Genomic DNA, 72,089 nt, shown 5'->3' on the forward strand with positions numbered 1-72,089 from the left:
ACATTACTTGAAGACTAAAAGCCCCCAAAAGAATTCAGAATGCGTATGAACAGTTCATGGAAGCATCGTGGGCAAGGTTATAAGTCTTAAACATTTACGTACATCATTTAGTGATGCATGAATAAAGTGATGCTTGTCTTGTTGCAATTCTCTCCTTGTGTATTTTGTTTTTCAAGAGAATGAATGCACCTAAAAGGGCCAAAACTTCAATAAGCAAGCGAAACTTAGTATCAACGCATGGAATATATGAGAATAATCTAGGCTTCATCAATCAAAATATAGTCTCGAAGCATGGAATGGGCAAGAATGATCTAGGGCTCACTATTTAAAAACCAAAACTCGAGAGCACAAGAACGGTCCAAAAATCGAAGTGCCAAAGTGTGAGAATAGTCCAAAAATCAAAGTGCAAAAAAGCGAGAACAGTCCAAAAATTGAAGTGTGAAAGTGCAAGAACAGTCCAAAAATCTAAGCACAAAAGCACGAGAACGATCTAAAAATCGAAGCATAAGAGTGTGGGAATAGTTTAAAAATAGAAGCACGAGAACGCTCTAAAAATCGAATTGCAAAAAGAGGCAGACAACTAATTTTCCCACTGAGAAACCCAAAGGAAAGAGTGGAGAGCAATTGTTATATCCAGTAATCAATCTAGGCCTATGAAAATCTAAGTGGCAAAGATAGGTTAAAAATTAATATGCCCTACAGTTAGTTGTGTAAATCTACAAATGATTAGGTGACCTACAAATGATCAGGTGGCTTGCAAACCAAAACTATCAAAACCAAGACCAAGTGGGCCAAAAAAGCATTTCCAGAGCTTGAACAGTGCCAAAGAAAGCAAAACAAAGCATGGAGACCAAGTAAACTTGGCCATGACTGAGTGGCTGCCTAACCGAGTAAGTATAAGGTCACTCGATCATGGTGGTTCTAGTCACCTTTTGCTATCCCCAACCTTATCACACCCCCATGCACAAGACTCACCAACCAAGTGATCCACCACCCCTGAAAGCCTCTCTTAATATGACCGAGAAAGTGACTCATAGGTTACTCGATCATACATGACCATCTCGTGAATCACTTAAGCCTGGAAGCCCTTCTTTAAGACCCTCTCTAGTGGTGCAAGACTAGGTCAAATATCCCTCTGAGATTCTCGCCTAGAAACGTGGGCAAAGTGCCACGTGTTTGCCTCCTCCTCCTCTATAAATAGAAAGGTCACCTCTTCACTCAAGTACACCTACTTTGATACTGAATTCTCTGATTACGCTCAAGCACACTCTCATAGACTAATTTAGGCAGCGAAGGGTCTGCGCAGGCATACTCACATGCGCCCCTAATTGACTTTTTTCTTAGCAGGTCTCTCAATCATTTGGAACCCACTCGATCATTTGGAGGTCTAAGGGTCACTTTAAGGTCTCGGGATTATTTGAAACCCTTAGGATCACTTCGAACTCAAGATCATTTAGAACTTTTAAGATCACTTTGAACTCTCAGGATCATTTGGAACCCTCAAGGTCATTTTGAACTCTCGAGATCGCCAAAAACTCTCAGGATCGTTGGGCATTCTCTTAATCATTTCGAGGTCTTGTGGACACTTGGAAATTCTCTAGATGCCTTGAGGCTCACACCCCCACTTTCTTGCGTTACAAATTTCTTGTTGTATTAAAGCAACAACATAATGATTTGGGATCTCTTAATTTTTTTTTTTCGTGTTGGAGGTCACATCTTCATCTGATGGTTATTGTGTCTCTCAAGTTAAGTATGCATCTGATCTTATTTCTCTAGTTGGGCCGATTAACAAACATTAAGGTCACTTCTACACCACTTGAGCCTAATTTTTGTCTCACTCCAACAAATGGCACTGTTCTTCCTGATGCTACGCGCTACAAACAGTTGGTTGGCAGCTTGGTTTATTTTATTGTCACTCGTCTTGACATTGCCTATGTAGTTAATATAGTCAGTCAATTTATATCTGCCTCACTCTTCTCATTATGAAGCCATTCTTCACATCCTTCGCTATGTCAAAGGAACTATCTTTAATGGTTTACATTTTTCAACTCATCGAGACTGATTGTCATTTCATTTGGCACCATATTTGACAAGGTACTGTGACACTTCAGTGTGTTCCCTCCACTAATCAAGTTGCTGACATTTTCACCAAAGCTCGCCCATTTGGTCATTTTCGAGAATTGGTATCCAAACTCAAGCTTGTTTCAGTATGCCCCTCTTGAATTTGAGGGGGGATGTTACAATATTAAATGTATTAGAGTTGTGTTAGCTAAATTAGAGCTGTATTAGCTATAGTTTAGACTAAATTATATAGGTCAATAGATTTTGTTTTCTATTTTGTATATTTCTTTGGACTATAAATATTAGGTTGTATATTGATGCAAAGGTAATGTACAAACATTCAAATTCTTTCATATTCAATCTCTATTATCAAAATCGTCACAGTCGGTCCCGTGATAGCATGCAAAATGTTTGAGATATGAGATTGTATAATTTGTATTCATGTTGCACATTCTCTACGGCCTTGCACTTGTGGTATCCCTTACTGAAGTTATCATACTCATGTTTGTGTCTTCTTTATTTGTTATGTTTTTCTCTAGATTGGCGGATGCAAGAGCCTCCACGGGGAAAGAGGTGGTCATCGACTAACACGATAGGTGGCATGCATAAGTAGTCTGGGCTTGGTGGCGTGTCGAATTCACAAGCCCGACAGATGCCTTCGTGTTAAGTTTTAAGAACGTACTGTTGTGCTATCCTGAGAATAGAAGGTCATTTGTGAATTAAATTTATGTTTTATGTGTATTGAGCTTAAGGCTCACTTGTATAGATTTCGTCATGATGTATGTCATGTCGTGTTTGTCAGTCAGCAAGTTGTATTGTGTGTTGTGGATGCATAGAATCTCTAGTTTGATTCTCATTCATTCATAGGTCTCGAATAGAAAACTCCTTTTTACTGTGATGTTTGTTGTCTACGAAGTGAATATTCACCAGAAAAGGATTTCACCATATCTACTGCTCATTTGTTTCCTTAGCCTGATAAGTGAAAAACCTGCACCATTCTTGAATCCGATCAACCCTAAGATCAATTCACGATTGGGTGTTCTTACTAACAAGTGAGTCGTTAGCTCCCTGTGGGTACCCTAGGATGGGGTGGAGTGTTGCAGCAGTAATTGTAAAGGAGAAAAGTTTCAAAGCCTCCACAACAATCCAACCCACGTGCTCTCTCTCTCTCTCTCTCTCTCAAAATTCGTTTGCTTTATTTGTCTTCAATCGACTAACATTTGTGAGAAAGAGGGCGGGCGCTGGAATGAAAGTTCTTTGCCCTTGTTTCAGTCTGATCATCACAAATGGAACTCGTGCATTTCATGTGCACTATTCCTAACCAATATTGGCAAAAATCATAGCTTCGCATGAGGCTGCAGGAGGGGTGGGTTCATTGATTTGGGCCTTTTCCATTTGGTGGTACTGATATATATACACGTAATAGTTATAGAAAAAAAAAAAAAGAAAAGATAAATATATACACACATATATGGTAAGCTTGAAGTTTCCCTGCTGAAGCCCCTCTCATCATCATGATCAAAAACACTTATTCACGTACATGAATTTGTGTTGGAAGATTGTTGCTAAAGTTGGCTGGAGAGGCTTTCATAAAATGTAGCTGCATGCTAACCTGTGTTGTGGAAGTACTGCTACTCATGGACTCCTCGCAATCATTGGTAGGGATCATGTGGAGGAATAGCAAGCATTGCATCCTTACCATTAACTTGCGTAAATGTTTTGTATCATCAGTTTTAAAAGTGAGATTTTGGCATTTGGGTGAGAGGTGAAGACACAGAGCATATTGGAAGTTCATTCGATGGATAGTGTGGATCTACTATGGTTATTCCTTTTGGGGGAGGACTCCAACTAGTCCAAACCACAAGAGTCTAAATGCAATTTATCAAGAGAGAGCCTTGGTATAGCTTTAAATTTAATCCAGTAACACTTGCTGTGTCCATAGCTTTCTGTGTCTCCCACATAATAATAAATAATATATAACACTTATTCATGTCCATAGCTTTCGAATGGATTAAGATTCTTGAGCGTCTTCTTGCTGCTGCTGCTGCTCATTCCACTGGTTAGGGGTAAGAGCTTTCTTAATGGAGAGAGCATGGATTTCCTTCATCTCTTGTGCCAATGCAGCATTCACCATTCGGTGTCTCTCCAGCAATCTCTTTCCTTCAAATTGTTCTGATACAATCTCTATTTCAAAGCTTGCTCCACACCCGCCAGATGTATCCTTCACTGCCTGCATCAAACACACCAAAACAAATACACATTATTATTATTTCTCCAAATAAGAATGTCAGTGAGACTTTCAAAGGCAGAACACGACCCCCATAGTTTCCTTCTCAGGAATTAGCCTTCACTTTTGATCTTCAATTATGAGGAGTAGAATATGGTCCTTTTTCAACCTCGTTCCTCATAGGCATGACATAAGTTGCCCGATCACATTAACACATACGGTTATGATCAGACAGACACTGAGCAGTTCAAAATGGCGCAACTATACAGTTTATACCATACTGGTCAAGCCAGTATATATCAATAGGAATTCGTTGCTTAGATTATTTAGCATGTAGATTAAATGAATTTCAGCCTTTTCAAACAAAAGGTCCTATTGAAGTAACTATAAACTTCAATTTCCTCCCATTTTTCTTAGAGGTTTGCTCTTAGATTCTAATTTTACTGTTCTGACCCCAAATCATCAAGTTTAGCGTTACTTGCCACATTGGCGTCAACTTGAAATAGCAACTTGGCAAAGCATGCTCCAGCTTCTTATGGGAGTCTGACTCCACTAACCTATCTTCTTTACTCACCTCCTCATTGGCTGCCTCAGCACGAGATGCTACCACTAACTTCTTCTCAACGCCTGAACCTACCCATTCCAAGCATACCCAAGTCAATTTGTTCTCTTCAGTCATCTGTTCTGCACAAGCATTGACCACATTATATCCAACGGTACTAGTTGTTCCATCACATACAGAACCAAACTGCTTCATCATAATCATCCAACCAAAGGCCCAAAGATTTCTTTGCTTCTTGTTGCACAGTTTCAGAGCACTTTCTTTCCCAACTTCTGAGCAATTAGAAAAATCTCCTGATTGTCCCTTATTAAGCTACTCATGATAGTGGTGATGTACTCAATTGAAATGTCATTTCTTTCTTCCAAATAGTCATAATTGTTTCCATGTAAGAAAAGATGTTATCCAGATGATATACTCTTATAGTTTTCAGGAAGTGTTGGAATATCTCAACAATGAAGCCATCACATTCCAGATCCAACATGCCCACGCATGGTTGAACCTTGGCGACAGTCTTGAGAATCAAGTCCTTTGTAATCTACTTGAACACATTCCTAATCCTGTAGTCATCATATGGAGCATGAAGTCACTAATTCTTGTTCTTCTGCTAAGCCAGGAGCAGGTATAACCTTGGTGCCTACATCTCAATGTCCAAGAAGATGTTCTGCCACTAATGCCTTTATAGGTGGTTTCCCAGACTCTGGTTGGAGGAAGATCAAGAGCTTTTGCTAATGAAAGTGAGTTTATCAATGACAAAGGATGCTCACACTATCCAGATGAAAGAATTAATTGTCTTGTGACCAAGACCAAGACCCATGAATCATTTTGGCAGGCTGTTTTATAGTTGATATAGTTTGCTGCAGTAATAAACATGCCTCTTAAGATGATAATGGGTACGCACAATCTTACCATGTGGAAAAAATAAATACCAGACCTATTATTCAGTCAAAACCAGATAATGGCTGTGAAGAATGTATGAAAACATGCCAGGCAAGCCATATGAGGAAGTGAAGTAACAACAAGAGCATAAATACCTTGCAAGAAATTAAAAATAAAATAAAAAGATGCATGAGATGATTGCAGATGAACATGTTACTGTAGAAATGAAGCATGCTAGAAGGAAAATGTCACAAGTCGCGACCGGAGTTACAAAATTTTGATTTTTTTGCCTTGCTGTAACTTTTACTATTTCTTATTTCTTTTACCACTGTAATTCTTGTACTGCTGTAATTCGGTTACAAGAGTGTTAGCCTAGAGAAAGCCCACATGTAAGGGCTAGAATAGGACAAAGAAGGTTGTTGTAACCACAAGGGAGGGAATGATCTGCTGTGACAGCATCCACTTGACAGATTGTATACCCTCCAAGGCACTCTTAGAGAGAAAAACGAATATCATCAAGGAATTCTGAATTAGGTCATGCTATTTATACATCATTTATGTACACATTGGGCTACACAAGGCACATAAATGACATAAATACCCCTCACCTCACTGCGCTTCACCGCTTTGGGTGAGGGCATTTTAAACATTGATACATCATTGTGTAGCCCAAGGTATACACAATGATGTACCAATAGTATTTTCGTTCTGAATTTCTCTCTCAACCTTCTCTCGTCTCTCCCTAACTCTTTCTTTTCTCTTCCTTTCTCACTCTCTGTTCTACTCTGCTTCTTCATTGCTGCAACTTCTTGATTCTCACCGAATTAGGAAAGCAACCATTGTCACGGCCTAGCAGTGACAGAAAATTTCCAATTCCACCATTTTCTTGCAGGTAGATTATCATCATGGCTATTATATTCCTGGTAAACACAACAGATATATTTAAATCATATGATGTGAAGCATCATTCTTGAAGAAAAGATTGTCTACAGACACCCTATCCTTGTAGATTTAAGAGAACATATGACTTCTTTCTTAAAATTTTACTAGTACATAACAAGGGGCCATAAATATATTATAGAAGCCTACCTCTGAATCATAAGACTGTGGGTGACCACAAGCTAAAAAATTAGGACAGGCCATTTCAGCTTGGCCAGGCAAGAAATCCTAAGTAATAAAGTCCCTAAACCAAAATTTCCAGCAAGAATCACTAAGAATAAGGATCCAAAAAGAAGCAACAATCTCTCAATCATGTTGTAAACTATCCCAGCCCAGTGGTAACTCAATTACCACTGGAAGTACATTACCATAGAATGTCACGACCCAAAATTCAGGATTCAGGCTTGCAAAAATTGTTTGCTAGTTTTCTCATTTTTTTTTATTTTATTGTTCATTTATAATTCCATGTTAAATAGAAACTAGAGACCGGGAGATCATATCCTGATATCTTAGGGAAGAGCATAATAGAGAAGATCATGAAATATACAAATGGGAAAGAAAGGAAAAAAAAAATCTCCTAAGAAATCTCCAATAATCTTATGAAATAGGAAGAGGGCATATTTTGGAAATGAGATATATTTAGGAATTGTTGGAAGTAATTACGAAAAGGATATTATGAGTTAAATATAGGATGATTGACTAGAATGACTGCCAATTATGACAGCTAATTCCTAGGCAATGGTCAAGGGAGACAGCTTTTTGTTATTCTATAACTGTTGTGCCATAGATTTGTTTTAATGAATAAATACAAGTGGGTGTATTTTTCAAAAATAATAATAATAATAATAATAAAGAATTTGAGGGTAAAATGGTCCAAAGAAAGGTGGCAAGGCTTGCCCCAATAAATAGCAGAGTCAAATATACAGTGAGGGATCTTTTTTGGGCGGTTAAAAGTTTCCCGTTTGCTCCCATCAGACAAAAATTAATTGCTCGCCAAGGGCCCAATTTCCTCCCGAAAGGCACACCAATTTCCTCCGAGAAGGAAAAATTCCTTGCCGCATGGAAGCCACACATTAAGTGCACCCCAACCGCATAGCTTTCTTCCTTCCAGCCACACATGCGGCCTGCTTCATCCACCCGGAAGGCCGCATGGCCGTCCAGCTGCACATCAATTCCTACAGGAGGAATTAATTAATTCCAGCCGGCGCATTTCCTTCCTCTAGTGCTGCATGTCCCCACCTACCTGCCACACCCAATTTCCTCTTGCGGCCACATGTGCAAGCTTCCTCCCGCAAGTGCTTCACAAGTCCAAGCCACACATGCCTGCAACCATCTCTCCTAAGTCCCTCTCCCTGAAAGCTACTTCCCCCCGCGTGAAGTGCACCATGGGCCCTACGTGGAATGCCTCACCCACATCCCACGGAACCAGCCTGCAAGTGCATGGGCCCCTCCTACCATCCTCTCCCACAAGCCACTCATCCATGCCAGCCACTCATTTTCTCCAACTTCCCGAAAGAACCACGTGGGTCCCACATGCCACTCTCCCACGTGAGTTCTCCCCAGAAGATAGCTATCATGTGGACTTCTCACGTATGATTCCTCCCGGAAGATGACAACTTCCACGAGCCATGCAAGTCCCCACATGCATTTCCTCCCGGAAGAACACGCACCCAGGCACTAACCTACCAGCCACTATTCTCGGATGCTCAATTTCCCGGGAGCTTTTGCCCCACGCAAGTGACGCACACATACACTACACACGGGCCCCTCCTCTCCCACTTCTTGCGGGAAGCATGCCATCTCTCTATATGTCGCCCCCCCCCCCCCCCCCCCCGGCGCAACGGGGGGCCAATCAATCCTCTGTGAAGGCTTTCTTCCCAAAAGATCTACCCACTTACCTGGCGAGGGCCCTGCTTGCAGCGTAAAATGCCTCCCATAAAGTCTCCCGCACATTAATTCCTCCCGAAAGACTTGTTGCATTACCCAAAAATATTTCATTTTATAGAGAATTATCTCATTTTCCCGGAAATGTCCCATTTTATTTGATAATATTATATTTACATGGGATAAATCATATTTTACTAGGAAAATCCATATCTTACTTAGAAAGACTATAATTTCTCTCGAAAATGCTACATTTTACTCAAAATAATATATTTCTCCTAGAAACACCCTATTTCAACCAAGAATTACGCCGCAGGCCACGTAAAGGCCAAGAACCTACTCTCGCAGCTCGTCATAAGGCCCACATTCTCCCAGATGACTCCCTAGGCCACTAAGTCCACTAGAGAGGATTCCTCTTAAACCCATCCAAGCTTGACCTAGAACCACAGTCTTCATGCCCAAATGAATGTGTCCATCCCCGACATCTTTGGTAAAAATACATACAAATAGCCCTTTTCTTGTTAGAAAATAGACCTCTTATACATTCATTAATTGCATTCTTTATTTATTGTGTACCCAGTGGAACCACTATAAATTCTCCTGAATAACCATTTACTTCATATATTGACGTCAACATCAGAGGGCATATGCGAGTGAGGAATCCCCGCATGCCTTCTAACTTGTTCTTGTGAGCACAATTTCACCCCGAATACGTAGGAAGCTCCTCTTGGACAAATTAATTTCCTATCAGCAGTGTGCCTGAAGGCCTCTTTGAGATCTCACCCAAAAGCTCGTTCGAGGACTCATTCGAGACTCCAACTATAGGTATCTCCTAGAAACAAAAAGGCAGTTCTCCTAGGCCATGGTGTCCTTCTAGGCCACCCCTACCAGACAATCAAAGACCAAAGCCACCCGCTGCATATTTCCATGAGCAAACATTTGTCAGTTGTTCGCCTTGCTTCCTCGTGATTGCAGTGTTCTCACACCATAAGTTTCAATTATTGTATTTTAGCAACAACAGTAACTATGCTATAAATTCTGTAATTTTCTTTTTTATTGTTTCCTTTTTTATGTTTCCCAATCTCTACTGGAATAAGTGCTTCTGAGCCGTAACATAAGCTGAATGGGGTCTCCCCGGTAGACCCCCTCCTTGTGGTCCGATAAGACCAAAAGATGCTCGGTAACTCATCCACCCAGCTTCCATCTGCCTTGTCGACCCGGACTTTCAATCCATGGAGCATAATCCTATTGGCAAGCTCAATCTGTCCGTTAGCCTGTGGATGAGCTACAAATGTGAAGTGTTGCTTGATCCCCAACTTCTGACACCATTCTTTAACTGATCGATCTGTAAACTGGGTCTCATTGTCAGAAATGATCACCCATGGGATCCCAAATCGACAAACCACGTTCTTCCGTAGAAATTGCTTCACTTTTCGCGCCGTGCTGGAGGCCAGCGTGAAGTAATTTCTATGGAAGAATGTGGTTTGTCGATTTGGAATCTCACGGGTGATCATTTCCGACAATGGGACCCAGTTTACAGATCGGACAGTCAAAGAATGGTGTCAAGAGTTGGGGATCAAGCAACACTTCACCTCTGTAGCTCATCCACAGGCTAACAAACAGATTGAGCTTGCCAATAGGACTATGCTCCATGGATTGAAAGCCCGGGTCGACAAGGCAGATGGAAGCTGGTGTCATGAGCCAAGAATCTATAGAGGACAATATAGTAATAGGTTAATAATAGTTGTTAGAAGATATTTTAAATATTTTAGCAAGTGGTTAGAAGCACATGGGAGCATATGCTAGGCTGTTAGAAGGCAAATAGGCCTATAAAAGGTTACTGTAATGGTTTGTTTCCTTATCCAGAATTAATGAATTGAATACTATTTTCTCTCTAATATTCCACTCTTTCTCTCTCGTTCTTCTTCCTCTTTCTTCTATTCTTCTATTTCTCCCTCTCTTTCTCTTAATATCTCTCTCTCCTTCTATTGATTTCCCCCTCCTTCAATCTGATTCTCTTCCCCATTTCCCCTTTTAACCTATCACGAACCCTAGGTTCGTGACAATTGGTATCAGAGCAGTCAATCCTTAGCTGTAGGTTTGATTTCAGTGGACGAGACCGGTGAAATAAATTTCAGTGATTGAGCTCCAGATCGAGGAGGCCTCAAGGCGACTACTGTGAGGTGAGCGATTGTTGGTGATTGAGGCAGCAGGGCTTGAGACGATCCAAGTGGTCCAGTGAATTCAACGAAATCGGAAGTCCTAAAGCTGGTTGATCGCGATTGGTGAAGGAGTCCGTCAAATGCGTTCTCGGAAACTCGGGCTTGTCGTTTGTGCATTGTCTGGCGAATTCAAGTAGCAGGGTCGGTGGGGAGTCAAGTTGCTTAAGGCGAGGACGAGACTCACTTCAGAGGCGACTTTGAAGGACGATAGCGGAGCCGACATCGGCCATCCAGGCAAGCTTAGGGAACAACAGCAGCGGTGCAGGTTGGTCGGACGACTGGAGTGGGTGACTAGAGGGTGACGCGAACGGCCAGGAGGTCGCGATTTGGACGTGGGAGTGTTGTGATGTAATGGGTTGGACTCAGGGGTGTCTCGATATAGCGAGTGTTACGATTTGGACTCGGGAGTGGGTGTAACTATTGAACTAACAGTGAGTTCTGATGATTTTGGAATCAGAGGCGATTGCAAGTGGGCTGGGAGCCTTGGACGGTGATTGGGTTGAGAAGAACCGCCATTAATTTCTAGGGCGACTAGGCTAATTTGATCCGACAGTGCCTTCGGTGAGCAAGGAAGGCTGTCAATTAAGAATCAGCTGCAAGTGAAGAAGCCGAGCAAAGTAGTTTTGGCTGGGAATTGAAGACGACACAAGCCAGGAGAGTGCTGACGGTGATACTGGTTCTTGGTGGCTCTAAAGGTGGCGGAATAGGTCTTGGATCTCGGCTAAGAATCCCAGCAATTTCAGTAATTGATTCCAGCAAGCTCGTAGCAGCTAGAAGTGTAGTTTTGAAGGCATTCCTAAGCCGATGAACCTCAGTCATTGAGTGACGGAAGCGTGATAAAGCAGCGGAAGTGTGGTGAACCTTGTTGAAGAACCGAGCAGTGGATTTTCCGTGTTTGAGATTTAAGTCGGAAGGAAACAAGGATGATCGAAAATTGACAGCAAGCAGTCCAGGCTGTCTAGGGTGCATTCACATCGATTATTGGTTGTGATCTCTATTCAGAATTTGAAGGAGACTCCTAGAGCAGTTCGGTGATTCTCAATTGCTGCGATTTCGATTGTAATTCTCGGCTGACAGTTAAGACAGTGTAGAGGACTCTTGAAGGCCGATCAAGTCACTGTAAGTGTGCAAATTTTTCTGTTGTTACAATAAACTTGGTCTTGAAGCATAACAGTGGCTGCAATTGCCACTCATTGGATCAATTTTAGAGGTGATTGGGTGAGGCAATTACAGAAGGAAATCAGGATGGAAAGAGCTGTTGTTTCTTGGCCTATTGCTTTTCCAGCCAGTGAGATTTCGGCCAAGAGGAGTAGTGCACGAAGGAGTCCAATGGAATCTCAGTTGCAGCAGAAGAATTCTTCCTTTTCAGTTGGAATGGAGCATCAATGGCAGCCAAAGAAGGTTGCATTTTCAGTGGGGTGTCCTCCTCATGAAGCTAGGGAAGGCAATGCATACATGAAGTAGAATGCTTCATTTTCAGTAGGAATGGAGCATCAATGGCAACCAAAGAAGGCTGCATTTTCAGTTGGCAGCAACAAGGAACAGAAGAAGGGGATCAGCCAATTGGACAAAGGAACCAGCGGTGGGTTTGATGAAGAGTGCAAGGAATTTGGCCGTATGTTCCGCGAGAAGTTGCAGGAGTTTGCGATGATACTAATTAAGAAGTATCATTACAACTTTCCAATAGAATATTTTGATGATTATCACGGAAGTTTTAACAAGGAGGACTTCCTTGGAGTAGAGCAGCCGAAGGAGGAGACAAGAGTACGAACGACCGATTCATTGCCTACTTTAGACTTTGGGCAGAAAAAGAAGCATTGTGACGGCGGCAACAGTGACCAGAAAGATAGCTGCAATATTGAGAGTAAATTTGGTGGTGAAAAGCATAATCTCAAGGAAAATTATAATGAACAGATTGATAGTGCAGCCAATGCAAAGAGATCATCTGATATTGCTGAAAAAGAAGTCCAAATAGAAGGGAATTGCAGCCAACAAAAGGGAAAAGAAGTTGTTGAATTACTTGCAGGGAATCAAGAAATCATAACTGAAACTTCAGTCATCATTAAGGATGTTCCAGGTGATAATCGAGGAGATCCAAACCAAGAAATGATTGGGGTAGTCAATCAGAAAACAGTACTGATGGGAGCCAACAAGAAATTGGGAGACTTGGACATGAATTTGGCCATAGTTGCAAAGCAACTAGCCCTGAAACAACAATTGAAGGCTGAAGGACTACAAGTTTCAGCTGTTGCCGGTGATCAGAAGCAGCTAAATTCAATGAAGGCCCCAGATGATGATATATTGACTAGATTTGGCATCATATTGGATCCTCAATCTATGGGTACAAGCTATCTTAATTTGGTAGCTATCACCAACCCACGAAAAATGGTATGTCACTCCTTGGAGGAAGATGCAGCTTTGATTGCACTGATTATCATTTTTGTTTCAGCTGAGGAGTATCCAAGAACACATAAGAAGGGAATGATAAAAGAAAGAACAACCAAGCTAGAAAGAGTTGGTATTGGTTGAGGAGCAATGGCTAAATTGTTGTAAGTTCTTGGGGACAAGAACTCTCTCAAGGAGGGGGGAACTGTCATGATCCAAGAATCTATAGAGGGCAATATAGTAATAGGTTAATAATAGTTGTTAGAAGATATTTTAGATATTTTAGCAAGTGGTTAGAAGCACATGGAAGCATGTGCTAGGCTGTTAGAAGGCAAATAGGCCTATAAAAGGTTACTGTAATGGTTTGTTTCCTTATTCAGAATTAATGAATTGAATACTATTTTCTCTCTAATATTCCACTCTTTCTCTCTCGTTCTTCTTCCTCTTTCTTCTATTCTTCTATTTCTCCCTCTCTTTCTCTTAATATCTCTATCTCCTTCTATTGATTTCCCCCTCCTTCAATCTGATTCTCTTCCCCATTTCCCCTTTTAACCTATCACGAACCCTAGGTTCGTGACAGCTGGGTGGACGAGTTACCAAGCATCCTTTGGTCTTATCGGACCACAAGGAGGGGGTCCACTGGGGAGACCCCATTCAGCTTATGTTACGGCTCAGAAGCCCTTATTCCGATAGAGATTGGGATCCCAACTTTTAGAGTGGAGCATTTTGACCCAGAGTCCAATAAGCAAGGCTTAAGGAATAACTTAGATACAGTGGAGGAGCTTTCAGACGAAGCGAGGGTTCGCCAGGCGGCTTATAATCAGCGGATTGAGAGGTACTACAACCGGAGGGTGAAAGCTCGGAATTTTCTACCTGGCGATCTGGTCCTTCGACTAGTAAGTGTTAGCAACCCCCGAGATTCTAACAAGTTGTCGCCAACTTGGGAAAGCCCCTATCAAGTTACCGAGACCCTTAGCCTTGGGGCATACCGGCTCGAGACCATGGACAACACTCTTATAAAGAATACTTGGAATATTCAGAACTTGAGAAAATTTTATCAATAAGGGGGTACCCCCAGGGATATTGGAGCTACATATTTTCTCAATAAAATCTCATTATGTTCTTTTTCGTTACATGTGCAGATTTTATCCTACAGTACATAAAAAAAAAAAAGAATATGGGGAACGAAAGGCAAAGAGAAAGGAAGAAGGAAGGGTTTCCCCCGACCTCAAAAACCTCAAAAGGGATTTTCAAGTCCTTTCGTCGTCGCCAAAGATAGCAAAAGCAATGGGCCAGATGTGACCCCAAGGGACCACCCCTAAAATAAAAAAGGAAGAGCAAAAGGCCAGATATGGCCCCAGGGGACCACCCTTAAAATAAAAAGGAAAGAAAGGCTAAGGGGGGGTGGAAACGGCCCCCAAAGAAGCCGACCCAAGGGGTCTCAAAAGAGACTCCCAATGCCTCACCTCCATATCGGAGTTAACAAGGGCTGAAAATAAAATAGGGGTAACAAGGGCTGAAAATAAAATAGGGGTAGATGTGACCCCAAGGGACCATCCCTAATGAGAAGGAACTGACTAGAACAAATATCCTCTGCCACGCCAACATTAGAGTTACAGTGAGAGTGCAAGAGATCAGATAACAGAGACCACCCAGCTTGAACTATTACAAAAAAGGATAACTTCAAGGCACTTTATTTAACAAAGATCCAAAGGTCTAGTACAACTCAAGCTCACGGCAAGAAGATACATACGAACATAGAATTAACAACTAGGCTTCTTCTTCTTCGGACTTCTCGGATTCAATGGCGGAGGCTTGAGAGGATGATGCTCAGCTGAGCTCTGCGATCACGTCCTCCATGGACCTAACGAGGGAAAAGTCAAAGTCAGGGCAGGCTTTTTGCACTTCCTCCTTGCAGTGAAGGAAGCCTTTCTTCCAAACATCCTGCAACTCCCGCCTGATAAACCCTTTCACCTCAGGGAGCTGGATGGGGTCTGCATATCTCTCTTCTAGCGCCCAAATGCGCTTTTAAGACCGCCCCAACTCCCCCTCCATCGTATGACGACTAATCTCGAGCCCCTGAAGACGCGCCTCTAGCACCACTGCTCGTTAATATTGAGCCCTCAGATCCTCGTCCCGCTGCTCGATGGTCCTATGGCAGTCTGCAAGGGCATTATCTAGCTCAAGCATTTTTCGAGAGTTCCTCGCCATGCGCCTCTGGAGCTCATTCTAAGCAACAATACTCTGTATTCAAATAGCAAAAAATTAGAATATAGGGGCCGAAAGTTCTCCGTGTCAAGGGGCCGAGAAACTAACCTGAACCAAGCCCTGGCATTAGCAAGACTCCAAGGTCTCCGAAGTCAGATTTACGGCCCCCTCCATGTCTGCTTGAGTCGGTAAGCCATGGATAAGCTGAGTCGCCACCTAAGCCTCGCTGTTGTGGTCTGACTCATGGACATTCCAGTTTAGTCGGTGAAGAACCCTAACGAGAATGGACACCTCCTCCTCCTGGATCATGTCAGAACGGTGCTCGGTGCCTTGAGAGCCCCCTGCCTCGGGTCGAGGCGAAGGCGCGAAAGAGCGAGACCCAGAGGACATCGATTTTTTGTGCCGAGGTGGGAGCAGAGAGTCTTTGGTATGCCTTTTAGCATTCTTCCAGGCCCGTTTGGCCTCTTCAGCGGCTTGCTTATCGATCCCCCATAGCTCCGCATCATCAATCATCTTGGCTGAAAAGCATGGCAAAATAAGATGAGTGTCAGGATGAAAAAGCACACATAAATTAGAGACATGAAGCGGAACAAGAGGATTAGAAAAATCAACCTAAGGAAATGTCGGCTGTTGGGCATGGGTATCAACACACACCTCCGAGAAACAGAGTTTGCTCATTAATTAATCTGACGATGCTGACGTGCTCCAGACCCATCAAAAGCTCAGCATCCCTCCTCTCTAATAGGGACATTTCATGTGGAAAACTTGTAAAGGGAAATCGACGCCAGACGGAGGGCGCACCCATAGTAACGGAGGAAGAGCTCATGAAGAAAAATCGATTTTTCCAACCTTTCAAGGAAAACGAGGTATCTATGAGGAACTTACATCCAGGGTATACCATGAAGGAATAGCAAAATTCGAACTTATCAACGCATACAAGGCGAAATAGTTTTAAGAAGAGTTCAACCTTAGGGACGATACCTCTCCCCCGACAACATATAACGAAGGTGACTAAGCTCCTCCACCCATTGGGCACTAGTTGAGAGGGACATAACCTACGAGACGAAAGATCTCAGCTAGATTGTCTTCGAAAGGAAATCGGCACTCAGCTTCAAGAGAGGCCTCATAGATCGCTAAACCACCAGGAGGGGATTGATGGACTCAAAGATTAGAGGGTGCAACGTACCAAAAGCTCTTGATGGGAGATGATATTTTCGAACGAGTCCGAAAACCTCGTCCTCCGACAAGGTAGAATAAGGATGGGTTAGGTCATCAGAGAGACCACTACGATCGAGCACTAACTCTATGTCAATGTCGTTATCAAAAGAGAAGGCATTAGGGTGGGGCCGGGAGGTCCCAGCGTCTCTTATTTGCATACCAGACTAGGAAAAGAAAGAGCTAGAGAAGCTAGAAAAGTCCGAACTATTCACGTCCGAGTTGCTAAAGGAGGTCATGGGGATCGACTTACTAAGACAACGAGACATGGGGAAGAGGGACAACGAAAAACCACATAAAATAAGAGAAAGAAGGCAAAGGAGTACCGGCTGATCAGAAGAATTCTAGAAACGAAAGAAAAATGCACGGGAGAACCCTTAGGAAGGAGCCGGTCCGTCGCCTGTTGCACTTGAAGGCGTCACCCCGAGTCTCTCGTACCCCATGGCAAGCCTACATGAAAAGACCAACCAAGAAAAACCAATTAGAGGCAGGGGTCAAGAGATCTCAAAAAAAAAGGGTCGACTAGACCCCTATAGGCCGAGGCGCGTGGCCTCAGCCCGCACGGCCGAGGCCAGCACAACCGAGCCGCGCTACCTCGACCAGTGTGGCCAAGCGACCTTGACCTGCAAGCCCGAGACCACTGGTCATAGCCACAAAAAAAAGGGGGGGGGAGGGGAGGCCTCTTACCTTTTACTCCACTCCAAAAATACCTTCATTCCAATAATGCTTAGAAGGAGGGGACCATGTCTATCCCCCTTTATAGAGTTCTTTGAGAGCCATGAGAAGTGTGAGGGAACATTCAGTTGGAAAACGAGCCCAATAATTGAGATAATTAGTCCTATTTTTTGCAAAACTCTTTTTTGCAGGAGAGTAGGAAAGCTTGGATGACTACTCCTTCAACTGCCCGAACTCCTCATCTGCACAGCTCAAGGAGTTGGGGGGGCAAGTGGTGAGGAGATATTTCACTGAGGGCAAATTTACTCTACTACCCTCGAAGACTTCCAACCTAGTATCGCCACTTGTCTGTCTCGGGAAGCACCATGTGTCCTCTGGATCTCCAGGATCTCCATCCCAAATTTGATTTGAATGAAAGAGACCTGGTCAACCGAGATTTTCTTTAACGTCCTCTTTCAGAAGTTATCTTATCTCTTTGGAGGAAGCTTTATGCCATCTATAAATGGAGGTCAACTTCTACAGGTATGGACATCTGACTACTGAGTGACTTTCCATTTCGGGTATCTTCTTCTATTGACTTGTGCGTCAGACTCCTCCTGGGAGATTAGAGCCCCACCCTTGCAGGTATTTGGTTCGAGGCAAACCTCGATGATCGGTCCAGTATCATCCAAAGGGAAACTAGATCGCTTACTAATACAGATAATCAAACCAGAAAATGTTCTGGGAAAAAAATATCTATTTATTTCCTTGTCATTTTCTATCTCACAACTGAAAAGATATAACGCTTTAGGTTCATTCCTTCATCTTCTAAGATAAGCTCAGGCCCAAGTCGAATCACCATATGTTTATCAATGCAGATAGGGTGCATATATATATATATATATATATAGACATACACATCAATGAATAACAGAGAGAAGCAGAGATTCAGGTAGAAAATGATTAGAATCTGAGATAAAATGATTCAGAAATCCTAATCCACATAAACAACGGCACGCGACAAAGATAAATAGCAAAGCGGAGCACTTTGGATCTCAATTTACTAAATAAATAAAAATGAGGTGCTTTGAATCCCTTTTCTGCCAGCTCCAGCAATTGACTTTCACCATAAAATACGAGTCCATTCAATTCAATACAATACTCAATTGACTTTTACCTCATAATACGGCCACGAGTTGGAAAGCGGAGATTATACAGAGAATTAATAGTGTGAGGAACGTAAAATCGCGAAATTCAATCTAGGGATTTCAATACCTAAATGAAAACCGGAACTAATAGAGAGAAACGGAAAAAGGAAAGAAGGGGCTTACGAGATGAGAAGGGTTCAGCTTTGAAGTCAAAGAAGATTCAACCCCCTCCTTTGTCACCCCCATCTCTCTCTCTCTCTTCAATTCTTTCGCAACTTCGTCTTCGATGGGCTTACGTTTGTTATCCTTATAAAAAGAATAAGAAAATGAAATCCACACACTTCTTGTATTAACTTGGATGGGACGGTGACTCTTGAATCGTGATTTGTACTGAGTTTGGCGTGTCGTCGCATACAAGATAGGTATAATATTGGATTAATGATATTTTAGTTACTTATTCTAAATTATCATTAAGAATTAATAATAATAGATATTTATTAAAAATTAATAAAAGAATAACGGACTATTAAGATTTAACAGAAGAATATCATTAAAAGTTAATGAAGATTAAGAATTAAAGAACATACTCTTAAGAGTTAATGAGAACTCTTAATTCCATTAAAAATTAATGAAAGAATTAGTAAGAGATAATGGTAGACCTTGATGCAATACGTTAAAACTTGGATGGAAGACACAAAATAGTCGACTAATTTTCTTGGATGGTTAATCGGTTTGCCAAAGTGACTAAAATGATTAATTAGTTATATCAAACTGTTTACCATTTTCGTGCACGAGATTAAATTTTGCAAGCCTTCTTATGTCACTTTTGATGACAGAACAATCAATGCTATGTCATCGCTTTAATTAATGTTTCTTCAAAGCATTAATTAAGGAGAGACAAAAGGAAGGGAATGAGAGAGTCTCGTGTTGAGCCAACTTGTTCCGTTTAACTTTTAATTAAGTTTTAATGATTAACAAAAAAAAACATATTTTAAACAATATACAAATTATGATCCCTAATTATTTTTAATTAATTTATAAAATATTATGGCATAGTATATGTATTATCAAAAATGATATTTTTCATTAAAATTATTTTTTAGGTAAAGTAAAAATTTATTTAAAAGTATTTTGATCATTGTTATAGTATTTTGACTATTGCTACAATATTTCGATCATTGCTATAGTACGCTACAGTTTTTTCAACAAACGCCGATAAAAGCCTTAGGCTTGTTTTGAAGATCATCAATTATACATTTTGCATATACAAAACACTCAAAAACTTTCAAATGCTCTCAAGCAAAAATCAAAACAATCCAAGGCTCTCAAAACTTTATTGCTCATCTGTCGAAGCACCTTAAGGCAATAGGAGAAAAGGATTTTAAGCCTACTACAAATTTCTCCATCAAAATTGAGGGTATTGATTTACTTATTTATTTTCATATCATTGCCTTGTATATTAGTTTCTTAATTGTTCATTCATTTGTGTTCAAATGTGGACAAATATTTATACTCATATAAACATCTATTGTGGATTGTATTGGTTGACAAGAACTGTTAAAATATAGGAGTGTATCTAGTTTTCAAGGTAAGTTAAGGAGAAAACCTTAGTTTAGTGGTTGCCGAAAACTCGTTGTAATCTAGATATGTATCTAATTTCTAATATAAGATAGGACGAAACCCTTAGTGAGGTTGGTTTCCTATAACTACTGAAATTTAGGAATGTATCTAGTTTCAAGGTAAGTTAGAAAGAAAACTTTGGTGAAATTGGTTTAGTGGAACCCCAAAGGTAATTAGAACTTAGAAAAGTAGAGTAAGTGTGTGTAAAAACACCGAACTATTATAAATTGTTTATTGCCTCATTTTATTTATTTTTACTATATCGTGTGACTTGCATTTACTATCAATCATGAATACTATTCATACATATTTGTTAAATATATCTTTTAATATAATCATTAATCAATAATCTTCTTTAAAATTGCAAAAAAAATTAATCTCTCAATTCAGCCCCTTAAGAGGCCATTCCCTAAGGGACCAACATCTCGTTCATTCGTTTTAATCGACTATTCTCTCTAGCATCTCTTACAAGCCATAGAACAGAAGATATCACTTGCTACTGTTCATCTTTTTCTTCCTTCCTCCAACATGCAGCTTCTTATCTCTTCTTGCTCCCTTCTTTCTTATTGTTGATCCAAGACCGTGAGATAGTCATCGTTCTTCATTAAGAACCAAGGGTTAGCTTGGCATCACTTTTGTCGAGACTTAACTAGCACAAAAGTTCGATAAAGTGTTCTAGTGGTTACCAAGGTGTGAACTAACTTGGTCCCCTACGTGTGTGGGGGTGGCTTGGTCTGCCAAGGGCAAATTTGAGAGTGAACAGAGTTAACACATGAAGCTGGTTCGTTAGCTAGTTCGTGAAAGGTTCGCAAGAGCTTAACAATGATCAAAAGTGTTCAAGTAAGACGTGCAACAAAAGCAATTGACATATCATATTCATGCTTGAGGTAATTGATAGAATAGTTAGCTTAAGACATGGGTGACTTAAATTTTTTCACCATTTTAAGAAATAAACTTGACCGAAAGAAATCAAAGAAGTAATGTTGTAAATAACTTAAAGAAAGTAGTACACGAGATGTAGAGTTGTTCGGCCTCAACCACTTAGTCTACTACCTTGATCCACGACCAAAAAGTTTTCAACCACACCCATTAGTGTATTCTATTATCTTGTAGTTTTAGCAGGCTCACTACAAACCTTCATACTTGGCTTTTTTATAATGGTCTCAGCTACAACTATAATCTTTTCACAAGATAAGATATAACCTTTACAACTTGACTTTTCAAATTGGCTAAGCCAAAATCACTACCTTTTAAAGGCTAAGGCATAACATTTTTACAAGTTCACAAAAGATGAAAGAATATTTCAATAGAGGGATTAATAAAATAGTAATCATATAAGCTCTTCTCTTGACTAAGAGAGTTACAAGATTTGGAATAAAGCTTACTCTCAAATATTTTTTCAAAAAAAGATTTTAGATTGAATAGCTCATGAGAAGCAAGATTGAAGAATATGAAGTGCTATGGGCATTTTTCGAACCGCCTCGGGCTATTGTATGAACTGTTGTGGGCTGGGAATGGTCCAACGATAAGGCCCAACTTCTCGAAGTCCAATGAGCCCAAGGCCGAAGCTATCTCTACGAGGTCGCATGATTGCTAAAGCACGAGCTCTGATTACAATAGCAAGCGAGCTCCTAGCGATGGCTCTAGCTCCCTGGTCAACCCGATCAGCTCGCAAAGAAGACCACGAAGTAGAATAACCAGATCTGATGTCTACCTGTCCTTATCCGTGGAAACCAGTCCCCACATGGTGCGAAACTTTTACTCCATGTTTTGTGGAGATAATGACACATTGTCCCTCATGATGTGGTCCCACTACTTGGAACTTTGTGTAAATTGTAAATACCCCACACTATAAATAGGAGGTCAAAAAACCATTGCAAGGACAGGATGATAACAAATACATACTGTCACTCTGCTAAAAGGATCAGAGAGCAGTCGTGGACTAGGTTTCATTACGGCCGAACCACGTAAAAAATCCTGTGCATTGTATGACTGATTGTGCCATTACTTCCGCCCCCTTACGCTTGGGACATTCTATCTGTACGGGCCAATGAATCACACTCTACCAAATCTGAACGTCGACATTTTGGTGTTAGAAGAAGGGCCGGCTGATTGGTGTTAATGGCAAGAGGAATAAACACGAGAAGCTCTAAAGTGGTGGTCAATCAACACGTAGATCATGCTAGCCGGTCGCCAAAAATTTCGTCTATAGGAGGTGCAATCGTGACTGTCGCAGCCGTTTCTGTTCCCTCATTGACTGAAACAATCTTAGGAATCCCCTTGTGGGTTCCCTATCAGTCAGCAACCCCCGTTCTGGGGATAGAGGCAGTTCAGGACTGGCAGCAACGTCAAGAAGCGTTGGAGAATACAGTCAGGCAGCTCGCAGATGCGGTTAGGATGTTGGCCCAAACATAAGTTCTAGTCGCCCAAAATCGGATAGAGGTCGCACCACCTGGAGATGTCCCACAACCTCGAGATGAAAGACTTGTTCAAGATGAAAGAAAAGGTAGAGGAATATCACGACGGGGCTGGATCTGCACATTCCTCGAACTCACGATTTGGGAGATTTGAAGAACGGCGATCTCGGGGAAAGGGACTGGAGGCGCACCCCACAAACCCGAGAACGAGAGCAAATCGTTATGAAAATCGCCGTGACGAGGTTTATGAAGGGAGCCGACGACGTGGGGATCCTCGCCCAGGAGAGAGCTCGGCCAGGATCAGCCTAGGTCGCACCACTCATTATAACTCGCCAAGGAATAGGAGACGACATCCGCCTAGAGCTCGCTATTCGCCAGATTGAGGTAGCAGATGGGAAAGGCGGTCTCCCCCCAGGTGATCTTTGGACCAAAATCCAACTGTAGATGAGTTATTACAAAGGGTCTGACAATTGGAGGAGCGACATAGAGCTCATGATCGAAAGGGAGACCGTGATGAAAGAACCCCATTCTAAAGAGAAGTAGAAAATGAGCATCTCCCCCGCTGATTCAAGGTCCTAAACATCCCTCAATACAACGGAGACGATGATGCGTATGATCATCTGGATGCCTTCAACGTCCAAATGGACCTACAGACTTCTAGCTTGCTAGCTAAGTACAGAGTATTCCCCGCGACCCTAAGAGACATACCTCAGACATGGTTAAGAGGTCTCTGCCACCGCAATATCTGTAGCTAGGAAGAGTGCTAGAGAAGGTTCATCAACCAATACAGGTCGTTCCAAAGGTAGCTCGCTCCAACATGTCACCTCGCTACAATGTTCCAACGATACAATGAATCTTTGAAGGAATACATAGAGAGGTTCAAACACGAAGTCAATAATATCGAGAGCCCTTCAGATGAGAGTATTTTGACTGCGATATCCGCAGGACTTCGAAAAGATGGGAAACTCTATGAGATCATCTATAAGTCCCCCGTAAAGGACATAGGTGAGTTCTACTAGAGAACTACGAAAGAGATTAGAAGGGAGGAAACTTTTGGCTCAAAGAAGCTCAACAACCAAAATGAGTGAGGTGAGAGAAATACCTAAGGCAAGAAGCGGGGCAATGGTGACCATGATAAAGGAGGCCAAGGCCGAAATCCTAATGATCAGGTCACTAAAAAAGTAAGGAATGAGCAGAGAAGTGAGCGACCTCCATACTAAGGTCACTATGAGCACTATAATGTTCTGTCAGACATGCAAGATAGGATTTTTACTGCCGAAAAGGGAAAGGAAAACTTTGGGAGGCCTAATCCCATACGAACTCTCGATAGATTCAAGAATAAGGACAAGTTTTGTGCCTACCACAATGAGATAGGACACAACACCTCTGAGTGTTGGGCATTGAAGGACGCAATTGAAGAACTTATCAGGAAAGGTCGCATGCATGATTATGTGGTGCGACCAAGGGACTAGCAGCCACAACATCCAGTCCAACAAGAGCCTTGTCAGGCACTTGAGCAGGACTGGTCACCCATGGTAAGAACTATCTTCATGATTCATGGTGGGCCTCATATCGCAAGAGCCTCTAATAGGTCGAACAACGCTACGTTCAAGAGGCCAGCCACCTTCTACTCGTTGGGTATAGCTAACAGGGAACACCGTCAAAGAAGGCCAGAACGACTCCTGGTAACATCATTTTCACAAAAGAAGATATAAGAAAGGTACATTGGCCCCACAACGACGCTCTTGTGGTCTGAGCTCGGATTGGAAACGTTGAAGTGCAAAGAATTATGATAGACACAGGAAGCTCGGTGAATGTAATGTACAGGGGATGCTTCGACCAAATGGGCTTGGGGTTAGATCAGCTAATAGCCTCCCCAGAGCTGCTTTATGGTTTCACTAGAGATGCGGTGACCACGACAAGATGCATCAGGCTCCCGCTAACAATTGAGGATTCATACCACCAAGCTACTATAATGACGGACTTTTTGATCATCGACTGCCCTTCAGCATACAACGTTGTCCTAAGAAGGCTTACTATGAATGACCTGAATGTGGTCATCTCGACCAAAGCTTTGACGATCAAATTCCCAACCCCTAACGGGACTAGGTGCATAAGAGGCGAGCAATATTCGGTGAGACGGTGCTATGAAGAGGCGTTAAAAATGGGATTCAAAGGAAATAAAGTCAATATCGTCTCATGAGGTGGCTCACGGGGTGTAAGTGAGGAAGGAGTAAGCTACAATCTGGATCCACGCGAGATGGATTGTGACCGAGCTTCCTACCCAATTGGAGATCTGGAAGATGTTATGGTTAGCGATATAGATACCGAGAAATGTCTCAAGGTAGGTATGGACCTCGCCCCAGAAGTAAAGGCCCAACTGACTAAGTTCCTGAAGGCAAATCTATATGTGTTCGCCTGGAATCATGAGGACATGGTGGGAATAGATCCGAACGTAATGTCGCACAAACTCAACATAGACTCGAGTCATAGGCCAGTTCGCCAGAAGATGAGGCCCATGACCGCAGAGCGTTATGCAGCCTTGAAGGAAGAGGTGGATAAGTTGTTAGCAAACAAATTTATTAGAGAAGCTCACTACCCGGTCTGGGTAGCCAATCCGGTCCTAGTAAAGAAGAACAAGAAATGGAGAACTTGCATTGACTTCATGAATTTGAATAAAGCATGCCCAAAAGATAACTTCCCTCTACCAAGGATAGACCAACTCGTGGACGCGACGGCCGATCACCAGCTCCTCAGTTTCATGGATGCTTATTCAGGATATAACCAAATTCCTATGAAACCCAAAGACGAGGAGCACACATCGTTTGTCACAAATCAATGGCTATACTATTACAAAGTGATGCCTTTCGAGCTGAAGAACACTAAGGCGACCTATCAACATCTGGTTAATATGATGTTTGAAAACTTGATTAGGAGAACCATGGAAGTATATGTAGATGATATGTTGGTGAAGTCTAAGCGGACTAACGACCATGTTCACCACTTGGACGAGATGTTCCAGATCTTGAGGAAATATCAGATGAGACTGAACCCGCTTAAGTGCACATTTGGCGTTGCTTCCAAAAAGTTCTTGGGCTTCTTGGTGAACGAAAGGGGGATTGAAGCCAATCCAAAAAAGATCCAAGCTTTACTTGACATGAAGTCGCCATCTAAGATAAAAGAGGTGTAGAGTCTCAACGGCCAGATCGCTGCCCTCAGCAGGTTTGTCTCCAAGGCCTCCGATAAATGCATTCCATTCTTTAATACGTTGAAGCAGGCAAAAAATTTCCAATGGACAGAAGAATGCGAGGTCGCCTTTCAATAGCTGAAAGAGTATATGGGACATACCCTACTTATGTCCAAGCCAAAGGATGGAGAGGAGCTGATCATCTACTTGGGGGTGTCCCAATACGCTATCAGTGCGGCACTAGTGCGAGAAAAAAATAAGGTATAATACCCTGTGTACTAAGCAAACCACAGACTATTAGATGCGGAAACCAAATATACACCGATGGAGAAGCTTGCCTATTGCTTAGTGGTGGCATCAAGGAAGTCGTGCCCTTACTTCCAAGCCCATCAAATTGATGTGTTGACCAAATACCCGCTGAAGCAACTCATACAAAAGCCCGACTCATCCGGCCGGTTACTCAAGTGGGCCATTGAGCTCGCTCAATTCGACATAGAGTACAAACTAAGGTCGGCCATAAAAGAACAGGTGCTGTCAGATTTTATTGCGAAATTCACAGGACCAACAGAGGGAGAGATTGAGTCTTTAGAAAGTCCATCCTAAGAGTTATATGTGGTCGGATCTTTTAGCAAGCATGGAGTCGAAGCTGGGATTCTGCTAATAAGCGCAGAAGGGCATAAAATTCCATACGCATTGAGATTTGGTTTTAAAGCGACTAATAATGAAGCAGAGTATGAGGCTTTGTTAGTAGGACTATGCCTGGCGAGAGAGGTGAAGGCAAAGTGACTGATGGTCTTCAGTGATTCTCAACTCGTGGTATGTCAAACATGAGGTGAATACCAGGCGAAGGGCTCGAAGATGGTGGCTTACCTCCAAAAAGCTCGAGACTTAATGCGTACCTTTGAGAGGTGCGAGGTGAGACAGGCGCCAAGGAACCAAAATTCACACGCCGACGCTCTAGCTCACCTGGCATCAGCTTGAGATGCGGAATCCTTGGAAGCCATTCTGATAGAGTTCCTAACAACACCAAGCATGGAGGATCAAAGCGAGATTTTAGCAATCATAGTGGCCCCATATTCATGGATGAAGCCCATTATTGACTACCTACATAAGGGAAAGTTACCAGATGACAGAATAGAGGCATGTTGTGTGTGAGTTCGGGCGGCCAAATACTACCTTCATGATGATATGCTCTACAAAAGGGGATTTACTGCCCCCTTGTTAAGATACCTCGATGACCATGATTGCTAGACGGTACTCAAGGAAATCCATGCAGGTCACTGTGGAAACCACGCTGGGGGGTTATCCTTGGCTCAAAAAGCACTTTAGCAGGGTTTCTATTAGCCTACAATGAAGCAGGACGCTGCGAATCTGGTAAAGAGATGTGACACGTGCCAAAGATTCACAAAGATACTATGAGCTCCACCAGCCTATCTACAATAGATGAGCAGCCCGTGGCCCTTCGCCATATGGGGCATGAACCTAATTAGCCCACTCCCAACAGCTCACGCGGGATGCAAGCACGCTATAGTAGCGGTTGATTACTTCACTAAATAGGCAGAAGCGAAGGAGCTCGCACAAATATCCAAGATAAAAGTAGAGAGGTTTGGATGCTAGTCACATTAATTAATGCAACTCACGCACCATCGCTTGGCCATCTTCAACCTCTCGTTTGATCCAATCCAATGGTCGGGTCATCAGATTGCGATAGTATGTTGATCCTTAGACTTGAACCGACACGATTGTTTTGTGTATTGGTGTAGGGGATTTGTTGATGAGCCAAACCATCCAATTGGGAGGTGGGAATGTTCATCTATATGGTTTCATATTGTTAGTATATGGAGACAGATGTTGGAAATAAAATTTGTTGCCCTCATTGGTATTTGATAAGGTGAACGTCCAATGTGATCTATTATTAATGTGACGAGACAGTCTCTGACTAGGGCATATTGAAAGTTAGGAAAGGTGTTTCCTAAGGTGTCATCTAGCCACATTAATGAGGTCTAACATATAGTTACTAAGTTTGTGAATTTGTTACTCCATGACTTTTGCTCAGTCGGGATATTAGGTGATGGAATGATTATAGCACATAGTAATCGTTAACTATAATAGGTTTACTTGAAGTGAGACTTTACTACCACCTATACTGTCTTGAACCGTTACTAGGTGTTATTCAAGAACTCTCGAAACATCATCAGAATTTGGAGATGTTCTGGTGATGGGTTAAGGGGTTAACTGATACTGAAAGGGGTTTCGGTGTTATATGATTGCTAGCAAGTAGTGGACCTAGAAAGTTACACGCCATATAGTGTTGTGTTTGGTATAGACATCATGTGCCCAATATGTCTCTTAAAATGGTTGATCAAAAATTGACCCTTGGTTCCCCTGCCAATAGTGCATAGTAAAGTGCATTATTGCACTGCATTATTAAGGGAGGTAGCGACGGATTCGTGAGGAGATTTCAATTTGGGAGAAGAAGAAAATAAAGGGGGGGATTGTTTAAATAAGCAGAGGCAAGGCCTTTGCCTTTTCTTTGTCACTCTCCCCTTACGCTACTCTATTCTTTTTCTTCTTCTTCTTTCTTCTTGCTTTGCTTCCTTTGAAAAATATTCTACTACCAAAAATATCTTACGTGTAATTATTACTCGTAAAATTTTGAGACACGAGCACTGGTGATATGCAAATCCTCTGTGTCTTACACCAGAAGATGTGACCGGAACAGTACCTTACTGCATACTAGGTGTGAACAGATTAGGACCACCACAACATAAGGTGGATACGGTCTCAGTACATAAATTATTTCTATACCCTAACCTTATATCGGACAATAGGTATGAGATTTATTTATATTCAATTATTGAATATAAATGTTGCTTAAATACCCAAGTTATGTATGACATATATTATCTTTCGCTGCGTGTATCTGATACAAGGTAAAAAATTTATTTTTGACGATACTGCTGTACTAGTGATTCCCTCTAGTGGTATCAGAGGCTTAGCTTGGTATTTAATGCATATATGCGGATATATGTGTCAAATATTGCATTTAATCGGCGTGTTGGTTCTAGCATCCAAACAACATGTTCTAATTGCTTCATTTTTATGGTTGTGCGATAATTCGCATTAGACATTAATACGGGGATTTATATATGTTTGTTTGGATGTCAAATTGTATTATTTAACATATGCATGATAAATGTTTTCAAAATTGTTTTGAAATAACGGAAGCAGATGTATATACAGGATAAGCATAGGCTTGGTATGAATGAATGAATTTTACAGGGCTTCGTTTGATTTAATTCAAATATGTAATAATTAATTCATTTTGCTCTGTACTGAGGCATAAGCCTCTAGTAGCTTTTCTTAGTCTTTATTTTATAAAAGTTGTAAATGAAGATAGCGTCAAGGAGTTAATTACAGCAGAAGTGGTGAAGCAATAGTCCATCAAGGAGTTGATGTGTGACATAGTTTAAACTCTGGAGGCTTAAGTTTATTCTGTGTGCAAGCCCATGGTCATCCTGGTTAATTCTTTCTTTATTTTATTATGCAATGGTTGTGTGATGGAATAAATGATGGAATCTGATGAGACCTTAAAATAAAAAGTCCAAAAATCTTCCCATAAAATTAATATTAGATCTAAATGGTAAATATGATTTATCTTAGCTTTCCATTGTCGTAGGGGTTCATCAGTTTGATTAGGTATGCCCAAGTAACTAAAATGTGAGGGTGCATTTCATGAAAGATTGTTTGATCTCTCCTATTAACCCCATGAGATGGGACGGTATTCAACGGGTCTCACCTAACCAAATAACTAAAATATGAGGGAGGGTGATGTGTGATGTTCAACTCATTGCACTTAGCCAGGCAGTGGGTGGAATCTAACTAGTTTATCAAGGAAAAAAATTGTAAATGTGAGGTTTATGATGGGTTAGAAGCTAAAAGTCGAACTCCACATATGATGTGGTGGCAAGTGTTGCCTACTAAGACAAGAGGAGAGGCTGTGACGAATGGAGCAACTTTAACAACAACTACTAATACAACCTATTCACGCCTCTCAATCTGAAGAAACTGAAGAATGAGAGGTGCCCCTGGCTCAAATAAGCAAAAGAGTCAGGGTAGAAGGAAAGGGCACAAGTGATGCTGGGGCCTTGGCAAAACCAATAGCGGTCGACCCACTCGACCTTCCCCTTATTATCTTTTCACTAGTGACACCGTCACCACAGGCCTCCAGGCAAGTTTATGAGAAAGGAGAATTCCCTGATTTGCCTTCTCCTTTAAGTATGGGCATGCCCGACAACTAAGGCTAAGGGTGCGATAGAAGCAAAAGTTGAGGAAGCAAAGCCTAGATGGACAGATATCACAGCCAGCACCAGGCTATTTACCGACTTTCACTTCCTCGATGAATATAATGCCCATCTCGAAGAGAGTTAAAGATGAAATCTTGTGCACACCCGCATCTGCTTATAGCCTATTAACGAAAGATAGATTCCTTTCTTGCACCAGCAGTTAAAAGGGCACGAGATTCAAATGCGCTCAATAGTGCCTGATACCAACTCAATGTTAGAACCTAGTGTGGGAACGCGACTAATCTATGCCACCATACTCCCACGCTATGAATGGGAGTTCATGAAGCGCACATTGGAAGGCCTAGACATTGCAGAACAACATTTGATGGAGGTACGTACTTTTTAGCTTATTTTCTTTGGTTGGAGCGATGCTCAAAGTTTAACTTGTTATTGTTGTTTCTTATGTTGAGTGTAAAGAGGCAGGTTATGGGCGCTGCTAATGCATGGGCCAACCTAGCTTGAGCCGAGGCTAACTGGCAAAAATGGATCGACGAAGGCATATATCTTCAGGTGGAATGCAGCCACTTGGAGCACAAGATGAGGGATCTCAAGGTCTATAGGTAAAAAGCCTGAGACCTCGAGAAAGATAATGAAAGGCTAAGGAGGGAAAGAAATTTATTTAAGGATGAATATGATTAAATAAAAAGAGAGCGTAACCAAATAAAGTTGGAATTGGAAGAGCAACGACAAATAACGGAGGCTATCCAGGCTACCAACATCACCCTCACTGAAGAGAATAAGTGCATGATGGAGGGAATAGAGCATCGACATGCCTAACTCTAGGAGGCCAAAAGGAAAGTTGAAAAGGCTGCATGCCACTTATGGGAAGTGGATGTCAACGCTATTCAGGTTAGGACAGTAAAAGAGTACAGGGTTTCTCGGGCTTGTTATGCAAGGAAAGAAGAAAATGCCTCGGACTTCATGAAGTACGGATTCTACTTACCCTAAGGCTATTTGGAGAAGAACCGTCCCAAGGAAATATTCCCCAAACTAGTTTACACCTTGGAAGCCATGGCTTGCGTCATCCCTGATTGGAGTGAATTTGGAGATCTTGTCCCACTTACACCAGAGGACTACCTAAGGGCTGGCTAGGCGGATGACTTATCCAACCTCACGGTTCCATTGAGTCTGTTTATGCTAGAACTTGTTGTAAGGTCTAATGTGTTGCCAAACCCTAGTTCAGCAGAAGCATTGGAGACAATTGATGCCCTCTAGGACATCGACATACTACGTTTGGACATTTTGGAGCAAGGGTAAGTAGGAGGTACGACCATTCCCTTCAATTAGCTAAACAACCCTCATCCCTCTTAGACTTTAGGATGTTTTGTTTCCTAGAAATCTGATGTATCTAAACTCCCAATCATTATACTTTGATCCTCCTATATTAATGAAATAAGAATTTTTTTGAGAAGATGCACTCAGTGTATGGTTGGTCTAGTGACTTTTCATTTGTATGCACATATATGTTTTTCATATTTATGTGTGTATGAAAGTACAGTAATACAACAAACGAAATAAAATGAATGCTTGTTGAAAGCAATACCTAGTTGCTTATAATTATAAGGACATACGCAAGACTTGGTTGTCTTAAATGAGGCTTGCATATTTCTTGGGTGCTTGCACACACGCATAAGAAAACCCTGCTCCCCAGTGTAGCTATCTCAGGGATGTCGGTATGCCTCGACCTTTAAAGCATAAGGTAGTCACATAGAAAAAAGCAAACATTTGTACCAACAATAATTTTAGTAAAGGTATTTGCTAAATGCGAGATGAAGAATCCTATTAAGCATCCAAAGCGTAAGGCTAACTGTTGAATTCACTACTTTCACCACGATTAGGGGTTATGAGCCATGTCCTGAATTCCCAGGCTACCTATACTCACATATCCTATTGAGGCCTAAAGAGTGCCCATGCTCGTCCTAGTTATTTAGTCACGAAAGAGCCTTAGCAGCGGCTAGTGCTTGCCTTGCGAGAATAACAAGAAAAGGACACTAAGGACTTGCGCATGTCTACTTGAGTAAGGTCAAACCAGCATAGAAGCATAAGACTTGCTCATTGGCACCCTAGCGTGATGCAGGAGTTTAATATCATCTCACTATTGAGCAACGAGCCTCCGCATGTCTGTCTGCGAACTTACATGTCATATGAGAATGTTAAAGAAATGTTATTAGTACAATATTATACCTGGCCCCCTGTGATGGTGTTAACGTATGGTAGTCGTTACTTTTTTGCACCCTACTTTTTCCCCTAGTCTCTATCTCATGCATTGAAGTATTTAAAAGTTTGGAGGGGGCGCCACCATTTGATTCTTTGCATCCAAAGACTAGAAAATTATCATAGGAGGGCGTGTGCCCGATTGTTTGTATACATAGGTGAGATTTGATCATGTGGATAGAGCATTGGATTGGATAGCGTGGGGTATGCTTTGTAGTTCTCTTTATGATACTTCCTGCAAAATAAAATAGGTAGGCGGAGTATATCAATGTTAGTATACGCATGCACCCCTATTTGCTACATGCTATAACACACCAGGAGGTTTTACGTGGTTTGATTCATTTAGCCTACATCTATGGGAATACAGGGGGGACACATGTGCATTTCACTTTGGGGAAGTTTACAAGTGCATTACAATTTACACAAAAAAGGAAGAAAGATATCACTTCAAATGCGACACGTTCTAGGTTTTTCGAATAGCTTCCACTTGCAACGTATGAAGAATACAAGTTTTGGGGCCTAGCATCACTCAAATTTGATAGGGGTTTTCCTAGTTTGCTTAAAGTTTACCCTTTTCAAGGAGAGCACCAGTAATGGTTGCCTTTTTGAACACCAAGTCACCCGGTTGCAAGGATTTGTCTTTAACACAACTGTTGTAGTAATTGGCCACTCTTTTGTGATATGTTGCTAGTCGAACGCAGGCTTGGTCCCTGAGCTCATCAACAAGTCCAAATTGCTACATAACTATTCTGAATTCTTTTACTCATCAAAGGCTAAAACACATGGGGATTGGACATCAACCTCTACTGGGATAAGGGCTTCAATTCTATACACAAGATTGAAAAAAGTCTCACTAGTGGATACCTAGATGGTGGTGCTATAGGCCCACAAGATAATGGGAGTTCCTCTACCCAATCACGCTTTGCTTTTTTCCAACTGGGTTTTAAGATAGTAGAGAATTATCTTATTGGTTGCTTTAGCTTGGCCATTCGCTTATGGATAAGTAACTGACGCCATGTAGAAATGAATTCCCCATCTACTACAAAATGCACGAAAGGTATTATAATCAATCTGCATGCCATGATCTATGTTGAGAATGCAAGGGATCCCAAAGTGGCAAATGATATCCTTCCACATGACCTTCTCCACTTTCTTTTCCATTATGGTGGCCAAAGGTTCTACCCCAATCCACTTGGTAAAATAGTCTATAGCCACGAGCAGGAACTTGTGCTGTCCTAAAGCGATTGAAAAGGGACCAAGTATGTCTAACCCCCATTGTACAAAAGGTATGGGTTGAAATATCTACTAGATTTTTGCCATAGGCGTAGAAGAAAATGGGTCATGTCCCTAACATTTATTGTATGTTCGAACCTTTACAGAAATGTCCTGATGAAATATAGGCCAGAAGAAGCCTACCTTTAAGACCTTTGTAGCCAATGTTTTTCCCCTAAGATGTTCACCGCAATCTCCCTCATGTACCTTAGTAAGTGCCCGTTGTGCCTCCTAGGAACGACATGGAAAAAACTTGGCTTGTAAAGAGCACCACCAATGACCACAAAGCAAGCTACTCATGTTCTCAACAACTTGGCCTTTGCTAAGCTAGTAGGAAGCTCCCCTGAAAGTAAATATTGAGGAATTGATGAAACCAATCATTTATCGCTTCAATGAACTACAACCGTTTTATTCTCACAATTCTCGATGCATGGTCATTGTAGAATTTCTATATGAATTAAGCGCCTAGGGGTATCCTTTGTCACAACCAATTTGGATAGGGCATCAGTGTGTTGGTTGAGGGCACGATTAACTTGAATCAGTTGAAAATCAAGAAATAAATGGGCTAACTCTCGAAGCTTTTGATGATACTTGGTAAGCGTTGGATCCTTGGCTTCATAAGTACCCTAAAACTATTACACCACAAGTTTGAGAGTTGTTGTAGGCTATCACCTGATATGCTAATATTTCCTACATATTTTCTATACCATTCTTACTTAACTTTATGCTTAATTTTCATTCTTTTATATGTTTTTTATATTAATTTTTGGTAATTTATCATTTTGATAGAATTTGAAGGAAAAGTGAGAAAATGATCAAATTATGGATTTTTGTTGCTCAATGGTCTGATTAAAAATAAAAATCACACAAATTAGATTTTCAAAAAAAAATCTGAAAACAATATATGTGAAAGCTCTATATGCCTACTTTTCTACGTTTCAAACGGTGCGCAAATCTGAATTTTCTATAAAGAGTTATGATTGTTGGAGTGACAAAAGATCAGAGCTGTCTAAAAACCAATATTCCCTACGAATTTTTATTCTATTTTCTCCACGTTAGGCTGATTTATAGATGAATTAAGGGGCATTTTTAAGAGTTATTAGAGATTTATACTTCATGAAGAATTTTTCCTAAATTGACCAAAGAAGCTTAGCCCAAAAGTCTAATAAAATTAAGTTCATATATTACAAAAATCCCTAAATTGAAATTCTTAATATTTTGAAGGATTATTTTGTATTTTTCCTTGAGTGTGGGATTTAAAATTTTGAGTGGGCATGGTTGGCATGAAACATGGAGGGGGAAGTTAGGGAGTAAAACATAGAGGAGGAAATTAAGGAGGTAGGGTATGGTTTGACCCATGTTTTAGAAGAAAATTAAAGAAAAACAGAAAGTGATGAGTATAAAAAGAGAAGGAATACTGAAAAATTGAAGAAGTTGGAGAAGCGAGAGAGTTTTAAGGAGTAGAGAATTGGAGCATTCTTGATGGAAAATTTCTTCGATTTTCTTCAAAGATTGGTGGCAACATTTTTTGAGAAAGAAATTCTGCAAATCAAAAGAGTTTTTATTCTCTTATTCTATTTCATTTAAATTATACATTTATGTTCATTTATTTTGTTACGGATTTTATTATTTGTAATATGAACTAAACTCTATAACTAGGGTGTTTTGATGTAACTTAAATATAATAATTTGATTTTCATGAATTGATTTTCTTTATTCATGCAAATGTTTATTATCGTGCTTAATGCTATCAAATACTTGGTCAATATTTGATTGATATGTTGATATAGATTTAGACCGGAAGGAAAAATTTATAACTTGATTTAGAAAATAAACACCGCAAGAATATAATTGGAACATAAGTAAAAAATTTGACTTATGTGGCTAATTATCTTTGCATGAATAATTAAATTTGGATTGTCAATTATTTAAATTAAATTAGATTATTTAGGTGAAATTGAAACACTGCAAGAATATAAATTTGCTCTCCAAAATTTGAACTTCTTCATATTTACTTTCTGTGTTATTATTTTATTTTCTTAAATTAATTAATTATTTGAATAACATTTGAGTTAATATAATTTTGGTAATTATCAACCAATCCTTATGGAAATGATATTTTTACTCACTATTTTATTCCTTGTGCGATCCATACACTTGTGAAAAATCGCTATCATCACCCTCTACATTTCTAACTTCTTAGCAATAGCCAGGCCAACAATAAGGGCTTTGTACTTCGCCATATTATTCAAACTTGGAAAGGTGAATTGAGTGGAGTACTCCAAAACTTCACCCTCATGAGAGATTAATACAATGTCGGCTTTGCTACCGGGCACATTTGAAGCTCCATCAACAAGCAACCTACTTAGGAGGAGACCGTGCTTCAAGCTTGGGTACATGAGTGCATTGAACTATGAAATCTACCAATGCTTGACCCTTAATAGCCTTTTGCAGCTCAAATGGAAGATCATATTCGCTAAGCTCAATTACCCATTTAGTGAGCCTGCCTTTACATTTTGTCTACAGTAGGATCTGACATAAGGGCTAATCAATAAGCACGACAATCATGTGCAACTAGAAATATGGTCTAAGCTTTTTTGTTTCCATAATAAAAGCTAGAGCTACTTTCTCTGTATATGGGTTTGCAACTTTGCTCCATGCAGAACTCAACTAACATAATATATTAGCCAATCAACGTTATTAGTGTTCTTTAACAACACAACACTGACAGCTGCATGATTGACCCCCAGATAAAGATACAACTATTCCCCAGTCTCTGGTAGAGTTAAAAAGGGATTTCTCAGAGATAATTCTTCAACACCTGAAATGCTTATTTGTAATTGTCATGCAACTGAAAAATCCCCCCCCCCCTTTTAACACTTGGAGAAATGCAAACTTTTTTTAGCAAAGTTGGAGAGAAAGCGACTGAGGGTTACAAGATGGCCAATTAACTGCTGAACATCTTTTACAATAGAGGGAGATTGCATGTCCAATATGGCCTAGATTTTTTCTAAGTTAGCTTCAATTCCTCGCTATGTAATAAGGTATCCAAGAAACTTGCCCGGGTGAACACCAAAGGCACATTTATTAGGATTTGGCCTCATGTTATATTGGTAACAGACTGTAAACACCTGTGTAAGCTTCACAACATGTGGTTCATCATGGCGGTTTTTAACCACGACGTAGGCCTTTATAGTGGATCCCAACAAGTCCTTGAACACTTTATTAATCCACCACTGATAGGTTGGCCCCACATTATTTAATTCAAAGGGCATCAAGTTATAGCAGTATGTGCCTTTTTTAGTAATGAACGAGGTTTTTTCAGCATCCAACAAAAACATACTGATTTGATGATACCCAGAAAAAGAATCAAAGAAACTCAACATATGATAGCCAGAAGTGTCATCTACTAGGCGGTCAATTCATGGCAGAGGGTAAGAATCCTTTGGGTATGATTTATTTAAATCTGTAAAGTCTACACACACTCGCCATTTTTTGCTAGACTTTCTAACCATTACCACATTAGCGAGCCAATCAGGGTAATAGACTTCACGAATAAATTCGACTTTCAAGAGCTTGTCAATTTCTTTTTCGAGGGCTAGCAACTTATCAGGTGCAATGTTTCTTTTCTTATGTTTGACAAATCTAGCTCTTAGTTGTACATTCAATTGATGGGAGATCACCTAAGGGTTAATTCTTAGCATGTCTGTAGGAGTGCAAGCAAAGATGTCAGCATTAGCCTATAATCATTAAACAATCTCCTACATCTCCTATGGTGGCAACTGGCTCCCCACATAAGCCAACTTCTCCTTATTTTCCTCATACAAGCTCACAAGCTCTAAGGCTTCCATCGACTAGGGCTTTAGTGTTGCCTGCTCGGAGATTGACATGGTTTTAGCTGCAACATTGGGAACCTATTTGCCTTTTGCATTCTTGGTGGACGAAACATAATGAATTTGAGCTTTCTTCTGATCCCCCTAGACTTGTCCTACGTCATTGGGAGTCAGGAATTTCATCAAAAGATAACCCGAATGAATAGCTACCCTCATGTTGATGATGAGTGATCTACCAAAAATGACATTGTAGGCAGTGGATAACGTTTTTATTACCATAAAATTCACTTGGCAAGCCACACTCTAGGGATGCACGCCTAGCGTTATTGGAAATTGTACAGACCTTGCCACAGGTATGACCTAGCTGATAAAGTTGTACAAAGGAGAATAAATAGGCTTGAGCTAATCGTGAGCAATGTGCATTTACTCAAAATGGTTCCAATAAATCAAGTTGACAAAACTGTTGTTGTCCACAAGAATCCGATCAATCTATGCTTTGCAATTACAACAAAGATAATAAGGGGGTCATCATTCGACATGATCGTGTTCCCTTTATTGGTGGGAGTTAAAATTATATGCTCATCGTCAAAATTTGCCCAGGCCACAGAATCTACCTGAAGAGCTTGGCGTGTATACGCCTTTTTGGAAAAAGAAGAGTCATTAGCCAGGATTTCTCTACCAGATACAACATGAATGTGCTCCTATGTCAGCTCATATTGTCTGTAAGAGGTGCAGACATCCCCTTTCTTTGGGGTCTCTTTTATTGTTGTTGCTGAGCTCTCTGTTGTTGGTTGCCACCACCACTGGGTCCTCCTCCCCTTGGGCTACAGGATACTCTGGGGGGCCTATCTGGCTATTGTAGGTTAATAAAGTGTGGCCTTCTTTGCTGATCTTGTGCCTACCTAAGTCGGTCCAAGAGAAACCAATCCAGTTTGCCCTCTCTAACTAATTGCTCGATTTAGTCACGCAGAGCATGACACTCTTTTGTCTTATGGCCCAAACACTAATCCTATTAGAAGGTGGGGGGAAACTGATGAGGTCGGTGTGCCCCACAGAGGAGAAGATAGTTGTGTGAGAATTGGAGAGAAAAGTATATGTCTAGAACCAGACTGAGAGAGACGTGTATCTCTGGAACCTGGCTCGGCCAAAATCATCAGATCTTGGGGCCTTTACATCACTTCACATAGACCTCACACTAATTAGCCGCTCTCGCTTCCTTGCCCCCTCACCCAATTGGGACTTGCAAGTGAATAAAATATCCAATTGCACCACATATCTATTGGCTCAGGCAAACAGGTCAGCCAATGTTGCTGGTTGATTAAGGGCCAAGGACTTCCTTAGCAGTAGAAGAGTGGTTCTTTGCAGAAAAGTTAAAACTGCCACACCAATCAGCAGATCCTGAACTTCCAAGGTGACATTCCGAAAGCAATCTATGTACTTTCGCAATGTCTCATTAGACCTTTGTTGAATACTAAGAAGGTAAGTGGGATCCATCTTTGTCAAAGGATTAGTAGCAAAGGCTGCGATTCACTGCATAGTTGCTGGAATGAAGTAATGTAACCAGACGAAAGCTTGATGAACCAAGAATGGGCATACTCAATTAGGAATTGAGGAAAAACCAGGCACATAGTGGCATCATTCCATTTATGCAGATACACCAAGGATTCAAACCATTGTGCATGATCTCTTCTTTCGGTAAATTAATGTAACTACAGGAGGTTGAACTTTGGAGAAAGAGAGTGGCTTAATATTTCTGCAGAAAAAGGGACTTTTCGAGGCTGGTTATCACCTGGAGTTATCGCAACCATCTTTCTCTCAAAGACTTCTTCAATTAGCTTCTTAATCTCGAAACACCATGAAGCTAGGAAGGCTCAAAGATTAGAGTCTCGTGTTAGCCTCCACACATCTTTAGTAGAGGTAGTACTCTCCATCGTTTCTTCTCGTGCAACTCCGTTGCTGATATTCTTGTGCCTCTCCTGGTACGACTTGATGTTCTACTATATTTTACTCTTGTATTTGGTTTTGATGATGAAAAACAAATTATTTTTATATCTATACCCTTAAACAAGCTATGAACATGTTATTGCTATTAAGGATTCAACCTCAATTTCAAATGCTTTAACTCACTTATACACACCCACATAAACACAATACCCCTTTTATACAATATCCATAATACACATAACACAAATACACACACACATGTATATATGCATATGCAACTCGACAACCGCCCAAAAAAATTTAATTTTGACTTTTCCATTCTTCTTCCACTTGACTTTTCAACCCATTGCTCCCTCTCTTAAATCTCTTCCAAATCCTTTAATTCCTGACATGCATATACTTATATATATATATATACCCTTCACTAATACCTTTTATTTTAATAAACCATTTTCCTTTATATATTTATTCACACTTAACTCAAATGTCACATTTAATAATCCAAAAATCCATAATCCCATTTATCCATATTTCCAATACCATAATTCAATATTTAATAGATATTTTCACATACCTTACTCCATTTTGACTTTTTCAATTTTTAACTGGCTTTGCCTCTTTCTTTGACTTTGATTATTCTTGCCTTAATTTTCTCCTATAAGATCATATAGAATTCTTCACAAATCATTTTCTAAATAAACAAAATTCAACTCACATAAAAATATTACCCGAGCAACCTAAACCCAAATACTGGTCATTACAGTTTCTCCCCCCTTAAAAGAATTTTGTCCTCAAAATTCTCATCATATTATTGCATGCTTAAAGGCAGGCATGACTTATTACCTTCTTAGATCTCAATTAGTCGGTTCAGCCTATGGTTTTGCTTTGCTACTAAACCTTCACCTAAGGGGTTATTTGGTTTCTCAATACTTTCTCTTTTGGATATTAAATATTAATGAGTAACCCTTACTATAACGCGTCCCTTTAATCTCTTGATGAGGACGTAACTATCCTCAAATGCTATCGGCACATTGGTTAACCCAAGGTTATCTTTAAATATTCATAATCATCTTGTCATGGCCCAACATCATTTCAAGGTTATTTCATACTTTTACTTCACTTTTATTACCTCAACCACACTCTTATTTAATTTTCAAAGTATACTCTGGCTCCTTGTAACTAACTATTTTTTTGATCCTTTTATCTTAAGCACTATAGTCTAACTCATTCCCTTTAGTATAGGAGCATCCCAAGGCAACTTGTTTGGGCGAACTTAACTTGTATGCATGCAACCTTGCAATTACATCTTGGGCCTTTGTAGCTTAATTTCTTTCAAATTTCCTTTGCATTATTTATAACCATCCCTAACATAACTAGGCAAGCAATGGCCTCAAGTAGAAGATCACTTCCAAGGTTAACCTTCCCACTAAATGATATTGACATACTATGTATATTCTTCCTAAAGAAGCAATCAGTTACTCCTTTTTTATTTGACATTCACACAACAAATGTTCATCAACATATTTGGGTTTACTTTAACTCCCCAAGTCTTCCGCTTCCATTTCATTGTTATACGCCATGCACATACTTCAATCTTTCTCATAACTACAGGTGCAACAAATTACAACCATACCATCCGCTAGAGCAAATAAGTTTGCATGCCACTTATAGTGACCTTATCTTAGCATTACCTACCCTTTCCTTCACGAACCTCATAGGGCACTTCTAGGAGCTCATTTGGGCGGGTAAAGTCCTTACCTGCTAAACTTGTGTTTTATAACCTCAAACTCCCGTAACTTAACTTTTCTCTTATTTCCATTTTTGTTCCCCTTACATTTTTCCACTGTGGAGTACGTCTATTCATTCACATAGCTTCTTTGGTTACAGGGCCATCTCCCAATTCATTATGTGTAATTCACTAGCTAATCTATGTAAGTCCCGCATCTTCCCTGACCCATTACATTTAATAGCTGAAAAATCTTAATTCAAGTTTAAGGCAAATGCACCATCCAAAGTCTTATATGATTATGTGGCTAATAACCTCAAGCATTAAATCAAAGACTAACTTAGTTTTCCTACCAAAGTGAAGGAACCAATTTCCTTACCCAAGCTTTTGACTTGTCAAGCCATTTTCCAAGCCATTTCCCTTGACTAATCGCCCTAGACTTGCTAATGGGTAGCTACAATTTCTCCCCACATACATTAAACTTCATATATTCTGGCTTTTCAAACGCTCACATTTAATCCCTCAATGCTTTAAAATAGCGGAAGGCTTAAGAATTTATGTCTAGCAGAAAATGGTAGATGAAACACAGGAGACGAGCAATCGTTTGCGATCGATCGACTGTTCCCTACTATCGATAGACAGCTTGCAGCAACCTCTTACTAGCCTTCCCATTTCAATTCCCCAAATTCTCTTTAATTGATTATCGTCTCAATCATCATTCTCACTCCCTTTCTACATTAACTTCTCAAACATACCATATGTATAATCCCCTATTTATACGGGCATCAGTTAATTAAACCTTCCATCTTGTTTTTCCTTGTTGTCACCTGCACCACATATTCCCTGACTCCACTCGCACATATCATTGAACTTCTATCTCCGCTACGATGCATAATAATTGCCCAACTGCACACATTTAGACCTCTTCATTGCCCATTGAGTTTCATTAGTTTATCTGCTTGTTCCTTACTCTCATCATATTCAATATCGGGGTGTTAAAATAATGAATTCAAATCCAAAATTATATATATATATCCTAAATCCCCAATGGTTTTTGGCCTATTAAAGCACAATTTAACCTCATACTTTAATGCATTATTTATTCCTTTCCCACACATAACTATAAGATTCACCTCATAAATATCCGTCAAATATGTTTAGGTTGAGACTACACAAGACTTCCACTTGTTTATTTATAAATACACTATACCACAACAATTCATACCCACATTACTAGCCAAAGGAAGATAAATACATGTACCCTTGGCACTCAACCTAGCACCATCGAATCTTCCTAATATTGATACGAACGCATCCTCGCTAGATAGTAGTCTACTCACCCACCCCTCAACATAGGATATGGCCTTATTCACTAGGTAGCTCCCTATTGTGCACCTTAATTCACATCAATTAATTAATTCATTACCTATTCATGTCATTCATACACTTGTACCATGTGATGTATGTTGCCAAGTTGAGCAATGATAGCTTGTGCATCTAGATTTTAGAGTATTGTGCCCTTACATATGGTTGATTCCTCAATTGATTCATTATCTAGCCATTGCTTCAAATTAGTGAAAATGTAACAATCTGCTCTCCCAAGACATGTCACTATTCTGGAATTTTTTTTTTCTTGCAACACCCCTAAAATACCATATTTAAAAATCCCTAAACATATATGTTTAGCATTCCAAATGATAAGTTAAGGAATGACAAATTAAATACTTGTGGAAGTAGAATCGAAACTTGATGTGATATTACAATCGCAAAAGAAATCAAATTGTACAATATTGTTCTCAATAACCATACAAATTACAATATCCGACAGACAAATTAACATATAAATATAGTTGTAACATGTCACTTATTATCAAGATTCTCACAACTTGTCCTAGCACAAGTGTAGGACTTATTACATGACTACTAGTACAATCACATCTCAACAATCTTCTTTCCTTTTCCACTACTTGTCTCACCTAGAATGTTGAATATTCTAGGGACAAAGTCTAAATTAAAAGATAAATATTTTAAATAAGGGTTTAAAATAATTTTCATGAATGTATGATGCATAGACATGAATAAATTGACACCCTAGGGTAGTTTTTGTTAGCATTTTAGTCCTGGCACAGAACCCTCGATAGTCATCCCTGCAATCACACACGACACAAAATACTTCTACGATCATTCCGGCAAAACTCAATTAGGGAAATGCAAGTCACGTTACTAGGACAACATCTCATCCCACTATGGTTAACATGGATGACACAATTATTGATATGCCAATAATTTCATGCCCAATGCAATATCACAATTACTGAGGCAATATAACATGCACATATATGACAAGATTCACATAAATCACATATATTTTGACAATCCTTATGAAATTCATGCTCAATTTAGGTAAATCATTTCACGTATAAATTTTTGGAGAAAACCTCTCACCCTAATCTAACTGTTAAGCTTTCCTAAAATTCGTGCCCTGCCTCAAGACTCGTGCCTTGATATTTTTTCTGACCAAATTTTAGAAAAATTAATAAAATTTAATTCCTTAATTTCCCATAATTTTTCCATTTGTTTTCCCATTTTCCTATCTATTTTTTATTTTTTTCTATTTTTTTCTTACCTCATGCGTCTACACGTGCTCGCACTCACATGTCTTATTCGGCCTTTCTCTTACTGGCCAACGATTGGTTCACCTTATTTTCCTTGTTTTTCTTCCTCTTTTTTGCTCTTTTCTTCCTTTCGAACACCATGGACCCCCTAATGGTTTGAAAATCTGGCCAAAATAACCCAAATAGGCTAATTCTCGTGCATTTTCAACGACCCTGAACTTTTCGGAGAAGTTTTGAAACCCCTTCAAACCAATACTAAAATCTCTTAAATTCTCCTAAAATCTTCCTCATCCATTGGATATCAAAACCCCTCTATTAATATCCTTCAATTTCTCCCAAAATGTTCGAATTTTTCAACTGAAAATCGATGAAACCCTCGGCTAAAACCCGATTATTTATAGGCATTTATATCCGATCCTTTGGCCAATCAAGTTGCCCCCTGCACCGGACGACCTTACCTTAGGCCATGATGGCCTAGCCCCTATCCGGATGTCGATTTGATGCCTATTGTCAGCAGGCACAGTACAACTGCCAGCAACTTGGCAGTGTTCACATTGCTATTTGTTATTGAGTCCCTCAGCTCTTGCCCTCTTTCACTTTAGCCCCTTGCCTTCAAGTCTTTAGGTTTTAAAAAATTATACGTTAGCCTCATAACTTTAAAAAATTACACTTTTGTCCCCAATAACTTTGAACAAATTACATTTTTCCCTAATAACTTTGAAAAATTAAACTATGCCTCAATAAAAATTATACCTAAGTACATAAAAATTTTCAGGTATTACAGAAAATCCTTTGTTTTCTACACCACAGCACCTGTTTATGACACAATTGATCGACAATATATTTATATATTTAAAATCTAAAGCAACAACTGGGTTGCCTAAGAATTCTTCCTACAACCAAAAATTATTAAAGACTGTTTTAGGGCTTGTGGAGAAAGCAACCCCAATGCTTAAGTAAGAGGTTTACTTGAAAAAGTGTAAAGATGTAGAAAATGAAGTGTAGAGAATAATTCTACCAAAGCTAAAAAAAAGATATGAAAGTACCATTTGTTGGCCCTCATATAGCTCATTAGGGAGAATTATATATAAGCAATATTTGGGCTAATCGTCCTTGCGAGACCCTCATTGCTCGTGCCCTAGATTTTGGTAAAAGAGATAAATCACAGATGTGAAACTTTGTTTTACTGCACAGAATGATGGTCGAACTCACGACTCATCGGTGCGAACCCAATATATCACTTATATGACTGATTGGACCTATTCCCTGGGGGCATGATATAAGCAATCTTGGAATCATGACTAATGAATAACAACTAAATTCTGAAGGCATATCCTTTCAGATTGCTCTTAAATGCTCTTAAATACCTTGAGATTTAAGCGTGTTTTAGGGGCTAAAAGCATCATGGATTATAGTCAAAATTCACTAGGCTCGAGACGCGGAGGCTGAGATTGGCTTGTAGATTCCAAGGCCAATGGTAGCCCATGGGGTCCAAGGTCAAGAGTCACATGCATACTCTAATGTGGAAGATGGCCTGAAAACTCCAAGGCTGGGTGCACTCCATCCTGTCGAGACAAGACCCCAAGAAACAAGACTCTATGAGACTAATAAATTCCGAGAATCAAAATCGATCTCCAGTGATATGGCATGCATGTCTCACAATTATTTATCCCTTGGGAGCATAGCCATAAAGAATATTTTTTTTTGGCTCTCCATTCTTGGTTTCCCTCGCAAATGGCGGAGATATTTTACTGGGGAGTCACATTTTTCACGGGAAAACGAAAGAACATTATCCCAACTTCCCAGTATCCGCATTCCCTCACACAAAAAACAAGAAGAAAACGAGCCGAATCAGGAAGACCAGCAAAAGAAAAAGGAAAAAAGAAAAACCTTGGGAAAGTACACTCGAGGAGCGCAAAGCAAACGCAGAGCAGCCGTGGTCGGAGCTTGCCCTTTTTGGTGGATTTTACGGGGTCCTATCATCGATCGCCCCTTTTGTTGAGTTTCAGTCTCTGATGGCATTCTCGGCGCCCTTTAGCCGCTCAATTTTCTATTTGAACACGACGATGTCTTCTCAGCCATGTTCATCTTCACCCCGTCTCTTCAAATCCCACAGCCATAACCATAATTCGTCGACCATGGGTTATCAGAGCTCTTATGGACGACGGGCGATCAGTTGTTCCTCTCCTGAGATGGGTCACGCCCCAGATCCCCTGAAATGCAGGTATCAGTCGTCATCTTCCATTTTCTGTGCATATGTATTCGCTTGGATGTTTTTGATGGATTAAGAGGGATAATGGCTCGTTTCTCTACTCTGAACGGGATTATGCGTTTTTGTTAATTCTTTGCGTCAAACGAGAAGAATATTTAGGTGTATGTATGTTTTTATATCACCAGTTGTGGGTTTTGGGCGAGCTCACTACAGATGTTTATCCATTTTTTGACTGTTCGATTCCTGAAAGTTTACATTCATGTATATTATGTATTTAGCTTGTGATGGTTTTATTTGGGTAGTCTTGAAAAGTCTGGTTAAGATGTATTAATCAGCATAACGCTTGCTCACTGTGAAAGGAATTGTGCCTTTGTGGTGCGTGCTTGCTAAATTTTTTGTGAGACCATAAGATTATGCAGGTTTTGGTTTTTCAGTTCCTGTAATTTCTGATGTTCGATAACAGAGAGTTGCATGTATATTTTTACTTAGTTTATCATTTAAGTCTTAGTGTATTTTTGTGGTAGTCAAGACTATGGCTAAAACAGCGTATATGCGCATGAGTTTGGTTCAGCATGAAGTGGTATGCGTTTTCTGATATTGGATTCTTACAAATAGGGTGTGCTGAGTTTTTTGTTTGGGGATGACTGAAGCCCAAATAGGCAACGAGATGACATTTAGGAAAAACTATCGGGTTCATCTTTAGTTTAGTTCTTGCAAGGAGATAATAGCATCAAAAAAAGATGAATTGGTTGGTTTCAGTGTTATGTGTTTGGTTCTTCCTTGTATATTTATAAGATCTTGAGATTTTTGCATGTTTCTCCGTTAGGCAAGTTTGGGAATCGTATCCATGTTATGGTATGAATGAAATTATACATTTATAGACATACTGTTGATCTGTTGTGCCTCATTCTAGCATCTCACATCCACTTTATTAACTCATGTTTTTCAGCAGGCAACCTCCATTACCTTCAGTGGCTCCTTTTAATGTCACAATGAATGAAGTTGGCTTGTCAAAACAATCATACACATGGCGTAGGGTGTTGCTTAAAGTGAGTGGAGAAGCACTTGCTGGAGATCAAGCACAGAACATCGACCCAAAGGTTGCATATGAACAGATATGTTCATACACTGCTTTGTTCTTTTCTGGTAATTTTCATTTTCTGTTTAAGTCATCAGAATATGATGTATCTGTTGTAATATAGGTCACTATGGCTATTGCAAGGGAGGTTGCAGCTGTAACACGACTTGGCATTGAGGTAAACTCTCGTTGTAAATAGTGACAAACACTTTTCAGGCATGATGAAGGCTTAAGGATATACAAAAAAGGACTATTATCATATATATTATTTGAATGGACTTAAATATTGGTTTTTGACCTTTTTTAGTTGCAAAATAAGTACTTTTAGACTGTTGATCTAGAAATGTTCAGGACGGTATGTTTAATACTTAAGGAATTAGTTTACTTTCTAATGTTTCAGTTTTTTTCCTTTTTCTTGTTATTTTATTTTTGCTATTTGGATGAATTAGTCTTTGACACTGATAGGAATCAATCACTGAATAATTGTGAACAATCTCAAAGTAGATGCTATTGAAGATTTACAATAAATCGAATTAGGACAGATGTTGAAGGAAATGAGAAGAAGAAAGAAGAAATAGAGAAAAGAGAGAATTAGAGAAGGGGAGTTATAATAACAGAATTCTCTGCCCCTCTACATTATTGCACTACCTTTTATTTTTGCAAGACTCTCTTAGTCAAGCCACAAAACAGTGCACTTAACCAATCAACCTATCAGTTAGAACTAACAAAGCACAATGATTACTAACAAACCCAACAACCAAAGCTACCAGAGTACAACTCAGCAAGCAGAACTACATAACACGTGCCCTTAGTCCAAAAGTCTCTTGGGCATTCTCCTTTTCTGAAACTCCTCCTTTTACCCTCTTTCGTGCTTCTTTTTTGGTTGATTTTTTAATTGTTTTATAGTAAAAAAAGATCAGTTATTTTGTACCCTAATACTAAAACACACCCATCTATTACATAAATATCTTGGAGGGTTGTAGAAGAGAATGATTCAGTATTTGGTCATGATTTTTTGACATGGGATGTTGTTGCTAGTATAGCTAGAGTTGAAGAGTCTAGATTTAATATTAAAAGCAAAGGAGGCAATGCAACAACTGGAACAACGGCTTCAATTTCTCATCCATGACCAGTGTTGGTTGAAGAAGTCAATTTCATTGCACAGGTGAGGTGAGGAAGATGATGAGAACTATGACTCTAATGATGAAGATAACTTTCTTAATCTTAACTAAATAATGGAAAATGAATTAAAAGACCCTCTTTTGTTCTCTTCTAGCATGAATTTTTGTTCTTAATAATATTATCTAGTAATTTGGTTGCAGTTACTATATTATCTACTTATTTTTTCTAACATTTGCGCTTTGTTTCGATTGAGCGGTGCTTGCACTTAAGCTCTAGAAGGCCTTTACACTTGAGTGCACTTATAGCCTTTTAAAACACTGGGAGCAATGTAAGCTCAACCCATCATTGTTTCTTTTTGTCACTTTCTTTCTCCCATGACTAGATGAAGTATTGTTTTTCTTCTAAGATCTTATCTCCAAAACTTGAAGTTCTCATCAACTCTAGTAAAGGTATGCAATTTTAATTGAATCAGACAACAGGTGCAATTCTAGGAAAGTCTGAAAACTTGTTATGGGGTTGATTGAAATTATTGTTTGTCCTTTTTTTGTTGGCTGACTTATGTTTATATCTTTTGCTCATTGATTTTGTAATTGAGTAAAGAACATTGATTTTGGATTGCAGGCTGTTTTGATGGAAAGGAGAAACAACAAATTACACCCAAAAATCACTTCTTCCCTCTAAAGTAAATTATAAAATTACCAATAGAGCTTTTAACAAATTGCCAAAACCAAGTAGACCCAAAAAATATTTGCACCATTCTTGATATAAGAAGGAAACTCATGACAAATCTCCCTTTCACAACGTGGAGTCCACCATGACCATACCAACAACCTTACAACAATTCCAAGCAATCATCTCCAACTCCAATAATCCTGGCAACGCCATCATTACCCACTTTTACTTCACCAAGTCACCTTCAATATATGATAAGGTCTTTGTTGGAAGTGGCATGAATGGAGGAACCGCTATCAAAAATCCAACTAGAGTCTTCACAAATATGGTTGATCTCAACCTCTCTACAAAGTAGAAGAAAGTCCACTGAAACAATGGCAATTCTATCTATCTCACCCATTCTTTTCTTTGCACTTTGTTCCATTTTGTACGGTATGTCTTTATGTGCCCCTTCTTGCAGCAAGCAAGACACACTTTCTTTCCTTGTTTTAATTTCTAATCAAATTAATTTCTATTTTTAATTTAATAAAATTTTATAATTGTAAAATGAATCTTGGTCTGGAATCAAAGAAAAATATTAAAAAAGTCTTGGATTTGCTCCTGGACTTGTCACGATTCTATGGAGCTCTGCTTTTACCTCTTCTATTTTCTATGACAAGAATTTCTTTTTAAGATGAGGAGCCACTGTCTCCTTGTTTTTTCATTTTTAGTAAATTCCCCTTGACCAAACTCATAGACAGTCTCATTAGGAGTTGACCTGGTGACAAAAACTGAGAAAATCCCCCAGCTATCTGGCAAGTAACCCAAAAGCCATAATGTCTGCACTTCATTATCAAAAGTGATTTTCTTTTATGCCAATTGATTCATAAAGCCATGAATTCATTCAAGTGATTAATAATAGGAGCTCCATCTTTGTACTTTAAATTCATAAGTTTCATAATAAGATACAATTTACTTCAACCTGCTTTTAGGGCATACCACTCTAATTTCTTGATTGGGTAGGTCTTCTATTTTCCCTTTCCATACATGATAGTTTCTACCATTCAAACTATTCTACTGGAAAATCACATCACTAATCATCAATAAGTATCACAAACAATCCCTTCTTGCATTACAGAAAATCCAATAGCCATCACCAACAGTGGTGGAAACTGTAACAAGAGAAGTGGAGAAATCTCACCAAAAACAGCAATCTGTCAAGCACAAAATGCCACTATAGAAATTAACAAATGACGATCAAATAGTCCACAATGTGGAACCACATCCCCATCAAACCTGCAAAATTTTAGTCAAATTAGAGCACAAAATGCCACCTGATTGAAGCGATCAAATTCATTGCTCAACATAATTTTCTTTATTTTTGGGGTTCCCTCTCTAAAACTTCTCCCACACACTATTCACAGCAAGACCAAGTTAAGTTCATGGTGACTAATTTGCAAAACCTAATGGAGTCCTTGGAAGAAAGATTTGAGTAAGCATCACGGAGTAGTTAAATCATTGGAGAGCAAGTTAGATCCTTCGATAGATGGATTGGCTAAAAGACTTGATAGGTTCTTGCAGATGTTTTCCAGAATTCTGCAAATCAACTTGTCAAGAGACTTTCTACTGAAGGAGAATGTTGATTCAATTTTGGAAGACAATGAGTCCCAATTGAAAGAAGATGAACAACCTGCCAAATCTATATAAGAAAGCTTGAATGTTGAATCCCCATCCCAAGATGGGAATGCTAATATTTATCAACCTAGTTCAGGATATGTGCTAGCTGTAACACTAAGATTGGTTATGGAAGATTCCTGAATTGCATGTGTGTAGTTTGGCATTCAGAATGTTTCAGGTGCCATGCTTATAATCAACCAATTTGCGATTATGAGTTTTCTATGCTTGGGAATTATCCTTATCACAAGTCTTGCTACAAGGAGCACTATCACCCAAAATGTGACATCTACAAGCATTTTATACCAACAAATGTTGCTGGATTAATTGAATATAGAGTGCATCCTTTCTGGGTCCAAAAGTACTGTCCTTTTCATGAGCATGATGGGACTCCTCGGTGCTGTAGCTGTGAGCGAATGGACCCAAGGGAAACAAGATATGTCGCGCTAGATGATGGTTGAAAGCTCTGCCTAGAGTGTCTCGACTCGGCAATAATGGAAACTAATGAGTGTCAACCCCTTTATCTTGATATGCAAGAATTTTATGAAGAAATTGAAGTGGTTGATAAAAATTTCCTTGAAGATGCACCCAGATAACAATACTTGGGAATTTTTGCCAAATCTCCTAGCTCAATTTCCTCGAGTTTCTCGGTTCCTTTAATTTTCTTGAGGACAAGAAAATTTTGAAGGGGAGAGAAATGTCGGTAATTAGAGAATTAGGAGATAAGCAGGGTAGTTGAGTATTGGAGGGTTATTTTTATAGTTATGTAGTAGTGGAGTGCTATTTTATAGTTGTGTAGTAATGGTAACTGCTGTAAATAGCTATTGGGATAGCTCTATATAAAGGTATACCACAGTATGCTGAGATTATCAAGCAATTATATTGAAGTTCTCTCATTTTCTTTCTATCTATTCTTTATTTCCCTCTGTTATTCTCTCTATTTTCTCCCTAAATTCTCTCATTTCTCTCTATTCTTTGTTTCCCTCTGTTCTTCTCTCTGTTTTTGTCACAACCCCAAGGATAGATTAGTAATAGGCTGCTGTAGTGTATTTCTCTTTTGGTTGTACTATAGGCTGCTATGGTGTTGTACCTTCAATTTACAGCCTAGAAATAGGCTAAGGTAGTTAGAGAATGCATGTTTTTGAATGGTAATTGAATCTCAGGTTTCCCTCTCATTGATTCTCTCTCAATTTCCTCTCTGATTTCCCTATTCTTCCCTCCCAATTCTCTGTTGTCTCTCTTGATCACCTGTGTTCCCTCTCATTTTTGTCTGATATCACTCTCTTTCTGTTCTAATTCTCCCTATCTTGCTGTTTTATCTTTTTTGATTTCTCCTAAATTCCATTCTAAACCCTAAGGTTTCTTTAGGTACATGACAAATTGGTATCAGAGTCGACGATTCTCAGTTGTGATTGCGAAAATTTTTAGCAGTCGAACAAGACAAAGAAAATTCAGGTGATTTTTGGTTGTTAAACCAGAAGCTGATGCGGAGGCAACTTGTAAGAGGCTGAACTAAGTTGATTAAATCACAGGAAGTTGCAAATTCCGGTGATCGCGGCAACAAGAAGAACTAGGTGAATTCTGGCGATATCGATAGCAAGCAGGGTTAGGTAACTTCTGGCAATCTAGGTAGCGAAACAAGGTTAGGCGACACAATAATTTCGATCTGACATTGTAACTAAGTAGAGTAGCTGATTCTTTGATGGCGAAGTAGAGCAGGCAATTTCTAGAGCTGATCGAGTTACAGGAGGCAATTTGGGGAGCCAAGTTAGAGGCAACTCTCAGGCTACCGTTTTCTCAAATCCAATTGTGATAGAGGCTGATTCTGGATTGCTGAGGTTAGATCTAAGTAATTCATAGAAGCAATTTCAAACAAGGTGGATTAGGTTTTCTGAAATTAGATTCAGGTTCGATTGAACTAGAATCAGTTTAGAGGCGATCTCTAGAGGTTGTAACAGGACCGATTGAGTCATAGGAGGCTATCGAGCAGTTCCTTGGCCTTCAACTATTCCTGCTCATGAGATTTCTACCATGGCTAACAGCACACACATGAAACAATTTGAGTCTCAATTGCAGCAGAAGAATGCTACAGTTTCAGTTGGATACAACATAAATCATGAGGCGGTCAACTAGAATCATGAGACATGCAAAAAGAAGTTTGAAAGTACACTCAGTCAGATATGCGAGGAAGTCGACGGTGTGTTATGCGAGCAGATGCAGGAGTTTGTGTTGATGTTGTTTCAGATGTATCAGGTTAGTATTTTGGTTGAATTCTTTTATAAGTTGGGAGGCGATATCTCAAATGACTATCTCAGAAGTTCTAATCAAGGGATGATTGGTTTTAGCAATCAATCATCAGGATTGAATGACTGTAACATAGAACTTTTGGAGGAGAAAATTGTAGAAAGTGAATTGTTGGAATATGCCGGCCAACAGAAAGAAAAAGATGCTGACAAATTAACATTGGATCAGGAAAATTTGATGGAAGGACCAACCGCTTGTGCAGATATTGGTGCTGGAGTCCTTCCTTAGATTTCAGATGTACCGGAAACTGAGGAACAATCAGATTTGGAACAAAGCATTGATTCATTAGATATGCTGGTTTTAAAGTAGGTCAACGCTGTGAGTGTTGATGCCTGTGACAGTGATTCTAGGTTGGATCAAGTCTTTAACGCTCCACATGCAGTCAAAGAAGTTCTGAGACTAGAGGAAGACAGTCTGCCTATTTGGAATTTTTCTACTGCAGTTGAGGATTTAGCTAGACAATCCTCTGGGTTCAAAACAGCCAACATTGAAAATGATGAGATGAGGGGAGCATATGTAAACAGAGATTGTGTTCCATCACTAGCTTTTTTTGGGGTAACTGGTCAGATGTGTGAATTTCAGGGTGATCATCATTTGAAGGCTTTAGGTTTGCAGGTTTCAATTGCTAACTATGATAGGGAGTGGCTGAATTCATTAAAGGCACTTGACTTGGACATATTAACAGATTTTGGCACCAAATTGGATCCTCGGACCTGCGAGTACCAACAATCTTGATTGGGTAGCTATTGTAAACCCAAGGGAAATGGTCTATTACACCTTGGAGGTAGATGCAGCCTTGACTGCAATTGTACAAGCTGTGGTAACAACCTGTGGTTTTATTCTAGTGGATGAGAACATAAGAGTGAAGAGGAATAGGCCTAGATGGAGAAAGAAAGAAAGAGGAATAAACCAAATAGAGAAAACTGGGATTGTATGAAGAGCATTGGCCACTCGCTGGAAGTTCTTGGGGACAAGAACTCTTTTAGGGGGGGGGGGGGGGGTATTGTCACGACCCCAAGGATCCCCAGGGATAGATTAGTAATAGGCTGTTGTAGTGTATTTATCTTTTGGTTGTACTATAGGCTGCTGTGGTGTTCTACCTTCGGTTTACAGCCTATAAATAGGCTAAGGTAGTTAGAGATTGCATCTTTTTGAATTGTAATTGAATCTCAAGTTTCCCCCTCATTGATTCTCTCTCAATTTCCTCTCTGATTTCTCTATTCTTCCCTCCCAATTCCCTGTTGTCTCTCTCGATCAACTCTGTTCTCCCTCTCTCTTTTTGCTCTAATTCTCCCCATCTAGCTGTTATATCTTCTCGTTTCTCCCAAATTTCATTCTAAACCCTAGGGTAACCCTAGGTACATGACAATTTTCTCCATAAATTCTCTCATTTCTCCCTCTCTTTCTTTCTTCTTTCATCACCGTCAACTAAAAATTCTAGATTCAAAACCTAGGGTCCTGACAGTTGTCAATAGAGAGGTTTAAATTGATGTCATTTGAAATTTGTAATTTGAAATATTTACAAATTTTGTCATTTGAAATGATACCTACATAGATCTCATTTCAAATTCTTCAATTTTTAAGTTCCCAATTCACTTATATTTCTTTTAGGTCCAAATCTAGGGTGCATTTGGACCCAAATCCAAATACTTTCTGCAAAGATACATCCAAACAATAAGCGTGGAATTTCAAATTCCAAATTTCAAATGATGGGGTAAAATGAACATATCCAAACACAATAAAGGGCTATCTCATTCAGTAACATGATCTGGTTTTAATTGTAATGTTTATTTTTTTATATGATAATTGAGGTTTTTGAGTGATTTACATATTCATGATATTGTTTTTCATTGTGGTTCTATTTGATCTGACCATTGAACATGCACTTCGGAATTTGGAAGGTGTGCTTATGCTCTATCATAAGCATATTGTTTTTCATTGTTTACAAATACTACTCTTTCCTGGTCCTAGAAATGCAGGCACTGCATTGGGTATGACCTCATGTTTGTGAGCTATCAGCTTATCATATCATATGTTTGCTGCAAGAGATAAGGGGTTTTATGTTTACTATAAGAAAAAAGGGTAAGAATGTGTTTGCATATAGCCTGCCATTTATGGAAACACTTTTTAGCTGTTGGGTTCAATGGCCATGTAAGTTAAGTTTCTTACTCTTTAATTGACGATTTTGGGTGTATTCAGTATAGCAGTCCAATGGTCAAGTTGACAAGCTCTCTCTCACACACACATGCATTAATTAAGACACTAATTTCTTTTTAAAGGTCTCGCTAGTCTATTATCTGCAATCTGTATACTGAAAAAGCTGTGACAAATGCTTGTCACATATTTGGAACCTTGGTTGGTATCCATTTGTCATACCTAGTGGGTTTGGGTGTGCAAAGGCCAAACCTTGGGTGTTTGGATGTAATTTAAGTTTGGGTAAATTACTATTTCTCCCTTCAGGTTAGGTGAAATTCGTGATCACACCCTTGTATTTTGGAAACACTCCTATTGCCCTCTTACGTTTCAATTCCATCAGTATCCTTTAATGGAAATTAGGAAAGGACTATATTGTCCATCCTTATTAACAAGGTATATATCGGTTAAATTACTATTTCCCTTTGAGCTTAGGTGAAATTCATATATTCCTGTGCTTTGGAAATACCTTTATTACCCCCTATGTTTCAATTTTGTTAGTATCCTTTAATAGAAATTAGGAAAAAACTATATTGCCCGCCCTTATAAACAAAGTATATATGATTCATACAATTTTGTATGAATTGTATGAAAATTATATATCTGTAAGATGTTTAAATTTATTATATCATCCTTTAGCATAATATTTTATATATTTTTATCAAAATAAATTAATTATATACTATAATCAGAATATATATGGACATACCTAAGTTTCTTATAGTCAATATCATATTTAACTACTTCTCATCAATTTTCTCTTCTTTTTTTTAATATATATTTTTCTCGTTAAGAAAAAATATTTATTCCATTTTTTCCATTTTCCTTGCCAAGATTAAATATTTATGTGTAAAGTTTATCTATAGATATTTTTTTCTTTAAATTTATGTTTTCAAATTTATGCATATATATATATATATATATTAGAGGAGTAGCTATGTGTAAAAAAAATAAAAAATTATTAATAATTTTTTTGATGATTATATTTTACTTTTTAATTTGTTTAGACAAAATTTTAAATAAAATAAGTTGAGTTTAAATAAAATTTAAAATTTTAAATATATTAGAGAAGTTTAAAATAAGTTGCGTAAAGTTAAAATTTTGTTAATATAATTTTTTTGTTTAATTTTTTTTACCACTTTTCTTTTTTTCCTATTAAAAAGAAGGGCATTTGTGGGATTATTGGTAATTTATTTTGGAGCCCATTTGTCATGTCAGCAATCTACTAACTAGTATTGGTGGAATTGAAACGTAGGAAGGTAATAGGGGTGTTTTCAAAACACTGGGATGTTGATCATGAATTTCACCTAACCTCATGGAGGAAGTAGTAATTTACCCTTTTTAAGTTTTTTCCCTCATGCCACATGACCTAATTTCAAAGTTAATATTGATTTAAGGGTTGTTCCTAGTGCACGAGGTTCCCCGTTTTGTGATGATCATAATGATCGTAGTTGTACACAACCTCTCTCTTGCTTTTTTGTGAGGAGATGTCCACAATTTGAACCTGTGACCTTCTAGTCATAAAGAAGCAACCTTGCCTTTGTGTGGTACAATGCCTGCCCTCTCAAAGTTAATTGTGATTGGTAAAATTAAAATAAAATAAGGACATGTGCCCTCATAATCCAAAACTTCTCATTGGGTGTCATACCATATTGTCTGAGTTGACATTGGCTAATATTTCAGGTTGCAGTTGTTGTTGGTGGGGGAAACATCTTTCGTGGATCCTCTTGGGCAGGATGTAGTGGCCTTGACCGGTCATCTGCCGATTACATTGGGTATCCATCCCACTTATCTTTAATGCTTTTATATCTTATGAAAACTTCCATCTTATTCACAGTGGTTCAAAGGTTATCAAAGACATTGATGTTTCTCAAATTGTCTGAGTAAAGCTGGTCAAACTTGAACTTACAAAATTTTTCACACAAAAGGAAAAATATAAACAATGAGATGTCAATGGAGATTATGAATTGGTTGTAATTGAATGTTTACTGCACTTAAGAAGTTGAAACCTTGGAGATTATTACAGAACTTGAATTGAAGTTCTATGAACCTGTAGGTTGGGGATTGAATCTTGAATTTGTGTTCAGTTGGGAATCTTGTATGCTGCAAATGTAGTATTGCATTTGTGCTTCTTGAGTGTTGATCCATATTTTGTTTACAGAACTTTTCTTGTACGTCCATGTGCATGAGTTGCATGCAGGGGTGGGCATTTGCTCATTGGCCTACCCAATTTGCTCAAGCCTTCTCAAATTTTGTCGGTTTTGGGAAAATGTACAATGTGACAAGGTTAATTCTGCGCATAAATGTAGGCCTAATAAGGTTAAAGGGATGGTGGTTTTTCTTTTTTGGTGGATTAATGGAATGGGGTTGGGATGATTTTTAAAAGCTGGACACCTTGGCATGGCAGGCCCTTGATTTTATATGTTTCATCTGTTTTATATAAACATTTGTATGTGTTATTTTCAATATGAATTACTATTATCTGGTTATATAATAAATGTGTATGGTCTTTTGATTTATTGAAAAAAATTGTATATGAAATTTGAACCATAATATTTAATTAAAACAAATATACCAAAACAACTAAAGTCTGACATAGGATACGATTGCCCTTGAGTAGAGAATATGGCCATGGATAGGGATGGCAGGCTACAAGTCTAGAAATTCATTTAGCAACCCTACCTAGTGAGATTAAGGCTTGTGGGGATTGTTGTTGGTTGGGTTTGGGAGAATTGAAAGGCTCTATACTCAAAAACGATGGTTGTTGCAACTACTCTTGTCAATTTTATCCATATATTGAAATCAGCTGAGGTTTTGTTCCACGTTTTTCTTTGGCTCACTGCTCTAGTTAAACTTCCTTGACAGGATGTTGGCTACTGTTATGAATGCCATCTTTCTTCAGGCAACAATGGAGAGCATTGGCATCCCCACTCGAGTGCAGACTGCATTTCGCATGTCTGAAGTTGCTGAACCATACATACGTAGAAGGGCGGTTAGACATTTAGAGAAAGGGAGGGTTGTGATTTTTGCAGCTGGAACGGGAAACCCATTCTTCACTACAGACACTGCTGCAGCCCTTCGTTGTGCAGAGAGTAAGTTATATATGTTCTCTGTATTCCTATGCTATCCAGTAGGATTCAGCAACCATATCCTTGTGGGATGCAGTAGGATTTTCAAAAACCCATTCATATGTTTCAGATCCAACTTTGTAAGAACATTCTGAGAGGTAGAACTATTTTCTTGTCCGTACTTCATAGTAATTCTAAACCAACATTGGATTCTCTACTGTTTGTCCAGTTAATGCAGAGGTGATGCTGAAAGGCACGAATGTTGATGGGGTGTACGACGATAATCCCAGGTGTAATCCAAATGCTCGCCTTCTTGAAAGTCTCACTTATCAAGACGTGATATCAAGGGATCTTTCAGTGATGGATATGACCGCCATTACGTTATGCCAAGAGAATAAGATCCCTGGTATGCCCTGACCAGACAAGTTATCTTCATTGGTCTCTTGACTCTTTTAACTCTCTTCCTAGGTTTTAGGAAGAAGCGCGCGCACTAATTGTGGTTTCCTCTCTTTTGGCTGTTTAGTCGTCGTCTTCAATCTTAACAAGGCGGGTAACATCTCGAAAGCTATTCTAGGAGAGAGGGTGGGCACGTTGATTGGAGGGACAATGAATTCTGAGCCGGCAAGGACGACATGAGGCATGCAGGAGGATGTGTTTTTGTTTGGCTCTATCCTGCTGTTGCTGGTATCGTTTTTGGGGTGCCTTCCATTTTGGTGCTTAGAGTTGTGGGACAATTGTGCATTTGAGTCATGTGCAGGTCTCAGCCAGCCGTGAGGGAGTTAATACTGATAGATCATGAAGTTGAGACTTGAGACGGTGCTTGAATATTTAGTTGAGCAGAGCATCCATGCAGTGCTTGCCCACGTGTTGAACTTGCCAAGGCTTAAGGGGCTATTTTTAGTTTAAAAAAAAACATTATTCAAAACAATTATTTTTTAGATTTCTATATTTTATTTTCCAGTTCATCCTAAGTGTTTTTTCTTTTTCATATAAAATATAGGAAACACATTGAACTGTTAAATAGAGTTATTTTTTCTTTTATCTGGTGTTGTACCACTCAGAATGAGGGGAATTTAAAAGTTTTTTTTCCCATTCTTTTCGAAGTAAGGTTAGGAGGGAGGTTATTTCGGGAGAAAGGCATTTTTTGGTGAATGGACTCTTTAATCGACCGTAATCTTTTACAAGAGAGGTTCTTTTCGGAATATAAAATTCTTTTCAAAGAGAGTTTATTTTCGAATTAGATAGAATTCTCTCCGGATTGTGTAGAATCTATTCGGAGAAAGCTTCTCTTGGACTCCGGATTGAATAGAATCTTTTTTGGAGAGAGTTTTTCTCTAGACTAGTAATTCTGATCTCACGTGATATAAGTTGCATGCCTCTCGGGATTTAGGATATGTGTCCTATAAATACCAAATTGCAAAACTTTGCAAAAGTGCATTATTTTGACAACTGGTAAATTGGAGAGACTGAGAGTATTCTTACTATTTTTCTTTTTTTGGGGGGTAATTAATTGCTTACTTTAGGTGTTGATTTAAGTATTAAAGGGTTTTTGTGGGTGAGCATCTCTCACGAGTCTTTTATGTTGAGAGAGAGCCAATCAAAGTACTATTCTTCTCGGAGAGAATCGTATCCTTTTTGGAAGTCAACTCAATCCTTTCCAAGAGACTCACCAATTCTCTTTGGAGGCTATTGGGACACTTTTTCGAAAGAGCTTCATCTTTCCCAGAAGTCATCCACACCTTCTTGGAAGAGCTTCATCCTTCTTGGAAAACTACTATCTCTTCCCGAAAGCCTCATATCTTAGGTACACTCATTCCCGAGAGATATTCTTTTCGAAGACTCATTTCTTTCGAGAGACTTGTCTCTTTTCAAGAGGATCATATCCTTTTTGGAAGCCAAATCAATCCTTCCCGAGGGACTCACCAATTCTCTTCGGAAGTCGTCGACACACCTTTTCGGAAGAGCTTTATCCTTCTCGGAAGCCATCCACACCTTCTTGGAAGAGTTTCATCTTTTCCAAAAGAATACTATCTCTTCCCGAAATTCTCACATCTCAGGAACACCTATTCTCGAGAGACATTCTTTCTGGAGACTCATTTCTTTCGAGTGAATTATCTCTTTCGGGAGAATCATTTTTTTGGGAGATTCTTTTCTTTCGAGAGATTAATTTCTTTTGAGAGACCATTTCTCTCAGGAGACTTATCCCGCATTCTTAACTAGCGTTGTCAATTCAAAATTGTTCCCATGTTACAAATATTGATTGTTGTATTTTGACAACATCTGAAAAATTAGCAAGCATGCTCAAAATAATTGTACAAACCATGTTTTTAATTGGATTGTCAAATATGTCCATTGTTGTACGCAAATATTAATGGTTATATCCTTGTTACTATAAAAAATAATTCTATTAATACAATATTTATGATGTTCATGTTACTATTTTTAACGATAATGATTTATTAGCTTATTATTATTATGTGAAAATTATGAACAAATTAGATTGTAAGTATAATATGATTAATGTCAGGATAAATTATAAAGAGCAACTATGAGATTTAGTGAAATCATGGAAAATACCCTTCTGTTAGTTTGGCGTTACGTTTGATGACAAAATATCAAATTTGATTTCATATGTTAAAAGGAATTTATGATATTTTGTACGTTAAATTAAGCTTACACATGCCAGTATAACAAAAAATTGATCATGTAATGTTAAATATTGCAATGGGTACTTTTTAGTTTTATAAAAGGAAAATGCTACTTTGCTTGAATGAGAATGATTGAGAGAATGATCGAAGACGTCAAATGACAAAAATGCCTTAATTCAATTTACAGATTCATCACTCATGCCTTTGATTGCCTCCTCTCTCCTCTGTCATGACTGTCTCTAGCTAGCTCCGCCTCGTCTCATCGTTGTCTCGCGTCACCTTGACTAGCGATTGTTGATGCATCTCCTTGTCGCCCCATTATAGCGCTTTGCACGACCGCCGCTATATCCTACCGTCACCTCGTTGTAGTGCCTCGTGCGATTGCCGCTGCACCATCTTATCGTCTTGCCATTGTCGTTTCCAAACTTCATTCTGGATGAAAGCCCGAGTTTCTCCTATCTATGACAGCTTGATGATCTGACTAAATGTCCACATAAATGCATTAAAAACACAATTGGACTAAATATTTTTGTTCTTCATTTTCAACAAAAATGGTAGTTTGAATCTTTACCAACATGGTAGTTTGATCATTTTCTACTTGAAGCCTCGAGCAGGTCCTCTTGTTCTACACAACTCATCGCACCTCCGAATACTAGCTATTAATGATCATAGTTCATCAACAAGCATCTTTCTTCCTTTGCCAGGGGAGATCCAACTTTGATCCAACATTTAAAGTAGTCAGTTTTTTTTTTTTTGGTCATTTATCTCAAGGGTAAAATGGATATTAGAAGTTCACAAAGGTATTTTTGGAAAGTTAATACAAAATTATGCTGACATCAACAAAAACTATTAGGGATTTTGGACAGCCACTTGACAACAAGGGGCGTTGTCATATTAAAGAGGTATTTATAGCACTTTCTTTAAAAGTCAAGAATTATTTTTGCAACAAGCCTAAACTCAAAGTTACACACAATTATTTTTTTTGGGATTACGTCTCATTATTGGTATCTTCAGCCACTCTATCCCTAGAGCTACATTGAGGAGATAAATCACGGAATGTGCCCGAGTGACCAGGGTGATAGACCTTAACACCATTGATGCCACTCCGAAAATCATCTCCCAAGAATCAAACTAACACTGGGAGTCCCCAGACAAGCTTTCAGCCTGCTCTTTTGCCACTCGACTATGTCCCAGAGGGCAAGTTACCCACAATTTTTCCTTAATATTGTAGAGACACAATATGATATTGCTCACTTTAGTGATACTTAAAAAAAAAAAGGGTGTTGTAGTTTTAGGACCTAGCCGTGGGAAATTGACCTAGTTCTTTTAAAGGCACCACCTATATTCGTTCTACTCAATTCAAAATCCTTGCCATTACACAAATCGAACCTAAATTGAGTCAAGCTTGATGCTAATCTTCAATAGATAGTCTTTCCAGACAACAGTGGCGTTCTCTTGGACAAGTTGTCGCTGCTGATGAATTTGGTGATGTGCAATCCCTGAGGTATTCCACTACCCCTGGGAGGAATGTTCAAGTACCAACGAAAGCCCTTGGAATTTCGGGAGAAAAGATGGGCCACAAAGTGTCTTTTGTCATGGACTACCAAAATCTTAAGAAGTATGACAATCTGTGAAAGAGCCACAAAGGGAGTGTAAAGAGGGCCCCAAAAGATTTTTTTTGCAAGTCATTCTGCCCGCTAGCTGCTAAATTTCCCCTATCAGCAAGGCGCATGACTTTTAAAGAGGAATCCAATCTCACTCACCTCTATGATGACCACACAAAGACAAGAAGCCTCACACATATGCCTGAAGATGAATATATGTAGAGAGGTGTAGCCAAACTACAAAAGCCATTGCACGAGAAGAGACTGCAAAAAGTACCACCTCAACCAAGGTTGCTTGAAACCTGGTGAGGGAAATTTGCTTAAAATCCATTGATAGGATGATGCTACGATGTGCCAAGGTTTAGGATTGACCATGGTTCAATTTTGAATTATGACCTGAACTAGATTTGTTTTTCTAAAAATTGAACTGAAACCATCTTTTCGGTTTCGATTTAAAAACCAGAATTGAAACTAAAGACTTACAATTCAGTTCTGGTTCCTAAAAATAAGGAATCAGAACCGGAACTATAACGGGAATTAGAATTAGTTTGAATCGTTAAAAAATAAATTAAATAAATATAAAATATGCAATGCAATGTATCAGCGGTCAAAAATTAAATTTGACCATTGCTTGTTTACTGGCTACTGCGGTGCAATTTGATTGCATGGCTGCTGCAAACTGCAATTTTTTGAATTAGATTGCATTGTAGCTGTGTAGCAGCCAATAGGCAATGGTCAAATTATGATCGTTGCTTTTATTTTGAATTATTATTAGTTTTTTAAAAAATTATTTAAAAACTCTATAAATACGCCCTTCAATTTTATTTTTTTCATTTACAACTCAATTCACAGTTCAATTCTCATTTCTTACTGTTATTCTCTCAATTTTCATTTCAATTCATTTTTTTTCCACTTAGTAATTGTAATTTGATTTTGCAATTATTTTTCTTTTATCTTCTAATGCTATTCATATTTTTTTTTTATCATAAAAATGTCAAGTGACAAAGGTAAGAGTGTGGTCGGGGAATCTACCCAAAATGAGCTATTATTTCTTGAACATATTTCTACACAAGAATTCCAACAAGTAAACATTGATGATGAAGGTGATGATCAACAGCAAGAACAATCTATAATGAAAGAAAAAAAGTTGAAATCCAACATTTTCAAGGTACATTTCAAGAAAATTTATTTGGCAAATGGGTTTATATAAGTTACTTGCAACTATTGTGGGCAACAATTTAAGTACAAAGATGGTGGTAGATATAGAACGTTTAAGAAGAACTTAAATAGAAAGCATCCAACTCAAGTGGGTTTTGACAAGACACAATCTCAAATAGTTGGGTGTTTACGATTTCTAGTTACTCTTCTCTTTTTGTTTATTCCGATAAAAAAAAGGGAAGAATCACCTAAAACGATTTATATTGAACATTTATCTTTCTATTTTGATGAAAAAATATTTTTGTTAATTATTATCAAAATACTTTAAATCCTTTGACTAAACGTGTGCCTAGAACCACTCTTACACCTACACTTCGTTCACTTTATAAAAAAAAAAAAAAAAGAGTTACAAAAGATTTTAAAAAATTTAAACGGTAAAGTTTCTATTTGTAGTGATATTTGGAGTGACCATGAAAAAATGCATTCATATATGGGCATTACATGTCGTTGGATTGATGATAGTTGGAGCATTCAAAAATGTATTATTGCATTTAGAGATTTTGATGAAAAAAATACTGCCAAAAATATTTACAAAAAATATTAGTTCTATTTTGCAAGAATATTATTTAGTGAATAAAATTTTTTCTATTGGTTTTGACAATGCTTTTGCAAATACTACTTCTATTAGAGAATTGAAAAATATTTTTAAACCTAGTTTTGATGGTATATTTTTTCATTTAAAATGTTCGTGTCATGTATTAAATTTATATGTTCAAGATGGATTGAGGTCTCTTAAAATTTATCTTACCCCTACTAAAAAGGTTATTTCATATTTGTGTGCTCACCCACAAGTAATGAAAGAATGGGATAGATTTTGTAAGGAAAATGGAATGAGACCTAAAAGATTTGCTAGAGATGTTCCGAAACGGTGGAACTCAACTTATGAATTGCTAAATGAATCATTTTCTCATAGACAATTGTTATGTGCTTTTATTGCAAATAATGTTGGCTCTATTGTTTTTCGTCCCCAACAATGGAACATTTGTAAAAAAAATTTAAGTTTATTAAAAGTGTTTAATGATGTTACATATACATTGTCTAGTGTTTATTATGCTATATCTTAATTATTTTTAATGGTATGCTTTAATATTGTAAATGCTATGGAAGAGTATGAAAATGATGAAAAGTTAAAAGAAACAATTAGTTTGACGATGATATGCCTTGTAAACAGTAGAGAAATTGGATATAGTGCAAACCCAAGTGATAGATCTGGGTCAAAATCTACGAGTAGGCATTTGGGTTAAGGGCATATCTAAATAGGCTGAAATCCACAAACAAGAGCAAAAACCAACAAAGGAAGAACATGGTGAAAGGAAATCAAGACATGACCCAGTGGGCTACTTTCCACTTGGTCATGGAAGACTCATACTCTTGGAGATTCCCCATTAGCCTGTTAAGGAAGAGCAACTTGCAAAAACAAAGCACCATTGAGCAAGCAAAGAGAGAACAGGGTAATGTCCAAGTAGGGTGCTTCTCACAAGGCAAGCTATAAAGGTGGCCCCTATTGAAAAGCAACTAGCAAAAACAAAGCAATGTTGATCAAATCAAGCAAAGAAGGAGACAAAAGCACCATGAGGCTTTATATAACCGAGTGGGTACCCCACTACTTAGTCTTTTAGGGCAAATGCAAGCCTTGACAACCTCCAACCCTTAACAAAGGTAGCAAAAGAAATGACACCAACCAAAGAAAAAAAACTATATCATCAAACAAGGGAAGAAAATCCAAAAGAAGACCTTACACTTTGCCATGACCGAGTGGAACATGCTTACTCGCCTGTCTCTATTTGATTGTGCCATCCATCATCCCCGAAGGCCTTTCTTGTAGCCAAAAGACCCTCCTTGTAGCCAAAAGACCCTCCTAGGGCATTCCAAAAATTGAACTCAGGAGCCACTTTCCAAAACCCTCCTAGGGACCCATATAAATGTTCAAAGATTCTATAAAATATGCTAAGATTCCACAAAATATGCCAGGAATATGCCAAGAATGTGCCACCCAAGAAACGTGGGATGGCTACCATGTGTCCTCCTCCCCTTCCTCTATAAATAGGAGGACCTCATCCTCTCTCAAGTAAGTTCACTCTACCACTCCAATTCTATTTCCTATGCTCAAGCACCCAAAGACTAACTTAAGCATCGAAGGGTTTGCGTGGGGACCTCCATCCGTGCCTCTAACTGCTCGTCTTGACAGGTCTCTTGGTTATGGTTTCTTGTTTATCAGCAGCCACCTGTTCATCAGCAAGCCACCCGTTTATCAGGTCTCCTAATCATTGCAACAAGACCTCCAGGTCCTCTAATCATTACAATATGACACTCGGGTCTCCTAATAGGGTTGCAACTAAAATTATGGCTTGAACTTGAGCTCGGTGAACATGAATCAAGGTCGGGCTTGGGTCCAGTAAAGAAGAGATCGGGCAGACCTGATTTGTGATGACACTAATGTGCGTCGGGTGACCCGAATAGGCGTAGAGATCGTCCTTGGACTTGTAGCGGCTGTGGAACATGTGGGTGAAGGAGAATGCTGACGAGTGGTTCTGGTAGAGGGGGATGATAGATAGGTGAAGGATGGGGTCTACAGTAGAGAGGCCGGTGACCATGGAGTTGATCTTGGATGGGTCGGTTTCAAGTTTGACCTTAAAGAAGACAATGTGTTTGACGATTAGGGCCGATATTTTAACTGATAGGGTCCATTGGCCTTCATTAGATGGGGGTGAACATCTTATGTACTTCATGTTGGTGATTGTGATTGGAAATCCCCTAGCCAGGGTGAGCATAACAATTGAAAGAGTTCCAATGTCATATTGGATTTGACATGCTACCTCAATCACACCATACTAAATCTATCATAGTTACTGAGTTTTGTGAGTTTAATCAATCCATGATTCTCACTTGATCAGGATGTTAGTTAGTGGAAGGACTATAGCGCATGGTAATCGAGGAGCCTTAATAGGTTCATATGAAGTTTGACTTCGCTTCCATTAGGATTGTCTTGAGTCCTGGTTAGAGGATACTCAAGATCTTTCAAAGCGCTTTAGGGATGTGGAAAGATCCTCTTAGTAGATTGATGGGATCGATCGACGTTACGGAGATAACGTGTCTTGATTGCTACATAGCTGTAAACTTAGAAAGTCACATGCATATAGAGTAATGTAGCAGATTAGTAATCCATTATTGTTAGTTTGTTCCTCATCATTGCGGGACAGTGATGTTGGTTGTTATATTTGTGTGTGGGACACAAGGACCTATGGTTATGGAAGATTGCTATTGGATAGCAGGGCCTTAGGGGCTATTGGACAAAGTTGGAGCTTGGCAGACAAAATCGGTTAATAGGTACATGGAACGGTCGACCAATGCTTGCATGTTGTCAACCACTTGCGTGTTGTCGACTGATGCATAAGGAAAGTCAACTACCTCAAAATGGTCGACCAGGTGCCTTATGTTGTTAATTGTTTTTTCTATTAAATACGACACAACTTTGTTGCATCAGAGTAATTAATGCTCTGATGCAAATGATGAAAGTGGGCATGGGAAAGAGTGAGGCATGAACGACACTGCAGAGGGTTGTGAGGGATTTGGGAAGAGTTTGGTGGATTTGAGGAGGCTACTTGAACATGCGAGTTGCTCTCCATCTTCTATTTTTTTCTTCTTCTTTTGTTGCTCCTACTTGATGTCTGTATTTTTCTTCTTCCTTCTAACTATGGCTTCTTCTTCTTCTTGCTCCAAGATAAGGCAGTCCAACTTCCATCATCTTTTTCTCCCCATAAAGAGGCTCTTGGACAGCCATAGAGCAACCGAGGAAGGGATTGCGTATAGCTTCGAGTTACCTCCATTAAAAGAGTCTTAGCATGCACTACAAGAAATTTGGCATTTAGCGACGGAATTGCGACGGATTGGAAAATTTTTTTTTATGAGGATTAGCAACGGAATTTAGCGATGGAAAAAAATTCTGTCGCTAACAAAATGAAAAAAATTTTAAAAATTATTTTTTTAGTGACAAAAAAAATAATTCGTCGCTAATTTTAGCGATGGAACATGATTTCCGTGGCTAAATTTTAATAATTAAAAAATTAATTTTAATATTAGTTTAAATAACAAAAACAATAAAAAAAATTAATTTTTGCGACGGATTTAATATTCTGTCACTAATGTTAGCAATGAAAAACTATTTTCCTCGCTAAAAAATCAAATTTTAATTTTAAATTTTTTGTTATTAAAATCTAGCAACAGAAATAACTTTGCGTTGCTAAATTTTAAAATAAAAAAATTAAAATTTAATATTAGTTTAAATAACAAAAAAATAAAAAAGTAAAAAATTAAAGTGAGTGACGGATTATCTAAATCCGTTGCTGATTTAGCAACGAAAAATTAAATCTGTCGTTAAATTTAATTTTTTATTTAATTAACTTATAAATATTTAAAAATTTTGAATGAATATTTAAATATTAAATTTTATAAAAAAATTTATCAATTAAAGAGGCGTGGAATCTCTCGGCCTCTTTCCCTCCCCCCCTCCCAGAAACCCTTCTCCCTTCTTTGCGTCTCCCTCTCTGCGTCCCTCTTCTCCCTCGATCTCTACCTCTCTCTCGCACTCACCCTCGCCCTCGCTCTCGCCTCTCGTGGTTCGCCCTGTTTCGCTACCTCGCCTCTTGCCCTCGATCTAGCCTTTAGCGCTCGCCCTCACCCTCACATCTCGCTCGTTGCCTCACCCTCCCTGTCGATATAGCCCCTCGCTCGCTGCCTCACCCTCGCCCTCGCCTCTAGCTTGCTCGCTCACACTCGGTCTATAGCTGGAGAGGTTGGTTTGTTGTTTCGCTTCCAACTTAAAGTTATTTTATTTTCTATATTTTTACTGTAGAAATGGTAGGGTGGTTTTAAGATGACGAATGAGCATTTTGAAACGGTGAAATCTAAACTGGACGAAATGTATGTATGGTCTAGATTGTCATTCAATAATATAAATTCAGTAATATATGATTGCTAGAATTTATATTATTGAATTCTTGATTGTTGGAATTTATATATGATTTTATTTTCTATATTATTGAATTTATATATGATTGCTGGAATTTATATTATTGAATTGAATAATATATGTATGTATGTTTTAGGACGGAATGTATGTATGTTCTTTATTGGTGGATCTTGATTGCTGAAATTTATATTATTGAATTCAAAAATATTTAGTACAATCAAAAGATGGAATAATGAAATTTGAGTATGTGTAGTCATTATAAGTGATCGGTTTATTGGCTATAATTCAAATAGAATGTTAAGTGATAATGTTTTCTCAATTAAATATGTAGGTTAGGTCTGTTTTTTATTTGAAAGAAAAAATAATCATGCGTGGCTAATGAGTAATGAAGAGTATCTATGAATTGCAAATAGAAAGGCTAAATTCTATTTAGATTTTATATGATTTAGGAGATTTTTTATGATTAAAGGTTAGAGTTTTGATTTTTTATTGATGAAACCGAACAAAATCGAACTATAAAATTATAGTTTGTTTTGGTTCTTGATGTGGCACCATCTAAAATTACCAAAATACCCCTACGCGCCAACGGTCTTACCCGTCACGTGGATCGCTTGAGAGACTAACACGTGGCGGGTCAACAATCCGGAGCGAAGCCCGAGAAATCCAGGCCGGGCCGCAAGACTCGTTTCACCTTGATCGAGATTCTCGGGAGTCGTGCCCCCGCTCAACACGGGTTTATCCCGAGTATCTCATAACGGGTCTACATATAAAAGGACAAGAATTCTCACCAGGTAGGCCAAGTTCTACAGCTCTTACATTTATTACTACTTGTATTTACTCTACTAATTTGAGCGTCGGAGTCCACCCCGGGGGACGCTAGCCCCGCCACTCCGTTGTCTTGCAGGTCCTATCACCGAGGTCCGATATCGCCAAGTCCGAGGTCCGATTCCTGAGGTCCATTCGCAAAGGTGGCACATAATGATCGGTCCCAAAAATCATCATCAGTTCCAAATTATAAATTGAATAAAATAAGACGCGTGTGTATATTTATAAACTTGTTGAATTTTCACTAATAGCAGTCGATTGCCATTTTAGTTCTGCAACCATAATTGCTTTGTTAGATTGTTTTTATTCTGATTATTGTTTAATATTAATTTTTAGATTACACCTTTTTTTTTCATCACTACTCCTATTTTATATTTATTTGCTTAAACCTGATTGATTGTAACAGATATACATATATTGTACTGTGTATAAAATATAATATTTATATTATATACTATGGTTAATAGTTTGTTTACGAATTTTTATAAGATGATTATGAAGTATATGATGCGTTGAGAATTGCTAATTTTTGCAATTCTGTCTCAAACGATGGAGGGGCACCTTCCAGCAATTATGAGTTAATTGTCGAGAATGAATAACGGATATTTTCTATTTGATTCGTGTTATGGTCTTGTTACAATTGTTTTGATAGTGAACCATGTTCTTCTTAGCTTGGTGTGCCTTATTCATCAAGGAAGGTGTCACAAGGAGCCCTCTGGATTTGAGGGATCCTGGACCACCGATCCACTAATCTTTGACAATTTCTACTTTAAATAAGCCTATACATCTCCATTGGTTATTATTTATGCTAGGAGATAGTATCCAATTAATATTTAAATTTCTAATTGATAATTAAAAATTTGTTGGTTTTGAAGGCATAATGTTTACAAGTTCTCAATGTTTTAATTTTTTTTATTTTTTAAGAATTTTTGTTGTTAAAATATTCTTTTAAATTCTTTAATGAAATAATTATTTTAATTTTTTATTTATTTTTTTTAAAATTTTTAGTATGTTTTAATGGTCTATTTTTTTTATTTTTTAATAAAATAATTATTTTATTTTATTTTTTAAAAATTTTTTTATATGCTTAGCGTCGAAAATTTTTCGTCGCTAAATATTTTTAATTTTTTAATAAAATATTTTTTTTTATTTTTTAATATTATTTAGCCATGAAAAATTTTCATCACTAAAATTTAAAAAAATTACAGCATTGGCGACAAAAATTTTTCCATCGCTAAATTTTTAATTTTTAATTTTTTTTTTAGCAACGAAAAAATTTTCGTCGCTAATCCGTCGCTGTTTTGGCGACGAATTGGTCGCTACAACAATTTAGCAACGAGTGTAACACCCCGTTTTCTGAGTACGTTATAACTCTGAACAATTCTGGGATAATTTTTTTTTTTTTTATACTACTAAAACTAAGATTAAACCATATCATTGTTCTTATCCATCCCAAAATTTTCATTCATTTATCTCCAAGGAGAATCATCATAAACATTAAATGCGGAAGTTAGAATCGAACCTAATATCATAACATTAATAAAAAATCAGCTCTTACATCACGATAACATAAATTTCTCAACATGACTTAATCATAAGTTCTTAACTAACATTATCCCTAAATAAGGTTTTACATCATCATTTCTCAAACATTTAGAATTTGAAATAGCATAACTTAAATACACAAGCAACATAACATACATTCAACTGTTCATATAACTCATCATGCACTTTGTTAAGTGCCATTACTTGCCTCATTTATTCTCGTTTTTGTTATTATCTTTATCTGAAACGTTTGAATATTCCATGAGTAAAGCCCAGGTTAGATGATGAATTATCTAAGTAAGCATACAAAATATTTAATGCTCATGTATGTATGCAATGCACATAACATCATAACTCTCATGTATGGGTCGACTGCACTTTAAGATTACCCGTCATTTTTCCAGTCTCCCTGCCAAACCGAGGTGTATGGGTGCACCATTGGCAAAGTAACGAAGCTAGTACCTAATCCCAAACCCATGCAACGTATGACCGTGAATCTCATCATGCTCATATGCATATTTCATAAATCAAACATGTAAATGCAATCTACATGACAGACTCACATCAAGGCATGACAACATGATAAAATCATTTACGTAAAATCAGGTTTTGGATCGATCAACTTACAAACCAAGCATTTCCATAAAACTAAATCCAGTTAGGAAGTACCACTTACCTTGCAAGAAGATAATTTTGCCCCTGACATAATTTTGCCTCAAAATTCGCGTCAGACTTCCATTCATACTCAATTATGAACCTTGACGTATCCTGGGTATAATAATTACTTAAGAAAATCAGATTTATAATTTTCTCTAATTTTCTTAATTTATCCCATTTTCTTCTATTATTTCCTCCAGATTATGAAATAAATAGTTTCTCATAAAATTTTCTCAATTTCTCTTCACAGTAATTCCTAAAAAAATATTCCTAAGCCCCATAAATTTTCTCATAATTTTCAGAATCCATATTCTATTTATTTCTCATTTTCTCTTTGATTTTCAAGTATCTATTGCCTCAAAAATTCATAATAAATACCGATCATGCATTTCTCTTCCAATTTTGTCATAAAAAAATCTAAAATATCATTCTCATATTTTTGAAATTTTTAAAGAAATTTTTAAAGATAACTTACATTCCCTCAGAGCGATTCGGTATTCTTTTATATTGTGACGAATCATCGATTTGTGCATCCAACAACACCTTCTATTACAAATTTTCACACAAACTACTAAACCCAGCTTATAGGATTTTTCTAGAATTTTTTTTGGTATTTTTCTCTCTCTTTCTCTCTATTTTTTTTCTTCCTCTTTTTCAAATCTTTTTCTCACTCTCAAATCTTTCTTTCAACCTTTCTCCTTTTAATTTAAATCATCAAACCTTTCAAGTTTTCTCTATTTATAGGAGGTTGAATTAAGCTTAACAT

At 38.6% G+C, this 72,089-nt stretch overlaps 2 protein-coding genes across 3 annotated transcripts; one reads left to right on the plus strand and one right to left on the minus strand.

Annotated features, from left to right (window-relative positions):
- Positions 1 to 3,934: 3,934 nt before the first annotated feature.
- Positions 3,935 to 18,732, minus strand: LOC127810056 (protein BOLA2). Its single transcript, XM_052349277.1, has 2 exons — positions 18,565 to 18,732; positions 3,935 to 4,291 (listed from the first exon to the last, which is right to left on the minus strand). The coding sequence occupies exons 1-2, from the start codon at positions 18,625 to 18,627 to the stop codon at positions 4,073 to 4,075; spliced, it is 282 nt and encodes a 93-aa protein (XP_052205237.1). The 5' UTR covers positions 18,628 to 18,732; the 3' UTR covers positions 3,935 to 4,072.
- Positions 18,733 to 45,193: 26,461 nt separating this feature from the next.
- Positions 45,194 to 58,898, plus strand: LOC127810113 (uridylate kinase PUMPKIN, chloroplastic). 2 transcript variants are annotated; one of them, XM_052349381.1, is made up of 7 exons: positions 45,194 to 45,779; positions 46,720 to 46,867; positions 46,970 to 47,023; positions 56,473 to 56,564; positions 57,655 to 57,881; positions 58,087 to 58,263; positions 58,381 to 58,898. In XM_052349381.1, exons 1-7 carry the CDS (start codon positions 45,571 to 45,573, stop codon positions 58,491 to 58,493), a joined length of 1,020 nt encoding a protein of 339 aa, XP_052205341.1. In that variant the 5' UTR covers positions 45,194 to 45,570; the 3' UTR covers positions 58,494 to 58,898. The 2 variants fall into 2 exon arrangements, with proteins under 2 accessions (XP_052205341.1, XP_052205340.1); XM_052349380.1 differs by having other exon boundaries at positions 45,195 to 45,779; positions 46,717 to 46,867.
- The last annotated feature ends 13,191 nt before the right edge of the window (positions 58,899 to 72,089 follow it).

This window comes from Diospyros lotus, chromosome 9 (genome assembly GCF_014633365.1).
Source record: "Diospyros lotus cultivar Yz01 chromosome 9, ASM1463336v1, whole genome shotgun sequence".
NCBI lineage: Eukaryota > Viridiplantae > Streptophyta > Magnoliopsida > Ericales > Ebenaceae > Diospyros > Diospyros lotus.

Excerpts from the sequence above, each read along its gene's own strand:
- LOC127810056 (XM_052349277.1), bottom strand. The coding sequence starts at position 18,627 with ATGGGGGTGACAAAGGAGGGGGTTGAATCTTCTTTGACTTCAAAGCTG. Across the intron at positions 4,292-18,564 it reads AGCTGAACCCTTCTCATCTC|GCAGTGAAGGATACATCTGG; the intron begins GTAAGCCCCTTC and ends TGTTTGATGCAG.
- LOC127810113 (XM_052349380.1), top strand. The coding sequence starts at position 45,571 with ATGGCATTCTCGGCGCCCTTTAGCCGCTCAATTTTCTATTTGAACACG. Across the intron at positions 46,868-46,969 it reads CACAGAACATCGACCCAAAG|GTCACTATGGCTATTGCAAG; the intron begins GTTGCATATGAA and ends GTTGTAATATAG. Across the intron at positions 58,264-58,380 it reads CCAAGAGAATAAGATCCCTG|TCGTCGTCTTCAATCTTAAC; the intron begins GTATGCCCTGAC and ends TTGGCTGTTTAG.